Source organism: Pogona vitticeps, chromosome 6 (genome assembly GCF_051106095.1).
Source record: "Pogona vitticeps strain Pit_001003342236 chromosome 6, PviZW2.1, whole genome shotgun sequence".
NCBI lineage: Eukaryota > Metazoa > Chordata > Lepidosauria > Squamata > Agamidae > Pogona > Pogona vitticeps.
The window spans coordinates 50,499,163-50,571,251 of NC_135788.1; the positions used below are offsets into that span (position 1 = coordinate 50,499,163).

Here is a 72,089-nt window from a genome sequence, read left to right on the forward strand (position 1 = left end):
CGGAGGGAGTTCCAAAGTCTGGGGGCAGCAACAGAGAAAGCCCTCTCCTGTGTCCCCATCATCTTCATGTAAGAGGGCAATAAAACAGGGACAGGGAGCAGAGTAGAGCTCTCCCCTCTACACGTGGTGCACATAAGCAAATAGATCAGTTCTGAAGAGAACTATATTCTTGAAACAACTTATTCTAGGAAAAAGTATCATCACCCCTACTTTGAATTTAGAGTTGCAAAGTCAGCACCACCACATTCTCTGAGATATCAGGTCAAAACCTAGGAATTAAAGGATGGGTTCTTGCGCAAGGAGTAAAAAATAAGTACTGTATACACCTGTATTCATGAATGGAGTTCTTGCATTACCTCCTAAACAAACTCTTGCCAACATCCTACTAGTTGTTAGGGATGTGTCATCCTTTAAAAAACAAAAACAAAAAAATAAAAATAAAAACATTTTTATGTCAACTCCCCAAATTCAGTTCCTGAAACAGACTTCTGGGAATTCCGGCCCACAGATACCCAGCCCAATTGCTTGACAGAAGCTGGATTGGGAAATAGATTTGTAATAACATAATTGCTAGTTCTTATTTGAAAATGCCATGAAGTCTCCGCCCTCTGAGTTTTTAAAAGCACAGCTCCTTTGTGGTAAAGCTTTTGTCTATCTGCTGCCAGGATGGGAGAAACTAGTAAAGCAAGAAGCCCCAAGAATGTGCATCTCTCCTTGTTGAATCTCCTTTTTCTCCTCCTTCTCCAATCCACAGCAGGGCGAGAGCTGAAGTTTGTGCTTTTAGTAAGTAAATGAAAAGAGATGTTTTCAGTCTAACAATTTTGCTGAGGGGGTTCTTCCAGAAAACATTCTTTATGTGGAACAGTTAATAAAACTCATGTATAATCTACCAGTCAGAATTTTACCACTGTTTCCTTTCCTTTGATAAGACTGAGTTCCTTGATCTCATATTTTGACTGTTCTGCTTTGTACTTTGTAAAATATTTTAAAAATATTTTAAAAAAACACAAAAAGAAAGCAGAAAGGTTGTTCTTTTAATTTTATGTGTTTACATGATAGGAGTTCTATGTAATCTCACCCTTTTTAATGACTGTTGTGTAATTTGTTTACAGCCTTTGAGAGCTATAATGCTTCACCACCAAGAATACAGACAATTAAAGAAAAAAATGATTATGAAATGCTTCACACTTTGGGGTGTAATGCACTCCTCTGCTGTCTATGACTAACGTCACCATATTTCAGATGTCCAAATCTGAGCAGCCTAATTTGCATAGTATCAGCAGTCTTAGTTACATGATCTCGTAAGCTGCATATTATGGACACGAATATGAATATTTCCATGTTCTGCAGCTAAATCTCTCCTTTTTTGTATCATTTTCTACTTGTATATTTCAATCTTGGCATCATTTTTATATATATATATATATAAAATGGGTTGACACTCACCACAAAGAATTTGGTTCGCAGTCTGGGGGTCCATCTTGACCTGGCGCTTACCATGGAGACCAAGTAGCGTCCGTGGTTCGGTCTGCCCACTTACATCTTTGGTGGATTGCCCAGCTGCATCCCTATCTAGACATGGGGGCACTCACCACGCTGGTCCATACGCTAGTAGTCTCAAGAATAGACTATTGTAACACTCTCTATGTGGGACTTCGTTTGAGACTGATGAGGAAGCTTCAGATAGTCCAGAACATGGCAGCCAGACTATTAACGGGGTTGAAAAGATTTCATCATATTTCTCCCACTTTGACCGCCTTACACTGGCTACCTCTCTGCTTCTGCATTGATTTCAAGGTGTTAACCATTACATATAAAGCCCTTAATAGTTTAGGACTTTGATACCTGGCAGAGTGCCTTCTTCCGCCCAGTTCTACCCATATCACCTGCTCCAGTCAGGCCAGGCGGCTGAGGGGCCTAACGCCAAGAGAGGCCCGGTGAGAAAAAACCAGAAATTGGGCCTTCTTGGCAACTTACCTGTTAAGATCCACCTGGCTCCGTCACTGAGGGCCTTCAAGACTAACTTGAAGACATGGCTATCCAGGCAGGCCTTCCTTACAGCCACTACCTAGCCTATCTCCCCTTTTCTTCTTTTTCTTTTTTCTCCTTCTTCTTCTTCCTCTTCTTCCCCCCCCTTTCTTTTTTCCTTTCCCATCTTGGATTAATCTAGATTTTATCTTAGTTTATTTTTATATTATATTATATTATATTATATTATATTATATTATATTATATTATATTATATTATATTATATTATATTATATTTTTTATTTATTTATTTATTTATTTATTTATTTATTTATTTATTTATTTATTTATTTATTTATTTATTTATTTATTGTGTTTATACCCTGCCTATCTAGTCATTTCGACCACTCTAGGCGGCTAACAACATAAAGGATAACAAGTTCAAGAAAAATTTATAACAATTAATTAATTAAATGTTTCTGCAAGATGGGAAAAATACAAAATAAATCAAATAAAGAGAAAAAGAATAAAAAAGGAAAGAGGACAGGAATTAACTGGAAAGGAAGGCCTGCCTATACATCCACGTTTTTAGTTGGTTCTTAAAAGTACCCAGCGAGGGTGCAGCGCGAATCTCCAGAGGTAGGTTATTCCAGAGGCGAGGAGCCACCACCTAGAAGGCCCGGTTTCTAGTTCTTTCCTTCCGGGCCTCCCTCGGCGTCAGGCTCCTCAGCCTCACCTCCTGGCTCGCACAGGTGACACAGGTAGAACTAGTTGGGAGTAAGCGTTCTGCTAAGTATTGAGGTCCTAAACCATTTAGGGCTTTACGTATATGTAAGCATTAACACTTTGAAGTCAATGCAGAAACGGATGGGCAGCCAGTGCAGCATGGCCAGAGTAGGAGAGATATGTTGGTATTTTCTCACTCCAGTAAGGAGTCTGGCCGCCGCATTCTGCACCACTTGAAGTTTCCGCATCAGCTTCAAAGGAAGCCCAACATAGCGCGTGTTACAATAGTCTAATTTAGAAATTACGAGCGCATGTACTAAGGTAGTGAGCGCCCCTGTGTCTAGGTAAGGTCGCAGCCAGGCAATCCGCCAAAGTGGAAAAAGGCGGTGTGGACTACCGATGCCACCTGCGTTTCCATGGTGAGCATCGGGTCCAGATGTACTCCCAAGCTGCGAACCTCACTCTTCGCGGTGAGAGTCACCACCCCCCAAACATGAGGAAGTTTCCCAAGCCACCATCCACAGGGCCACCCACCCTCAGAACTTCTGTCTTGTCCGGGTTCAGCCTCAGCCCGTTCTCCTGCATTCATTGCTGTATGGCCCCCAGACAGCACTGGAGGGACAGGACGGCATCACATGCAGTTGGTCAAAAGGAAATATAGAGCTGGGTGTCATCAGCATATTGATGACACGATGCTCCACACCCCCTGATGACTCCACCCAGCAGCCTCATATAGATGTTAAGTAGCATTGGGGAGATGATCGACCCCTGTGGAACCCCACAATTGAGATTCCACAGGGCCAAAATACTCTCCCCAAGCTGCAGTCTCTGGGGGCGGTCCTCCAAGAAGGAACGGAACCAGGCCAGAGCCAAGCCACCGATACCCAACTCAGAGAGCCTCCCGAGGAGGATACCATGGTCAACGGTATCGAAGGCCGCCGAGATGTCGAGGAGGACCAACAAAGAAATTTTACTGCTGTCGGCCTCCCTCAACAAGTCATCGTACAGGGCGACCAATGCCGTCTCTGTACCGTGGCATGGCCTGAAGCCTGACTGAAAAGGATCCAGGGCATCTGTTTCATCCAGATGTGCCTGAAGCTGGTCAGCCACCACCCTCTCGACCACTTTGCTCATGAAAGAAATATTGGTGACAGGCCTATAATTGCCAATTTTGTCCGCCGCCAAATTAGGTTTCTTTCTTATGGGCCTAATGAGGGCAAACCTGCCCTCAAGGAAAGACCCATTTATTATTGCAGTGGCCCATTTTGTTGTTATCGGCCTGGCTGCTTTGATTAGCCAGGCCGGGCAAGGGTCCAAGGAGGAGGTGGTGGCTCGACAGCGGTCAAGCACCTTGGCCACAGAATCAGGCGTGACAGGCTGAAAGGAGTCAAGGGTTACCGGGCAAGACGGAGCGCTGGACATCTCTGCTCGACTCACTGTGTTCAAAAAAGGAGAGAGGTCCCGTCGAACGGCATCCACTTTAGATTTTAAAAAGGCTGCAAACTGGTCAGGTGAAAAACTAGGGGGAGGCCTATCATCCAGACCAGTTCCGGATAGGTCACGCACTATACGGAATAACTCTGCCTGCCGGTTGGATGCTTCGCTTATCTGGTTAGTGAAGTAAGTTCAACAAGCAGCCTTTACCTTAGACAGGTAAAAGTTAGTTGTGACCCTGACAGCTATCCTATTATAATCCGCCGGGTTCTTCCTCCATCTATGCTCTTGCCTTCTCCTATGTCGCTTCAGCGCTCGAAGCTCCTGGTTGAACCAGGGCGCTGGACGAGCTCTACGACGGAGAGGGCGTTTTTAGGTGCGATCGTGTCTATAGCCCTGGTTGCGAAGGTGGACCAGCTATCAACCAGAGCGTCGACAGGAGTGCTAGCCAGGTCCTCCGTGACCCCTCTCATGACGTCCTGGAATCCAGCCGGATCCAGTAGCCTTCGAGGGCGGACCACAGAAATAGGTCCCTGCTCCCTGCGAGGGGGGAGAGCCACTGTGAGGTTACATTTTATTAGGTGGTGATCTGACCACGACAAGGGGACTGACATGTATGTAAACTGCCCAGAGTAGACATGTTCTAGATGGGTGATATACAAATCTAATGAATAAGTAAAATAAATAAATAATTTTGCGCTGGCTACTTGCTTAATGGCATTACCATTTAAGGTCCATCTATATTGTTTATGAGCTTTAGAGAACACCAGCACTTTTGACTTATTATTATATTCTCAGAGCAATAATTCCCAAAGGCAGAAAGTAGCCTATTTAGCCCAATTCATGATAGTGATAGCAGTACTGCATCATCGGCATACAAGAGTAAAGATACCTTAGTAAATGTAAAGGTTCCCCTTGACAATTGTCTAGTCATGTCTGACTCTAGAGGGCAGTGCTCATCCCTGTTTTCAAGCCATGGAGCCAGCGTTTGTCTGTAATAAGGAATTATAGGCGCTTATCTATAGATATTTTGCTTAACCTGAGCCATAAGTTATTGTGGTACTAGGTCAAAGGCGGCTTTAAGATTGATAAAAGTGGTAAAGAAATTGTCCCCCAAAAAGGAGGTATACTTCTCTACAAGGTGAGTCAGCACAAAACAGTGATCCAGTGTTGAACGGTCAGCTTCAAAACCAATTTGTTCTTCACCTATTATATTGTTATCCTCAACCAAACATTTTAGGTACATAGCATATAGTTTCCCAACAACAGAAAGGAGGTTCTGTTTCTGTGCAAAGGGAGAGAAGAGGTCACTATCCTTCACACACAAATGGAGATTTTACCCACAATGGAGCATTTTACCCATAATAACTCTTATTATTCAAAATTAAGAGTGAGCGATGTCAGCCTATAACGAGATGTGCCCCCCTCAAATTATTTTTGAAGCCTCAGGGCTCTCACAAAACCCCTCAATGTTCCTCCATACCAGAAAAAAATGGCAACAAATGGTTCTTCTATTCCTGGAGACTCCTAAGAGTGATTTTTTAAAAATGGAGGAGTCTCCACACCACCTTAAATACAAAAAGTCAAAATCAGAAATGAATGTTGCATCAATTCCATATTTAATTTTTTATTATTTGGGCCATTTTCATGCCTCATGGTGAGGCCTACAGTGGAGCCAATTTGAAGCAAAACTCTAGCCCAATGGAGGCATTTTTAAAAGCTTTGTTAAGCATCTTTTTTAAAAAACAAAACACCAATTATTGATGTAAAAGAACTGGAACAGTTAAGCAATGGAACTAATTATTTGGAGGGTGGGCTTTTCCCCCTACCCTGAAGATTTCAGATAGTGACAGAACAATCATCTGTTGGCTTGAATCAGATTTTGGATCTTCTGCATCCATAAGGACAGGGGTCCCCAACCCCTGGTCTGCAGCCTGGTGCTGGTCCATGGCCATGGCAGGACTGGGCAGCAGAGACAGATCTCCCGCCTTCCCACACCCCGCCCATCCACAAGCACGCCCCACCCATCTGTGAATGTGAATTTGCCCCGCCCATCCGTGAGCATGCCTGGCCATCTGTGAGCATGCACGCCCCTGCGCAATGACTCCACACCCCCAACTGGTCCGTGGTTCAGAAACGGTTGGGGACTACTGCGATTAGGACATTATAAAGGATGGCTTGTAATACCCTCCCCACTCCTAAGTTTCTATAGAATCTCAGAACTTATTTTTCAAAAAATAATAATTATACCTTCTATTTTAAAAAAAGGAAAGGAAAGGAAAGAATTGTGGCAGCTTGAGTTGTCTTTAAGCTGCCCCTACTCTTTTGTTTTTATTTTTGGGATCCAAGTTGAAACAAACTTGACTACCTTGCTCAACAACTCTGCCATCTTGCCTTTATAAATCGCAAGGAGAGGGAGTCAAAACATGGGGGGAAATTAGGTTGCCACTGATTTCAAAGGCAAACAAGAAATATAAACAAAGCTTTTGGACTACAACTATCAGAATCCATACTGTCTGGGGAATTCTGAGATTTGTAGTTCACAAATAACTTTTCCAGGGTGTGGACCAAGCGTATCTGTATTAAATATCAGAAATGGGGACCAAAATAGAGATATGTTAGTCCCCAGAAATTTTAGCCTCCTACCAACTTCACCAAATGTAGCAATGGCAAGGGATTGTGGTAGTTGCAGTCTAAAACCTCTGCACACCCAAGTAACAGCTCACTGCTGCTCTATATAATTATGTGTACATGTTTTATTAAAAGCTTATTCATGCTGCAGCCTGCCCACTTATACTTATCATGACTGGAAATGGGGAAGACCCATAGCTCAGTGTCAGGACAAATCATTTCGATGCCTAAGTTGTTTTATTGCAGTTCCAGTTTTAAATTAGACATTTATGCTTCATAGTAGATGTTAGCCAAGTAGAGCAAGGAACACCAACTGGTAATTAAATGTACCATCCTACAGATATGCTCAGAGAAGTTATTATTGAAACCTATTCTCAAGGAAGGACATAAAGGATTGCAGCCTAAATCCCTTGTACCTTTATTATTTATTTATGCAGAAATTCACAGTTCACAATTTTAGTGCCTATACACCAATTTGCCCAGTGCAGTGTACTGGATAGAATGACAGACTAGGATTTTAGGGACCAGAACTTGAATTTCCACTTGATCATGGAAATTCACTGGGGGAAATGGTAAAATCACACTTTGAATATCTCACGGTTGCTGTAAGTTGGTTTGGACTTGATGGCACTTAGGTAATTAATATACCAATGACAGCATTTCATAACAGACCAGCATTAAATTACAGTACAAATTAAAAGCTACAGTATTTAAACAGCAATAATAAAAATCTAGAGAATTAAATACAATATCCCTAAAGTGAATCCCATGCATTTTAGAAATATCTGCAATTATTGTTGTGTTTATAATAAATAATACAAAAAAAGTGTGTGCTTGTTCTTGCATTCCATTAAGATCTATTTCCCACTGTTCAGTAATAAAGCTTCTAGGCTAGCAATTCAAAAGTTGGGCCTCTAGATGTTGTACTAGAATCCCTGCCCATTGACCATGCTGGCTAGAGCTTCTGAAAGTTGATGTCCAAAAACATCTGGGGATTTGTATTTGTGAACTGCTGCTCTAGTCTGTAACCAGGAACAGCACATGGGACAAAGAAGGCGTATTTCACCAGGTCTGGAAATCCAGAAAGCCTGTCCCAGCTTGCGATCCCCACTAATATGAAGGGAGGGGGAGGAGAAGGGCGTATTGCCAACCTCATTACAATTACAATTGCACATCAATCTTTTGGTAATACTGGAAGGGCAACAGTACATACTAGGCAGAAGGCATGACACACAAATCTAAGGAATGTAGGCCAGCAGCCATACCCACCACTTCCTTCATTAAGCATAGTAATGTCAGCTCTGTTTCTTGGAACTAACAAACAATAACAACACAAAGGTGGAAGAATCCAATTGCCGCCCATTAGAAGACTTTTTCAAATGGAAATAAGGCTGTGACCTGAAGGCATGTGTCACAGTAAGCAACCTTGCTAAACCTAAGCAGACCTACTTCCTAGGTCCTAGGACTTCAGGAAAATTGTCTTTAGCTGTGGGGAAGAATAGTATGGTATAACTCCTAGCTTAGAAAGTTATTTTTAGAAAGTAACGGGTTCCTGATAGTTATAGTACTGTATTTGGAAAATAACCTGTTCTGGCTGCTTACTTCAGTACTAAAAAGTCTCCGGCAGTTTGTGATGCCTCCCAGGTACAGGCAAATCAACGGTACCTCTGAGAAGAAGTGACTGAAGGTCCAATCACTTGTTAGATGAAATGCTATTCCAGTGTTTTCCCTGCAGCCACCCAATACTTTCAAAGCTCTGTTCCTAACATATCAGACTTGTCACTTGCATGTGTGTGATCAGGTTCTTCTAAAACTGGTGACGGTTCCCTCATTTTGGCGGGAATAAGAGACGGAGATGGTTTGGAATGGCCAACTACTTCAACTTTATTGACATCAACTTCTGAATTAACCAGGTTAAATGGATCAAAACAGCTTAACTCTGGGATTGTTTTATAACTCAAGATCTCCCTTTCTGGTGTAAATATATCACTTCTCACATTGGGGCTGGACAAAAATGCTCGTGGTTGGTTATCACTCTCAAGGGGGTGCTCCTCACTGCACACACTGTCCCACAGCAAGGGTGTCTCACCCAATCCTTCTGGAGGTGGGTTGTTGTAGAAGGGACTGGGATGGATCACTTTCCTCCCTCCACCTTGGTTGCGGGGGTAAACCACAACCATCCGTTCTAGCGGTTTCACCCCCTTTCCTTCACTTCTGGGCAAGTCAGGATCCAGGAGCAATCCCCCTCCTGTCTTAAGGTTTGGAAAGTCTCTCAATAGGTCATGGACCTTACTAGTCGCTTCATCACCCCCTTCTGTCTGTACCATGCTGTCTTTCGTACTTTTCTCTATCTTGTCAGTTTCCACTCTGAATTACTGTGTGTCACCCCATTCTTTTATAACCTTCTCCCACACTATCAGATCTTGCTCATCCCCTTTGTCCCCTTCCATATCTTCCGCCAAGCACACCTCTACCGCCTTTCCCTCCCTCACTTCTTCTTCTTCTATTTTTATGAGTTCACCCTCTACACATCTGCAAGCCACTTCTTGTCTATTCTTTGCTGAGGACGGCTCACTAGCCTCCTGTCCTTCACAATGTGGCTACCAGAATTGTCAAGAGCATTCCTAGTATGGTTCAGAAATTGGAAAAATTGTCTTTTGGATTGCAACTCATAAAATTCTCAGAGCCCATGCTGTCAGGGGACCATCCAGTTGTAATCCAAAAAAGTATCTCTTTCAGGCTCAAGGTTGTATCATACACCATTTCTGTAAAGATGCTGAGCACAGATACCAGTGCTAATCTTAAAACCTAGACTATCCATTGAGGGGTGGACAGCCCTTAATACAGCTTTTGTCAGGGGAGAGAATATAGGTCTCTGGGTGCAAACTGAAAAACTCTGCAATACGGTCACTTGGGGCACTCAAATAAAATATTTGAAAGACTTTCAGTCATTTTTTTAAAAAAAAAATGTATGTCCTTTTCCGATCTTTCCATTGACTTAGTGTGCCTTTGACATTTAGTGAAAAGTGACTTGATTTTTCTTTCAAAGTATGTGCATTGAGGCATTTTCTAACATTTGCAAAATTATTATGAAAATTATTATGAAAAAGATATCAAAATGTAGTTGAAAAGCTAGTAATAGATACATGCACAAACACACACACACACACACATGAAACCAAAAAGAATAATGCAGTCTTTATACTCTTTTGCTAGCTTTACCGCCATGGAGACAGAAGCCCTATTGAAAGCTATCCTACCAGCCTGCATAAAGAAAATGAATGGCCACAAGGATACGGACAGCTGACTACGGTTTGTTGGCATTTCATTAAAGTGAAAAGATGTCTCATGCAAGCATAAGAAAGTTTTCAGATATAAAAATGAAACTTTAAATATTGTGTAGGAGGAGTAGCCATTTTAGTGTTGTTGCAGCAAAAAAAGAGAGTCCTACTGCACCATAAAAACCACCAAGATTTATTTGGCATAAACATTCATGGACTGCATCCCATTCCATCAGGTCCTTACCAATCAAATTACTGGCAATAACAATAGCAGTGGACTCCTTTTGGTGTCTCGACTTACGACCATCCATGCTTACGACCATTTCAACTTATGACCGGCTCCGGTCACAAAATTTTGCTTCGACTTGTGACTGGAGCTTCCACTTATGAACAGGAAAAGGCAAGGAAAAAGGCAGGAAATTCACATTTCTAACTTCTAAGTGGCAACGAGGCTGCTTTTTTGTAGCTCTTTCACCCCAGCAGTTAGAGATTGTGTGTCATCATCGGAGGCTTCGGAACTGCCTCCTTCTGCTTCGGCGCGAACGTGCGTGTGTTTGCAGGGAGGTAAGGTACTGTTTTCTGCTTTTTAAAAAACTGTTCTGGGTGTTTCTGCAGCATGGCTTTGAGCTGGGGTGAGGGGTATGTTTCTGTGCCCTGATGGATCTTGCAGTGTGGATTTAAAATGTGAAAAGCAGGCTGTAATATTAAATTTAAATTAAATGTGAAAATTAGACTGTAACTTTAAAATATAAAATGTATTTATTTTTGCATTCTGTGTCTCCTAGGGTTTGTGTACTGTAACCTCGCTTTTGTTTCAAAATGTGTGGGTTTAAAATGTGACTCCAAAGTGTTGGTGGGTGGAACAAAGTGTTGGTGGGTGGGTTTAAAATGTGCTTTGTTTAAAAGGTGCTTGGTTTGGTTTAAAATGTGTTTTTTTTAAAAGGTGATTTAGACTCCAAACTCTCTCCACACCCATTGTATTCTCTCTCTCTCTATTCTCTCTTTTTGTGCTTAACATCACAAACCTTTGTCTGAGGGGTCTCTGTGCCCCAGTGATTACCTTCTTTCTTTCCTCTTTTCCCCATTGTTCCTTCTCTCCCTCCCTCCTTTCCTGCCCCTTTTTTTAACCTAAGTCATCTTAGGTTAAAAGAAGAAAAATTCTCCCCCTAGTGCACGGGTGGACAAAATGCGGCCCTCCAGATGTTGTTGAACTGCAACTCCCATAATTCCTAGCCCACACAGCCAATAGTGAAGAGATTTGGGCCTAGCCCACACAGCCAATAGTGTGAGGAGAGTTGGCTCTAGCCCACACAGTGAGGAATGTTGGGATTTGCAGTTCAGGAACATCTGGAGGACCGCACTTTGCCCAGGTCTGCCCTAGTGGTAGAGGATGGATTAACCGCTTTTGCATTAGTTCCTATGGGAATGAATGCTTCAACTTGCAACCGGCGCCTCTACATACAATCAAAAAACATCGGGAACAGATTGAATGGGTTTTAATGCATTTCAGTGGGAAATGCTGATTTGACTTACAACCATTTCAACTTACGACCATCTTCTGAAACGGATTATGGTCGTAAGTCAAGGCACCACTGTATATTGAAGCTTTCCAGCTCACAATTTAACAGATACTCCATTAATGTACAATAGAACCCCCATATCCGCTGGGGATTGGTTTCAAGCCCCTACAGACAAATACAGTACTGAAACCTGTGGATAATAGAAAACAGTTTATATATAGTGGTTTTGTGGGTTTTTCGGGCTCTTTGGCCGTGTTCTGAAGGTTGTTCTTCCTAATGTTTCGCCAGACTCTGTGGCCGGCATCTTCAGAGGACAGCACTCTGTGCTCTGGTGTGCTGTCCTCTGAAGATGCCAGCCACAAAGTCTGGTGAAACGTTAGGAAGAACAACCTTCAGAACACAGCCAAAGAGCCCAAAAAACCCACAACAACCGTTGGATCCTGGCTGTGAAAGCCTTCGCGAATACACTTTATATATAGCATGGTAAAAGGAAAAAAAACTAAAAAAAATTTTATTTGCAAATGCATTAGCTGAATTGGTCATTAGAGGGCGCCAGAGGCAATACTATGTATTCTTCACTAACACGTATTCATAGCATAATGGCTCCCTCTAGTGGCCGGTTCTAGTAATACATGTGAAAATTGTGGTTTTTTCTGGATTCTTTTTATAATATTTTAAATATTTTCAGACTGTGGATAAGTGAATCAGTGGGTTCTGATACTGTGGATAAGGGGGTCCTACTGTAATGATGAAAGTTCAGACTCACAATTATAGGTGGGGAATAAACAGCCTGCAGATCCTTTGCCCGGATCTGACAGAGTGGGACTGCTGTTAGCACTAACATTGTAGCTGTGCCACCAGATTTCAACAGTATAGTGGCAAGACCTCCCCGCTGCAATTTTGTTTCAAAACATACCACATGGGAGAACGCAAGCTGTGTTTCTAAGGGCAAAGACTCTGGCAAGTCAAATTGGAATGATTTGCCTTTTGAGCAGCTTGATCCACAATCTCTTTTACAGCTAATTTGAGTTTAGGTGATCACATGAAGACCCAGGATTATTTTGGTGCCAGTATCTCCTCTAGCCCTCAATCCAATGTGATTCAATATGTGCCCACAGACCATGGCCTCCCTTCCTTTGATACCGCCCACCTCGTGATCCTCAGCTCTCCTTTTTTATCACTTTTTATCACACTAGTACAGTGGGGTCTTGACTTAAGAATGGCTCGAGTTAAGATCATTTTGACTTAAGAACCACTCTCATAAGAAAATATTGACTTGACTTACATACTTAGAATTGAGTTGAGAACTGAAAAAAAACCACGTGGGAGGCAGGGAAAGTGCAAATTTTGAACTTTCAGTTAACAGTTGGCCAGTGAAAAGGGTGCCTGTCTGCTTCCTCACTCCTCCCAGCGTTTAGAGAGTGGATTGGGAGACAGTCTTCAGACTGCCTGGTACTGCCTGGACTGCATTTTCCCTGCCTTCCCTGAACCTTTCTTGACCTAAGGAAAAAAGAAACAAAATATCCCCCTCTAGTGGTCGAAGGCGGAATAGCAGCTTCCCATTAGTTTCTATGGACGGAAAAGAGCAGATACAGATCAAATGGTTTTCAATGCATTCCTATGGGAAATGCAGATTTGACCTGAGAACTTTTTGACTTGAGAACTGCCTTTCCATACGGATTAAGTTCTCAAGTCAAGACCCCACTGTAGTGATCTAGCGCTAAACTAATGTGTCAGTGCAATGATAGGGTGATTTAGTACTAACCTTGATAGTTTTTTTCCTGTATAAATGCTTTGGGGCAATTAGAGAGAAAGATCATTGGCTTGGGTATTCCTGCTGTCCCAAAACATCACATCCCAGCTTAATAAATCATCCAAAGTCACAGACACCCCATCCTTTTTGTAAAATGAAACAAATGATGACATTGGGAAAGCACAGTCAAAACATTTTGGCTTGTAAAAAACAGAAGCCCGCAATACCAGGGGAAGAAAACTTCAAATCAAAAGCAAAAAGGGCTAAGCTGATTCACATTAGCCTTTGCATCATGTGATCACTGAAAAAAATACTTCAAAGTCACCCATGCTAATTGTGGAACAAATCCAAAAGTATTTGTCAAGGTCTGCCAAGAGCTCCCACTGGACACCTATATGCTTGTGCGCGGATGCTCAGTTAGCTATGACGACAGGGTGGCCCTTAAGATCTGGAAGTCGAGCAAACTCAACACGGGCCTGGCTTTTGGCCACAACGACTCTAAGCAGCCACTGGCCTATTTCAAGGTTTCCTGTACCTATGACAATAACAACTGGGTCTGGACCTTGCAGTATTTAACACCTAGGCATGGGTTGGGGGTGGTTTGGGCAGGGGGAGAAGTTTTGTGTGTGTGTTCTTGTTGTTTGTTTTGTTTTTTCTTTCTCCATTGATTTATTTTTTCCTTATTTACTTTTTCTTTAATTTTAATTTCAAATTTTGAAATTTTATTTAAATTTTATTTAAATTGTTTAATTTGATAAATTGCCCAATTTGATCATTGTTTAATTTGATAATGTATAATTGCTTAAGTCTATATTATCGTTAATGTATCAATTTTTTGTTAATTTTGTTATTATTACTGTTTTACTGTATTAATTTAATGTATCCTTTGTTCTTTCTTTTTTTTCTTTTGACATGGAGTGGAAGGCTTGCCCCCCCCCAGTGGGGGCTCTAACATCTGAGTGATTATGGGTAGAGGGAGATATGGCATTGGCACAGTTCCCACTCGTTTCAGAAGAATGGTGAACAGATGTTTGAAGGCTCTTCACTGTTCTGGCACTGTGACCACCTGCCAGTCTTGAGGTAGTCAGATCAGCCAGCCCTCCATTCTAAAACTGGTGCTGTTGAATGCCAGGTCTGTGTCGAATAAATCTCAGATTATTCAAGATCTTATTCTGGAGGAGGACACAGACCTGGCATGCATAACCGAAACTTGGATGGGCGGGGAAGGGGGAGTTCCCTTGACACTTGCCTGTCCTCCTGGTTAGGCAGTCCAGCACCAGGGTAGACTGGAGGGGCAGGGGGGGGAGTAGCCAATGTTTATAGAAATACTCTGGAGATTATTAGGCGCTCTTCGGTGGTGAAGCCGGGTGTAGAGGCTCTCCACGTGTTGATAGGAGCTAGGGATGGTATTGGGATCTTGCTGGGTTACCGCGCTCTCCGTGACCCAGCCATTTCCTTACCAGAGCTGGTGGACTTTGTCTCCGTGGCACTTTTGGAGTCCCCAAGACTTTTGGTCCTGGGTGAGTTCAACATCTATGTGGAGGCAGAGGTTTTCATTCCAGTTCTTGAGTTCTTGGAAACCATGGCTTCCTTGAACATGTTCCAACATGTCAACGGCCCCACACACGTGGGCGGTCATGCGCTAGACCTGTTGTTCTCCACTGAGCAGAGTGAGTGTGGTCTGATGGTGACTGACCTTGTCTCAGTCCCCTTGTCATGGTCAGATCATGCCTAATAAAATGTAACCTCTCAGTGGCTCTCCCTCCCCGCAGGGTGCATGGACCTATTTTAATGGTCCGCCCTCAAAGGTTACTGTATCCATCACGATTCCAGGATACCATGAGAGGGATTCCAGCTGATCTGTCTGGCGCTCCTGTCAAGGCTCTGGTGGATGGATGGCTTGCTGCCGCCACTAGGCCTGTAGACACAATCGCTCCAAACACCTTCTCTGGTGCACAGCTCAGCCAGGGCCCTGGTTTAACTAGGAGCTGCGAGCTATGAAGCAAAACAGGAGACAGACAGAGTGCAACTGGAGGCAGGAACTGATGGATTATAATAAGAAAGCTGTCAGGATTGTGACTAACCACTACCTGGCTGAGGTGAAGGCTGCTAGACGATCACACTTCGCTGACTGGATAAGCGAAGCTTCAAATCAGCAGGCGGAACTTTTCCGTATAGTTTGTGATCTATCCGAGATTGGTCTAGGTGATGGGCCTCCTACTAATATCTCACCTGACCAATTTGCAGCATTTAAAAAAGTCTAAAGTGGAGGCCATCCACCGGGACCTCTCTCCTTTTTTAAATACAGTGGATCGAGCAGAGATGTCCAATGCTCCGTCTTCCCTGGTGAGACTTGAATTCTTTCAGCCTGTGACACCAGATTTGGTGGACAAAGCGCTTGATCACTGCCGGGCCACCACTTCCTCTCTTGATCCTTTCCCCGCCTGGCTAATCAAAGCAGCCAGGCCTATAATAATGGAATGGGCCACAGCAATAATTAATGGGTATTTCCAGGGGGGCAAAGTCCCTCTTGCCGTCAAGGAGACACTCATTAGGCCCATTAGGAAGAAACCAAATTTGGCAATTATAGGCCCATCACCAATGTTTCCTTCCTCAGTAAAGTGGTGGAGAGGGTGGTGGCTGATCAGCTTCAGGCTCTTTTGGATGAAACCAATGCCCTGGATCTGTTCTAGCCGGGCTTCAGGCCATGCCATGGTACAGAAACGGCACTGGTCGCACTGCTGGATGACCTGTTGAGGGAGGCTGACAGGGGTAAAATGTTCTTGTTGGTCCTCCTCGATATCTCAGCTGCCTTTATTATTTATTTATTTATTTATTTATTTTATTTATATCCCGCCTATCTAGTCGCAAAGGACTACTCTAGGCGGCTTACAACAGGGAAGAATACAATAAAAATAGAACAACAAATTAGAAAACAGATAAAAGTAAAAAACAATAAAAGATAAGAAAATCAGAAGTAATCTGGTGAGAAGGCCTGCCGAAACATCCAGGTCTTTAGTAGATTCTTAAAAGTGCCCAGCGAGGGAGCTCCGCGAAAACCAGGAGGTAAATTATTCCACAGGCGAGGAGCGACCGCCGAGAAGGCCCTATTTCTTGTTTTCTCTTTCCGGGCCTCCCTCGGCGTTAGGCTCCTCAGCCTCACCTCCTGGCTCACCCGTGTGACCCGGGTAGAACTTGGTGGGAGAAGGCGTTCCGCCAGATATCGAGGCCCTAAACCGTTTAGGGCCTTATACGTAAGCATTAGCACTTTGAAGTCAATGCGGAACTTGATGGGCAGCCAATGCAATGCGGCCAGAGTGGGCGAAATATGTTGGAATTTTTTCACTCCACTGAGTAATCTGGCCGCCGCATTCTGCACCACCTGTAATTTCCGCAGCAACCTCAAAGGAAGCCCCACGTAGAGCGCATTACAGTGGTCTAATCTCGAGATTACGAGCGCGTGTACTAAGGTGGTGAGCGCCCCCACCTCCAGGTAGGGCCGCAGCTGGGCTATCCGCCTGAGATGAAAAAAGGCAGTGCGGACCACCGACGCCACCTGTGACTCCATGGAGAGCACCGGGTCCAGATGGATCCCCAAGCTGCGTACCCCATCCTTTGCAGGGAGGGTCACCCCCCCAAAAGAGAGGGAGTTTCCCAAATCCCGGACTGTGGGGGGGCCCACCCTCAGTACTTCCGTCTTGTCCGGGTTCAGCCTAAGTCCGTTCTCCTGCATCCATTCCAGTATAGTCTCCAGGCAGCGCTGGAGGCACAGGACGGCTTCTCCTGCGGTTGGCAAAAAGGAGATGTAGAGCTGCGTGTCGTCCGCATACTGGTGACACGAAGCCCCACACCTCCTGATGACCCCACCCAGCGGCCTCATATAGATGTTAAATAGCATTGGGGAGATAATCGACCCCTGTGGAACCCCACAATTGAGGCTCCACGGGGCCGAGACTCTCTCCCCAAGCTGAACTCTCTGGGGACGGTCCTCCAAGAAGGAGCGGAGCCAGGACAATGCCAGGCCACCTATTCCCAGCTCGGAGAGCCTTCCCAGGAGGATACCGTGGTCAATGGTATCAAAGGCCGCTGAGATGTCGAGGAGGACCAGCAGGGACACTTTGCCCCTATCGGCCTCCCTCAGTAGGTCATCATACAGGGCGACCAAAGCCGTTTCTGTGCCATGGCGGGGCCTGAAGCCCGACTGGAATGGGTCCAGGGCATCTGTTTCTTCCAGGAGCGCCTGAAGCTGGTCGGCCACCACCCTCTCGACTACCTTGCTAAGGAAGGAAACATTGGCGACGGGCCTGTAATTGCCAATTTCGTCCGCCGCCAAACTAGGTTTCTTCCTGATGGGCCTAATGAGTGTGTCCTTCAGGGCAGATGGAAATCTGCCCTCAAGGAGAGACCCATTTATAATAGCCGTGGCCCACTCCGTTGTTAACGGCCTGGCTGCCTTGATTAGCCAGGCCGGGCAAGGGTCCAAAGAGGAGGTGGTGGCACGACAGCGGTCAAGCGCCCTGGAGACAGTGTCAGGCGTAACAGGCTGAAAGGTGTCCAAGATCACCGGGCAAGACGGAGCGCTGGACATCTCAGCTCGACTCACTGTACTCAAAAAAGGAGAGAGGTCCCGGTGGATGGCCTCCACTTTTGATTTAAAAAATGCTGCAAATTGGTCCGGCGAGAAACTAGGGGGAGGCCCATCGCCCGGACCAACTCCGGAAAGGTCGCGTACTATACGGAATAACTCCGCCTGCTGGTTGGACGCCTCGCTTATCCGGTTAGCGAGGTATGATCTAGTAGCAGCCTTTACCTTAGCTAGATAAAGGTTAGTAGCGACCCTGACAGCTATCTTATTAAAATCCGTCAGGGCCCTTCTCCATCTGCGCTCTAGCCGTCTCCTGACCCGCTTCCTCGCCCGGAGGTCCCGGTTAAACCAGGGAGCCGGGCGATCTCTGCGGCGGAGAGGGCGTTTAGGTGCGATCATGTCAGCAGCCCTAGTCGCAGCGGCAAACCAGCCATCTACCAGAGCCTCGACAGGAGCGCCAGCCAGGTCAGCCGTAACACCTCTCATGGCATCCTGGAATCCAACAGGATCCAGTAGCCTTCGAGGGCGGACCATAACAATAGATCCCTGCTCCCTGCGGGGGGGGAGAGCCATTTTAATGGTACACTTTATTAGGTGGTGATCCGACCATGACAAGGGTACCGACTCAAGGTCAGTCACCATCGGACCACTCTCACTCCCATTGGTAGAAAAAACCAGGTCAAGTGTATGACCCCCCACGTGAGTGGGGCCGTTGACATGTTGGGACATGTTCAAGAAGGCCATGGTCTCCAAGAACTCAAGAGCTGGACCAGAGGTCTCCGCCCCCGCATGCACGTTGAAATCCCCCAGCACCAAAAGGTTCGGGGAACCCAACAGTGCCGCGGAGACGAAGTCCACCAGCTCCGGTAGGGAGGTGGCTGGGTCGCGGGGAGCACGGTAGCCCAGCAAGATCCCAATACCATCCCTGGCCCCGATAGACACATGGAGGGCCTCCAGACCCGGCTTTATCACCGAGGAGCGCCTAGTGACCTCCAAGCGGGACTTATGGACAATGGCTACTCCCCCCCCGACCCTCCAGTCTACCCTGGTGTTGGACAGCATAACCGGGCGGACAGATGAGAGCTAGAGGGGGACCCCCCTCTCCAAGTTTCGGTTATGCAAGCCAGGTCTGTATCCTCCTCCAGGATAAGGTCTTGAATTACCTGGGCCTTATTGGATACAGACCTGGCGTTCAACAACACCAGGCGTAGAGTGGAAGGCTGGCTGGTCTGGCTACCTCGATGCTGGGGGCTGGTCTCCGTCTCAGAACAAGGAACAGCCATTAAACATCTGTCCCTAGTTCTTCTAACACGAGCAGAGACGGAGCCAACGCCATATCTCCCCCTACCCGTAATCACAGAAATGTTCTGGGGCCCCTCGCTGGGAAGGCAGGCCTTCCAAACCATATCAAAGGAGAAGAAAAGAGGAGAAAAGAAAAAAAGAAAAAAAATACAAACAATCAATTAACCCACAATAAATAACTTATACAATTATAAAATAAATAAAAATAATCTAACAGAAAATAATAACAGTATCAATTAATCAAACATTTAAAGGGAAAAAAAACACAATACAATCAATTAACCCACAATAAATAACTTATACAATTATAAAATAAATAAAAGTAATCTAACAAAAAATAATAACAATATCAATTGATCAAACATTTAAAGGAAATGGTCGACGATACCGTCGACCATGGTAACCTCCTGGGGAGGCTCTCTGAGTTGGGAATTGGTGGCCTCGCATTGGCCTGGCTCCAATCCTTCTTGGAGAACTGCCCTTGGAGAGTTCAGCTTGGGGAGAGCGTTTTGGCCCTGTGGAGTCTCAATTGTGGGGTTCCACAGGGTTCGATCATCTCCCCAATGGTGTTTAATATCTATATGAGGCTGTTGGGTGGGGTCATCAGGGGGTGTTGGGCCTCGTGCCATCAGTATGCTGATAACACGCAGCTCTACATCTCCTTTTCACCTACTTCAGTGGATGCCGTTCTGTCCCTTCAGCGCTGTCTGGAGGCTGTACTGCAATGAATGCAGGAGAATGGGTTGAGGCTGAACCCGGACAAGACAGACATCCTGAGGGTCAGTGGCCCCTCTATCGGCGGCTTGGGAAACTCCCTCTCTTTTGTGGGGGGTGACTCTCACCGCGAAGAGTGAGGTTTGCAGCTTGGGAGTACAGTACATCTGGACCCGATGCTTACCATGGAAACCCAGGTGGCGTCAGTGGTCCGTTCCACCTATTACCTTCTGTGGTGGATTGCCAAGCTTCCCTATCTTGATGGTGGGGCCCTCACCATTCTGGTCCATGTGCTTGTAATCTTGAGATTAGACCATTGTACAGTAATGCTCTCTGTGTGGGGCTACCTTTGAGATTGATGCAGAAGCTTCAGATGGTGCAGAATGCGGCAGCCAGGCTACTTAGTGAAACAAGAAAACACCAGCATACCTCTCCCACTCTGGCTGCCTTGCATTGGCTGCCCATTCGTTTCCGAATGGAACGCCTTCTCCCACCTTGATACCTAGTGGAACGCCTTTTCCCACCTAGATCTACTCGAGTCACTCACTATAGCCAGGAAAGAATGCTGAGGGGCCTAACGCTGAGAGAGGCCTGGAAAGAATGAACAAGAAACCAGGCCTTCTCGGCAGTGGTCCCTTGACTTTGGAATAGTCTGCCATCAGAGAGCTGCCTGGCACCCTCGCTGGGTGTTTTAAAGAGTCAATTAAAGACTTGGCTCTTTAGGCAGGTCTTCCCTCCTGTCAATACTTGACTTTTACTTTCTACTTAATCTTTTGTTTCATATTTTCCATCTTGATTACTAATATTGTCAATGTAAATAGTTGTTTTAATTGTTTTTATGAATAATTTTATTGTGAGCCACCCTGAGTAAACATATGTCTAGAAGGGCGGGATAAAAATCTAATAAATAAATAAATAAATAAAGGTATATAACTCAGTGGCTTAGATGTCTGGCTGCGGAGCCAGAGGTTAGGAGTTTAATTCCCCATTATACCTCCTGTGAGTAGAGCCAACCTGTGTGGCCTTTGGCAAGGTGCACAGTTCCAGGGCACCCCCCCCCCAGAAGAAGGGAATGCTAAACCACGGTGTATGGAAAATCCTGAGAAGAGTCACCATAAGTCAGAATTGAGTTCACAGCGCATGATTATTATTATTACTTAATCGCAGCCTAAGAAGTCTCTCAGAAGCACACTTTGACCTAAAAACAAGGCACACACTTCCCTCATAACTTGTTTTAAAATGAAACAAGAGTGTTTCTTCTTGCTGCCACTGCCACAATAGTGATATTTGGTGGCACAGCAGCACATTTTGTGCCATGATGGCATGGGTTGATGGGCTTGGCAGATGGAAGGAATGAATCTCTCCACCAGTAGAAGTTGCTCATTTTGACTCAGGTGAAGATGATATCCAGGCTGCACACTTACACAACAGTAGGTTGTACAGGAAATAATTGTATTTACATCTGTGCATATATTAGAGAATTGGTCAGCCACTTAATTCTTGAATTGTATAAAAATAAGCTTGCAAATTTTTGTCCAGAATTAGTGGGACAGGACTGCAGACCATCCTGGATAAGGTATGGTATTTCTTATAGGACTTTTGATGGATGAATAAAGTAACATTTCTGAACTAACAGAAGATCTTTTCATCCCATAACTTGATTAATGATTATGTTTAAAATCTGAACATACAGATATAAGTTAGGTTATAAAATGGACAATGACTCTCTTCCTATTCAATGCAATAGTCTAGAATAGGGGTCCACAACCCCCGGTCCGCAACCTGGCAGTGTTCCGTGGCCTATCTAGGACCAGGTCGTGGGCACAGATCTCCTAGACCCCTGCGAGCACCGTCGCACACATGCACATGAGAGCATTCCACCCCTACAAATGTGCTATGCGCATGTGTGTGAGTCCCCCCATGAGTGCAACATGCATGTGCATGAGCTCCGCCCCCCTGCAGGCACGCCACACACCCTCAACTGGTCCGCGGTTGGGAAAGTGTTGGGGACCACAGGTCTAGAAGGAACAGAAGACACATTAATGCTACCGTATTTATCACTTCTATGTACTAATACTGATCATGACTTACCATCACTATATTTGGTACATTTCTTGCCATAGCCACATTTGACTGGCTATGCTTCCATCCCAAGTCACACCTATATTGTTGCTCCCACAGATTGGAATGCAGCAGCAGTATGAGCTTGGACAGTACATAAAGAAAAGATATTCTAACTTCCTGAGCCATGCATACAAACGAGAGGAGGTGGGTACTAGAACTTATAAGGAAAAAAAATCTCCAACAATGTAACAACTGGGGCCACATATTTTTTTAAATGGGCATTGAGATAGAATTTAAGGTATATAGTCAAATATTTGGATTTCTCCCCTGCCCCAAAATCTTACTAAGTTGAAATCCAATAACAACACATTTCTCTTCCTCCTTCGTTTTAACAACTGCACCAGTCTTCCATTTATTCTTGTTAGCCCTTAATTACAGCTGTTGCACATAACAGTTTCTGGGGTCTCCTATGCTTCTTACATTCTTCAGAGAAAAAAGAGACAAATCTCAGGTCAAGTAGCACTGGAGGGAAAAGTGTTTGATTTTTCTCTATGGGGTGGCTTTAAAGGTTGGGCATTTACCTCCATCCATTTCTAGATCATGCCCACATTTGTTTGTTTGTTGTTTGTTACTTAAATTTATATACCTCCCCACTAGTGCATGCACTATTCTGGGTGATTTACGGTAAAATAAAACAAACAACATCAAGTTAAAATAAAAACACATAATCAATTAAATAAACTCAAGATTCTTAAATTATAACTTACAAGCCTAATGTGAGACATATAAAAAAAAATCAAGGTGAATGGCTAAAAAGAGGCCTCTCCAAAAAGAAATGTTTTCAGACACCTTTTGAATGTTGGGAGGGAGAAAGCCAGGCTCACCTCCTCCGAGAGTTGTTTCCATAGTCTTGATGCCACTGTGAAGAAGGCCCTGGTTCTAGTAGACGATTTCCTGCCCTTGCTTGGGATGGCCATCTGGAGGAGCATTGCCTGGGTAGACCTGAGTGGGGTAGTTAGATGACATAGGGAAAAGACGCTCCGACAAGTAATGTGGTCCCAAACTATTAATGGCTTTGTAGGTGATTATCAAAACCTTGCATCTGACCTGAGAGGCAACGTCCAGGCAAGCCAGGACTGGGGATATGTGGTCAAACGGCTTGGGCCCTGGATACCTGAAGGACCGCCTCCTTCCATATGAGCCGACCCGGCTGTTAAGATCTAGCCAGGGGGCCCTTTTGAAAGAGCCGTCCCTCAAGGAGGTAAGAGGGATGGCTTGCAGACAAAGGGCCTTTGCGGCAGCTGCCCCCAGACTATGTAATGCCCTCCCGACTGAGATTCGTCTGGCGCCAACGTTGATGACATTTCAGCGCCAGGTAAAAACCTTCCTGTTCCAGAAGGCTTTTAATTGAAATAACATCAACTGTGGGTCCTGATTATGGCAATTTTAATTGTATTTTAATTGTATTTTAATCATTTTATTTTTATTGTATTGAATTTTAATTGTTGTAAGCTGCCCAGAGACCTCTGGGTAGAGTGGGCGGCATATAAATTAAATTAAATAAATAAATAAATAAATTTACTTGACCCAGACATTAGTCTTGTTACCACATTCTGGACCTCCTGAAATCTCTGGATCAGCCCCAAGGGAGGCCCCACATAGAAGGCATTGCAGTAATTGATCTGGGAGATAACCAGTGCATTCACCAATGTCTTCATCCAGGTAGGGATGGAGCTGAACAATATACTTAAAACTGATTAAAGGCAGCTCTGGACATGAAAGCAGTCTTTCTGATTAAAGCAGTGATTTCTTTTTTCCTTTCATCCCCCCTTTTTTTCCTCATCACTTTTTAAAAACCATCTTCACCTGTGATGTACTATTTCTTTAAGTCTTTAAGCTGAAAAGAATAGTAGAAAATGTTTCCTGGGCCAATAAGAAACTGAAACTTGTGCTCCACTGTGGCCTAGCAATTCTAGTCTCAAGATGTGTGTTGAATGTTACTGTATGTTGGACATCACCAACATGATGTCAATAAATGTTGGTGTTTACAGAAGGTATGAGGAAGCTGAAATTTACCCTGCTGCATGCATAAGGAACAGGCATAACATGACATCTTCCTGCCATCTGTCACCAACCAGTGCTTGCACATGGTGCCAAGATAAGATGGCCATGAAGAGAGTCTTAGAGTCTTCAGGGTCACCTTATTATGACGAGGTTTCTGTGTTCAGATCCTGAACTGTGACATATTTGCTTTTATTTCTTTTAGATTTTGGTTCAGAGCTCAGAAACCGATCGAACAATTATGAGTGCCCAGGCAAATCTAGCTGGTATGTTCCCCCCCACTGGTGAGCAAGTATGGAACCCTGACCTCCTTTGGCAACCTGTCCCAGTTCACATTGTACCAAAAGGACACAGTCCGGTGAGTAACAATAAAAGAAACCATTCTTCCAGCCTTTAACACTTTTTAGGGTCAAAGTAGACCACAGATAGTTAATGTCCCAAGTTCCAGGGGTTGCACATGCGTTCATGTGCACACACACCTCTGTACATTGGAGGACCACACCCACTCCCATTCTCTCTTTCAATTGTTACCATCTGGTAGAAGGCATAGGATAATTAAAACAAAGACAAATAGGTTGAAAAACAGTTTCTATCCCAGAGTTACAGCTACAGTGGTGCCTCGCACAGCGAGGTTAATCTGTTCCGGATTAACCCTCGCTGTGTGAAAACATCGCCGTACGGATCAAAAAAAGCCACTGGAACGCATTAAACTTAGTTGAATGCGTTCCAATAGCAGCTTTAATCACCGTACAGCGATGTTTCTCCGATGGCCGGCAGCCATTTTCGCGCCCTCCCCTCGCTTAATGAGGGCGCGAAAACACTGCGCGTGGCCATTTTGGGGCTTCCGGCAGCCATTTTGAAGCCGCCGAACAGCTGATCGGCAGGTCGCAAAGCGAAGGTCAGTAAGCGAACCGCTTACCGACCTTCACTCTGCGATTTTGAGCCATAGGGGCCGTCGGTGTGCGATCGCATTTGCGATCGCTAGAACGGCCCCGTTGTGCAGATTTGTCATTCTACGGTGCACTCGTTGTGCGAGGCACCACTGTATTTTGAATTCCACTGTATAGTGCAATATTAATGTCTTGTGCGATGGGAAATTGAATGTGAAGAATGTGGGTGTGAATGAGAGGGGTGTGTTTTATGTGTAATGTGCTATGTTTTCATATTATGGATGTTATGTTCTTGTGTGTTTTATTATTGTATGTACTGGAGATGGCATTTAATTTCGTTGTATGGAAGTACAATGACAATAAATTCAATTCAATTCAATTCAATTTTCTACAACCAGAAATATTCTTCCTAAATTTTTTCAATGAATAAGCCCCATTGTGCCCCCTGATGGCTTCATGAACAAATTTACCTCCCTTCCCTTTCTTCCTAAATTGTTAAATGACTTGTAATAGTGGGGAGAAAGCTCCTTCAAACCTAAAACAGTTGAAGGAACCTCCAAACATGATGAAAGTGTCCCTCATGTCTCTAGAGAGCACAGATTAATTTTTTAGAATTAAAAAATAAATAAACTGGGTGTAAGAGTTTGTGGAATCAGTGTTGGGGACACCTTCAGACCCATGAACTAGAGAGCAGATTTAGCAGTAGAAAGCAGCAGATCTTAGTTCTGATTCTTTTGTATCTAGCTCCATCTTACTAATTCTGCACATTGGAACATACTGTACAGTTAGGGTAATGGGCTCCATCATGTGGATGGGTTTACTACTAAACTGCACAATTCCCATAGCAGTTTGTTCCTCACTATGGGTTGCTGGCACTGCTGAGAACCAGGAAGAATCAAATTTATATGGCTATTCACAAGAGACTAAGGTTTTGTGGTACTTTGCTGATGACGATGCTACCTACAGAGAAAGATCACAGTTGGAACTCATGCCTCTTCCATTATAAATACACTAATTATGCCTAAGGCTGAGAGAAAATGAGGTGCTCACCCCACAAATTCAGGCTGAGCAGAGGATTGTAGTCAGAATTTCAAGCTCATAGTTTTCATGCTTGACCACTGTCAGCCCTGTCCTCTCTTCGTTCAGAACTTTTCAGCTAAAAATAAAACAAAGGTTAGTCACATGCTTATTGTTCCATAATAACAAGTTGCCCAAGGTTGTTGCACAAAGATAGTGATAGATTTTTCAGTCATTTGAGGAAGAGAAAAAAAAGAGAGAATGCTGTTTCTCTATTCTGAATTTGAACAGCAAAACCTGCTTCAAGCTGTTCAAAAGTGAAGGGGGACAGGAAGGAAGAAGTGCAAACTAATTCTCAAAGCAAAATGAGCATTGGAATATTACATTCTAGCTGTTGGAGCACAGTTCAGCGATGACCTTCATTTTATTGATTTAGTACATTTATAGCACCATCTATTTACTCAGAAGCCAGATCCATTGTATTCAGTGGGACCTACTGTAAGTTAAGAATGCCCAATAGAGACAAGGAATGCGTAGCATTCCAAATGTTATCAGACTGCAACTCGCATTATCCTTCGCACTGGCTGTACAGGCCAAGGCTAATGGGAAATAAAGTCCAACAATATGCTCTTCATCAATAATGGAACTCAGGGCAGCACACACAGGGTTCCCAAAAGATTGCCTGGCCTAAGGTGGTCCAAACCCAAATCAGTTTACTTCCAGCAAGGTCACTGAATCATGTGATTTTAAATCAATGCATTTTCTACTCAGTATTATTGTGCAGACATACATAAGACAGATGCAATATCACTGCTATACAAGAGCCTTATAGTGAAACTTAAAGTGTCATAGAAGCTGGCCAAAAATAAGTGGGTGTTTTTCCCTGCAGAAATTGTGTTACCCAATATTTGACTGTCCACGTTACAGAGAACTTCTGAAGGAAACAATGGAATCAAGTGAATTTCAGGCCAAAATTCAACCATATGAGGTAATTAAAAATTGACAATAGTAATTCTTGCAAAATGTCTTGTTCCCTTTGAAGCTGGCTACCTCAACATAGCAATCTAACCTGTTGAGAAATTTCTGACCCAGCACAAGAATAACTTGGAGACTATGACTGTTTTTTATTTTTTAAAATCTACACTGTCTTGTATAATCTACCATAATCTGCCTGTGATTGTATGTACTATGTTGTGAAGTATCACCACATTTAACTACAGTGTATAATCACTGCATTGATCGTAGGTTAAGATATCAAAACCAAAATTTAAGAAAAAGCATATGGAATATTCTTATACTGTATTTACTGTATAAACTCTATTAAACAATAAACACAGCCTCGTTGGGATGACCATTTCTTCCACTATTAAAACAAGATATACATGAGGCTTTTCATTACATGCTCCCTGCACATTGCAGTCTTTTGTTTCGCTTACTAGGATGTGGTGACAAGCTGTGATGTGCATAATCACATTACCTATATGAACATGTATCTCTGTGCATTGTTTTCTATTTGAGGTCATTTTTCTTTTTATTCCTTTACAGGAATTTATACAAGAAATAGCTGTTTATGCAGGATATAACCCTTACATTCTCAAATATGTGGACAATTTCAAACTCTGGCATATACAGGATACTTTGTTTTGTGAGGTATTTTTCCTTTTTACATTTTTTTAAAAAGCGTTAACTTGATTTGCCCCACATAGTAGAACAAATCTTAATTTGAATGATTTAGTGGCCAAAATCCTGTTGCTTAGCATAGTAAATCACACTAGAGTAGAACCATTGAATCAGTAGAGATTTGGTGAGACAACCTCTCCATAGGTTCCACTAATTCAAATAGGTTCCATTAATTCACATACCCCAACTGTGACTTACTTTAGGATAGAAAGTTGCAATTAGAGTAGCCCCACTTGAATCAATTCAACTTACATAGGAGTTGACTCAGTAAATCCCCATTGATTCAATGGACCTACTCTAGTGTGCTTTGCTACATTAAGGAACAGGGTTTTGACCAACAGCCAAGTGCAACTCTGCGGCCTATTAGCATAACTGGTACAGTGGTGCCTCTCATACTGAGCGCACCGCTTAATGATGAATCCGCATACCGATGTGGATTTTGCGATTGCTAATGTGATCGCTTACCAATGTTTCTTCACATTGCGAGGGGAACAGCTGTCCAGCGGTTCAAAAATGGCCGGAACACCCAAAATGGCCACCGGAACCACCCAAAATGGCCACCAGAACACCCAAAATGGCCGCCGGAACATGGGGAAACATCGCAGAATGGTGAGTTTGGGGCCCATTTGGAACATCGTTTAATGTGTTCCAATGGGTTTTTTTGATCCGTATAGCGATGTTTCCCCATAGCCAAGGTTAATCTGGAATGGATTAACCTCGCTATGCGGGGCACCACTGTACTTAAGCTGGCTACCAGGCAATAGGGCTGTTCTGACTATTGGTCTACACTTCCAGCAATGGCCATGCTTACTGGGGGGTTCTAAGAACTGCAAATTAAGAATAATTTCCATGCTCTGTCTGGTTTCAACTTAATACCAGATCATAGTTTGGCATAATGAGAACAAGCTTTAGACATACAAAATCCATTGTCTTTCCTCGTATCATGATTAATAACTTAGTTTCTTATTACATGGCAAACCCTGGTTTCCAATCCTGCCTTGCAAGCAAGAACCAACTGTTATTTCCCTATCTTGGTAAAATGACAAACCAGGGTTTATTGGGAAACCATGATAAGGTATTTATGTACCCAACGGAGCAGGAAAAAGCAGTTTAAAGGGCCTGAGAATCATGCAAACATGTTTTTTTTAACTCTAGTTAATTCACAATTACACATTGCCTAAATGGGCAACCGAAGACATAAGAGCAAAGCTGGAACAGCTAACGGTTATTTCTTTGTCGACATTATTTGGCATTTACAAAAGGGAAGAGAAGGCTCGACTACAAGGAGGTAACTTTCACTGAAACATGATGATTACGGTTCTGTACAGTGTATGTTCTAGATAAAGTAATAATGCAAAGTATTCAGGCTGACAGTTCTAATTAATTCAATTGATATATATCAATTAACAAAAGCTTGATTGATTGATTGATTGATTGATTGATTGATTGATTGTTATTGTAAGTATATACACAGTATACCCATGCAATATAATTCACAGACACCCAGAGACCAGACATATGCACACACATAAAATTCCCCAAACACTCCCCACCCACTAAAAAATAGCTGATTATTCAGTGGCCAATTTTAATCAGTAAGGGAGAATTTTAATTGGCATCACTGAGTTAAGCAAGCATTCACTTCATTTTTTTAAAATGCTGTTTTGATCCTATCATTTTATTGTAGTAAACATATAATTTATATTTCATTCTCACCTCTTCCAGTTAAAGCAGTGGTCCCCAACCTTTTTAATGCCAGGAACCGGTTTTGTTGAAGACCATTCTTCCAAGGACCAGTTGGGGGGGGCTGCTGCCACCTGTGAATGGGGGGGAGGTGGGGGGACTGACCTGGCGGGAGGGTTACTGGGTCAAAGTCAAGGGGAAGGCAGACCCCAACCTCTGAAAGTTGCTTGCAAAGTTGCTGCCTCCAGCTCGCAGCCCTGAGTCCCCCACCCTGGGCAAAGGAAGGCTCCCTTGCACCCAAGTCACCTGTTGCACAGAGGTGAAGAGGCAACCTGTCCCTCACCCCTGTTCCCTCTTCCCCTGAGAAACTTCCTCAGGTGAGCGAACCCTGCTGCAGCTTACCTGCATGTGGCCCTGGTACATCCTGCCTCATCTGCTTCAGATTCCCCCGGAAGGCGACAGGTTGTGGGCTGGGGAGGGGGGGAGAAAGGAGATGGAGGTGGGGCCAAGGATTCTTCTCCTGGCCAATTGCAAATAAAATAAAACTGGAGCTCGCTCTGCTTGCAAAAAGATCTTGAAAGGGCTTCCCAGGTGCAAAAAAATAAAAATAAAAGACCCCACACTGGACTCGAGGGCAGCGTCTGTTGCTCGCGGGTGACCTTGTCACCGTTTGCTGGGTTTTTAGCCCCTCCTCACTCTTATGTGGATGCGGGCAGAAAAAGAGGAGCTGGCCCTCCACACCCCTGAGAAGTTGGTAAGGAAAAGCTCAAAAAAGCCTGCTGGGGTCCTCTGGTGGCAGTGGTTCTCTTGGAGAGGAGTCACTGTTTCTTTGGCAATGCCAAACCCCGGGGGGGGGAGGGAATTGCGCGTCAACTTCGGCTGCCTTGCCTGCCATCAAAACTGTGCCGCTGGCTTCTTGAGGCGAACTATTTTGGGCTCCCTCTTTGACTCCTTCATTGCTTTGCTTCTCCAAAGCGAGCCCTCCCCTCCCCCTCCTCTTGCTGCTGCTGGACGGAGAGAGTCGCCCTCCCTCCTTCCCTCATGCTCTCTCACCATCCTTCCCTCTGCAAAGCAAGGGGAGCGCGCACCATCTGGGGATTGTTTGAAAGACTGGCGCTCAGCCCCAGTGTGACTGCAGGCAGGGAGGGTGGAGATCTGTGTCCGTGGCCCAGTTCAAGGAAGTCCACGGACTGACACCGGGCCGCGGACCAGGGGCTGGGGACCCCTGAGTTAAAGGGTATATTAAAAGATACCGATTCTAGAAGATTTCAGGGTGCGTGGAAGCTACTTCATAGGTTCTAAATCCATTATGAATAAGCACAAAGAAATTCCAGTCATAAATTTAATGTTGAGGAGAAGGCCGTTTTATTCAGAGAATGCACTTCAGCTGTGCAGAATTGCATTGCATAGACCAGGTCTTCAGTGTGGTGTTTTGTACTAAAAAGGGATGAGGGGCTTCTGACTCACATGGAGAGCCTATATAGATACACAGAAAGACTAAAATTACAGTGTCATCTCAAGAAGAAATACTATTTATTATCTTATTTATTATCACACTTGCAGCAGCACCACATGTGTATTTGTAACAACTGAACTATACACTGTTGTTATACCTAAAATTATAGTTGGCTGAGAAAAATCTAAACATGGCACAATAAAGAAAAATAAAACAATCTGTGATTTGCAATTTCCTTCAGACATGGAAAATTAATGAAGTTTTAATTACTCGCTTTAAAAATTTACAGTGAAAGATGGATTGTGGAAACAGAGGTCCATGTGAGTGGAATGGAGTCTATGTGCTCATCTATTAACTTCCCATGATCAAAAATCTGAGCAAAAAGATTTTCAATAGAAAACAATAGATACAAATACTACTGGATTTAGAATTCGTGTATCATAGAACATTTGCTCATTGCATGCTATCACTCTGTATTATCAAAACATGATGCATTTAATAGAGATGGGTCTTTTGTGTTTCCACAGATGAGGAAAAAAGCACACAAGAGGCAGGTTTTTTTCAGAAAAAAGAGAGGCTCTCTTAAAAATGAATGATTCATATTAATAAAAGAGGAATACTCAAAAGTTCCTTCTTTGTTTACCTATTCGTTCAGCCTTAGTCTGTCAAACTGCCTGGGAAATTGTTCATTCAGTAGTGTCATGAAGGTTGTTGTCAGCAGCCAATCAGAACATCTGGGGGGAGCAGGCCTGGATAGGCTTGGACCCATGAGGAGGATTTTCTAGTTTTGCTTCAGTCCTTGTGGATGAGATTAATGTTTATTTGCTGTTGCTGAGCTCCTTGTGTCTTTCATCTTGAGTTCCTCAGCCTGCTAGCCTATGGCTCCATCTGGATCCTTTCAAATTTTGCCTCTTTTTATTTTTTATTTTTGGGGGATTGACCCTATTTTCAAACCAATTTTTACTACTGCCTTCCTAGTCTTCCTGTTGCTGGTGATTCAGCTCAAAAGAAGAGAAGAAAAGCATCAAGTGATGGTGCAGGGAGAGAAATCTCCTCAATATTCTAGTAGTTTTGGTTTGAGAAGAGCTTTTTAATATTTTTTTGCCTCTATCTGCTTGCTTGCTTATCTTGGTTTTTTGGAGAAGAGGCTGTGTGTGTGTGTTTTATTTTTTGTGTGTTCTCATGTGTTTTCCTTGTTTGAGTGATTTAAAAATTATTTGGTTAGTTTACCTTACATTTATTCTTTTAAAGATGTATATTTTGGTAGGTTTGGGAAGGATTGCTTTGTTTATTTGGGAGGTGGGGATGGACTGAGTTTTTTAATGTGCCAGTGTGCCATTGAGCAATGTGTGTTGTTGGCAGTTGTATCTTTGCCTGATTTTCGAGTATATTCATTCTCTGTTGCCTTGCCTCTGTTGAGTTTTTTTTGGGGGGGGGGGCAGAGTGGAGTGTTTTTAAGGTATTTTGGACAAGTGATTCTTGAAAACATGAATTAGAAAAAATGAAACAAAATGGTGTGAAGGAGATTATCTATTTCATGTAAAACAAGGGACCAGTATGAAAAACAGAAAAATGACCAATCAACAACCTCTGAAAGAATTTGAAATGAAACAAATACGAAAATTTTCGTCATACCCATCTCATTTATCGGACACCCCCCTTTTTGCAGAAGTGCTCTCATAAATGGTGAAAGGCTTCTGTTCATCAGAACATGTGATTTTCCTCACCTATGTATCTTGCATTTAAAGTGCTCTGTTCATGATTAGATGTTGAACACAAGCTTGGTTTTCAAATCTGATTGGCAAAGGAGAAACACATCTGTGAAGAAATCCCATTGTAGGAGGGGAAAATCAGTTAATCATTTTAAGATTGATGGCTTTTGGACTGCCATCCCTTTGGACATTGCTGGACTACGTCATCCCTGGCGTAGTCCAGCAGTGAGCTATGCTGGCTGGGGCATTGAAGTCAATCAAAGTTAGGAGGATGACAGTTCTCTGCTACTGCCAAATGAAGGCAGCATCTTACAGATTCCATTTATTTCAGTAAACTGCCCTGAATAAAGACTATTCAAATTTCAAAATAGAGCATAGAGAACGTTCTAGTTCCACACTCTGTGTGTAGCTGTCTCTAAGGATAGTCTAAAGAGGAGGCAGTACACTACCTGTGAAGCTTCTCTATACAACCAGAAATCCAGGATGTTTCAGGATCCCCAGTGTTGTGGAGAGACTCCACATGGAGCAAGAGCTTTCCTCTCCCTATGGAGACAAGTCAGAGACAGGGGTCAGGACTACAGTACTCTCCCTGCTCAGATTAACCTTCTTTGTATGCCTCAATGGATTTGAAGAATATGATCTGCTTAACTGTCCAACTGCTTAACTCACCAATGATACTTAAAACAAGCTTAGTATTGGTGGGATGACTGTTCATTACTTGATCTGCATTCATCTAGTAGGCATCCTTCAGTCTCAGGAGACTATGGTAATGTGCTCTGAATAGAGGTCTTGGAACAGCATCTAGCATGGCTGAGAAGGCCAATTTGAGAGTGATAATCCCTTCATTACTTGATCTGCACTGGAAATAGCATTATTGCATTTTATTCTTGTCCTGAACTGATAATGTCTTCCTGAATTCTGTGCTGTCATTTAAGAAATCTTCATTACTATCTAAGCTTTCTCAGTAGTTAACAGTGCAAACTTCTACATACCTACAGAGTTTAATGGGGCTTGTTCCCAGATAGGTAGGTGTGATGTTGCACTTTTCCTTACAAACCTTTTTTATCAGTATTATTGTATTATAATGCGGTGATACAAAACAATGCAATGCAGTATTATTAACATTATATAATTATATCATATTGTATATTAGTATTCTGTTCTTCATCAACATTAACGCTCTTTTCTATCTACATTCAGGTCTCCTTGTGAAAAATATTCTAGAACATCTCTCAAATGCTGCAAAATATCCAAAAAGGAGAAAGATGCTTATCTATTCTGCAGTGAGTATCTTTTTCTTTAAAACTCTCACCACACTGGAATGTTCAGGGAAAGGTCTCTCATGCTCAGTAGGATTTGTGCAGTTTAAATCAGGAAGAAATTCCAATCTTGATCACAGCACTCCTGAAATTTAAAGGCCTGAACTTTCATCTACCTCCCCAGTGGGAATGAAAATGCCTATGGCCAAATGCAAACAGTTTGAATAGTCAACAGAACTTGGACAAGTTACATTTTTGGACTGCAGCTTCCAGAACTTAGAATACCATTTGGTGTCACTTCTGGTAGGATTTTAAAAATTGTTCTTCATTTAACTAATGGTCTTAAGTTTAAATGGACATGGTGGCACTGCGGGTTAAACCACAGAAGCCTCTGTGCTGTAGGGTCAGAGGACCTGCGGTCGTAAGATCGAATCCACACGACGGAGTGAGCTCCCGTCGCTCTGTCCCATCTCCTCCCAACCTAGCAGTTCGAAAGCATGTAAAAATGCGAGCAGATAAATAGGTACCACCTCAGTGGGAAGGGAATGGTGTTCCGTGTCTAGTCGCGCTGGCCACGCGACCACAGAAACTGTCTTTGGACAAATCCTGGCTCTATGGCTTGGAGCACCGTGCCCTAGAGTCAGACACGACTGGACTAAATGTCAAGGGAACCTTAAGTTTAGGTGTCTTCAAACTAATTCCTCTCTCTTGATACCTTTCTTATTATTTACCTCATAAGTGAAAAAGATCAGAAAGAAGCTAAGTTTAATACTGAATAGGGCTTCTGAACCTTCAGTGTTTTCCTTGGTTGCCAACTTGTTTCCTTCGAAAGCTTTTGTACTTCCAACAGCTTCATGGTGGGCAGAAATTTAAGGGGATGGCTTTTTCTAGTGGGAAAATTTTGCAGTATATAAAGCATCATCTACTGAATATGGATATGTCTCTCATATACAATAAAGACATGGATCCCTGCTGGAGAAATGTGGCAGATGACCACGTAACTCAGGGATGGAGAATTTTGGGCCAATCTGATGTGTTGCCCACAACTGGCACCAGCCTCTCCCTCAGCAATAAAAGATTAAAACATCTGTAGGACTCGAAGTCCTTTGTTTTTGATGCAGTTGGTCTGGTGTATTTGTGTGTATGGGAATGTGTGTGCGTAAGAGGAAAAAAGATGAAAGCAGGGATGACTCAGGGTCAAAGCAGGGGAAGACCTCTCACCTGCACTCCCTCCTCAGACTGTGGGCTACCTATATCTCAAACATTTGTTGTCTCTTGAAAAGGGAAGATGAGGATGACTTATGGGTTCTCTGGTTGGCTGATGATTTTCTGTATCTGGTTGCTTATTAGTGAGGTTTGCAACAAGCATCAGTATTGGCGTTACTGATAATGAGAACCTTTCCTCACAATATTTGTGAAGCTGAGAAACTGAAAACATACTACTTCTCTGTTCTTATTTTTCTACAGCATGACACAACACTTGGAGCCCTGCAGATGGCGCTCAATATTTATAATGAAAAAGTACCACCATATGCAGCTTGTCAGGTTTTTGAATTATATCAAGAAACAAATGGGCAAGTATTTTATTGTGGTGTCCACAATCATGCTTCCTTTGTTGCCAAATTCCAGCCTCCATTTGCTGACACCTTGCTTGACTTTGGAGAGAAAAACAATGCCACAGTATGGCAAAACCATTACAGCCTGTTATGCAGTTTCCAGTTGCCACTTTTTGTTTCATAGGGAAATAATTTAGTACAAATGTGCTAGCTGTAAGCAAGTGGTGGATCAAAAGCTGGGTTTTCTTCTCAGTTAGCAAAATCTATATTTACAAGACAGTATATTATTCTGGAGACGTGGTGGCACTGTGGGTTAAACTGCAGAAGCCTTTGTGCTGCAAGGTCAGAAGACGTGCAGTCGTAAGATCGAATCCACACGACAGAGTGAGCTCCTGTCGCTTGTCCCAGCTCCCGCCAACCTAGCGGTTCGAAAGCATGCAAAATGCTAAATGCGAGTAGATAGATAGGTATCACCACGGTGGGAAGATAACGGCGTTCCATGTCTAGTTGCGCTGTCTTCGGACAAACGCTAGCTCTGTGGGTTGGAAACGGAGATGAGCACCGCCCCCTAGAGTCGGACACGACTGGACAAGTTGTCAAGGGGAAACCTTACCTTTACCTATAGCATTATTCTAGTGTGGAGGCAAAATAAACACACAGCTAGGGTAGAAGGGATGTCTTTAGTACTAGAGTGGCCACATGAAAAGGAGAACAAAACTCTTGCAACATTAGTAATACTGTGGAAGAGGGGATTTCAGCAGAAACAACATTTTCATGACAAACACTTGCTGAAATCCCATCTTCTGAAGAACTTTGAAAGGTGCAGGAGCACCTTTGAAAGGTGCTGGCCAGCCCTGCCATTAGCTTCAGTGAGGTAATCACCTGAGGTGGGAGAGCACTGGGACATTTTCGCTATTTCCACTGCCTGGTGGGGCCCTTCGTGTGCTAAGAAATTGCTATGCCACAGCTCTCCAGAGCCAGCTTCTGGTGATGACAGCGCCTAGGGCTGCTGCTTCAACTTCAGAGTAGAGATGGTTGTATTGAACTTCATGTGGAAAGACCTTTGGCAGCCCATTCTTGTACCGTATGTATACTCAGGAACATGCCCCTACTCATTTCAATGAGATCTGTTCTCCACATAAGGGTATGCAGAATTGCATCCTGAATTCTGCCCCCTGCCCCAAACTCCAGAACTATCAATTCATTTAAGGAATGTAGATGAAGCAGAGACATTGGATTTGCTGTCAAACCCAGAAACCGGGTTTCCTCTCATGAGGCTAGCAAACAGGTATGCCTGCTTCCTTCCTGGCAGGAAGAACTTCTGCCTTTCTTTGTGTAAACACAGGTAAAACTATATGCTCCACAGCAAAACATGATAGCTTCCTCTTTCAGGGCAGATGGTGACTCCAGTGTTGTTGTCTCCTCTGCCTACTTTTCAGGTGGACAGAGGCAGCCACTGCTGCTCCTGCTACAGGAAACCGTGGGCTACCCCAAGCTCTATTCTCCATTTTACATGACATCCTGACCTTAATGTTCATGGCACACACGTGCATGCACACACAGACACACACACACAATTTTAGGTCTTTACCATTTTAAATAATTTGTGTGAAATATGCTTAAAAATGGAACAGGGAGCAAATACTCTTCTGGTTCAATTTTTTTAGTCTGGTGAGATATGTTCTACTGTATATACCTAGCCATGTAAAAAAGAAGACAGGGCTCTTGCACCTTTATTAGTGGTGCAAACACAACAAAATCCGTAACTGTTGAAACAGTTTCTATAGCACTGACATTTAAAGGTGTTACAACTCTCTCCTTTCTTTCCTGGGTTCACTTTGATCAAGTCCCAATTGTTTGTTTGTATCTTTATTTTGTTGTTTCTAAACCGGAGTAAGATGATACAAACTACAGTGCAAGAAAATGAAGCTATACTTGTTGCTACCCAGTTTAGCAATTTTGAGTTTCAGATTATGTACTTGGCAACTTGGATCTCTGCCTTCCATGAGCACCCAACTATATCTTACAGAAAGCATGTAATTAGAAGGGAAAATTCCTTAAACACTGAAAGCATCTAACTGTCATAGCAGGCACTCTTCATACCTGTTCTTCACATCCACTACAATTTTGCAGATTAGCTTGCTTTAGCGGGGCAGTGATTGATTTGCTGGAGATATACACAAGCTTTCTTGGCAAGGCTATTTCTCAAACAAGAAAGCCTTCTGGTACCATGGCTCTGAAACATTCATGTGATGCCAGCTAGAACCACGTGTTATCTTTAACAAATAGTTTTGCTCCAGAACAGCTGCAAGCAGCCTGGAAATTCTCATTGGCAGGGCAAATGATCAGGAATTGCAGGTAATATATCATCATCACCATGTGTCATTAAATCAATTCTGACTTATGGAGACCCTTTCCAGGGTTTTCCAGGTAGAGAACATTCAGATGTAGTTCACTGTTCCTGTCTTCTGGGGGCGCCCTGGGACTGTGCAGCTTGTCCGCAGTCACATAGGCTGGTTCCACTTGTAGGAGACAAAGTGGCGAATCGAACTTTCAACCTCTGGCTCTGCAGCCAGAAACTTAACTAGTGAGGTATTATAGTATGAAAAACATCTGGAGAGGCCCATGTCATCAAAACCTATGCTAAAACAACTATTGATGTCAAAGATTTCAGCACTGTATTTCTAAAAAGGACACCTAAAAACCTGATGACTTTTTTCTTCCTAATTATACCCTTTATTTTTCTGGTATTTGTTCATCAGATATCATACTATTGAAATGTACTTTCGGAATGACACTTCAAAAGAGCCCTATCCACTTACCTTGCCTGGCTGCTCAACTGCGTGCCCACTTTCAAGGTTTAAAGAACTGGTCTCTCCTATCCTAGTAGATGACTGGCCCAGGGAATGTGGGAAGACAGAAGAAATGAAAGGTAGTATAATATCCTTTACCAACTTTATTAGACTATAGAGGTTAGTAGTAGCAGGATACAGTTTGTTCTCTATCTAAAGCAGCAGCTTGGTCTCCCATAAGAAATCAGATTTACATGATTATTAAAATGTTACAGAGGGATCCTCAAAAATATATATAAGGTATCCAGCCTGATGCTGTCCAGATGTTTGTGGCTACAGTTCCCATTAACCTCAGATACTATAGGCACTAGTCTGGGTTGAAGGGGACTAAATTTCAAAACACCTGAAAGACACCAGTTCGGAGAAGTCTGACATGAGAGACAAGATAAAATATTGCCCACTAATATAAATTTAAAAATGTTATAAAATATATACTGAAATAGTAAATGACTGCAGTTTAAAGAATCTTGTGCCAGTATCTGTTCAGCTTGTACTGAGAGGAAGTCTTGCCAGCAACACAACACATGATTGTGCTGCTTGTGCAAGTGTTGTTATTGTGCATGAAGAAACCAATTCCCCATTTGCCAATAGCAAAACATGAGGAAGAGCCAGAGAACTCGAAAGCAACAGAATGTTTTTGTTTTTCTTTTTTCTTTGTTTTTGTTCTACACTCCTTGATTTCTGTTAAGCTAATTTGCCTATCACTCCATATCTTCTGAAGGCCATTGGCTCCTGTTCCCCCCCCCCCATCTGCAGTCTTCCCCTGCATTTTCTTGTAACCAGGCATTTTCTGGCCACCTCTGGAGTCTTGGCAGATGGACTTGAGGGCAATCTCAGTCTTCGTAGCTGAATCTCACTATCAGTGCATCCATTTCCTCAGCTATGACGGGAAGTGTTTGGGCAAGCCTTGTTCTGTGTAGAGTGGGGACATCATGGTACAAGTTACCATTCTGTAACTCTACAGTTGTTCCAGTGCCTTTCAGAGGGCTTTTCTGTATGAACTAGGTTGCTTAATATTTTTTGCTGCTGAATCCAAAACTCTAAGAAATGACAAATGAACAGAATGATATAATGCATGGACATTTTAAGATCTCAAAATCTGTCTTAATTCTTTCCCACAGACAATGTCCCACAGTGATGGAGGAACCTATGGTATTGACAGAGGAGATACCATTCCTGAGTGCTACCACTGCTTTCGAACCGCTAGGTTGGCGGGAGCTGGGACAAGCGACAGGAGCTCACTCTGTCGTGTGGATTCGATCTTACGACTGCACGTCTTCTGACCTTACATCCCAGGGACGAAAACGTCTAAGATTACCAAGCCAGACATGCCACCCAACACAAACATGATATTGTATTCATTAATTCCAGGCTTAACGTGGGGTCATAATCCAAAGAGCCAGTACTTCTATGCAGGAAACATGCCTATCAGGAGCTCTCAAGGAGAAAAAAGAGTGCTAGGCTGTGGGCCAGAGGCCTACCTTTTTAAGGCCTGTCACATACCACAGAGGAACTGGAGTGTGAGGAGACTTCCAGATGCATAGGCCAGTTCTTCATAGAGGTGACTCCTGCTCAGGAAAAATACATCCAGAGGATCCTCAGAAACTAGTTATCATACTTAAGGTGGACCCTAAGGTTGCCTATTTCTGAAGACAATCTCAGGGATCATTTCCTCACCATGCCAAAGTTTTGAGGACACCCCAGACTTGACATTTAGATAAAGAAGCCATCTCCTGATGCTTCTGGAAATCCTATTGCTAACTCATCTTGTTTCCTTTAAGGCGAACTCATCTTGTTTCCTTTACTTCCCTAATGGGAAGAAGCTGGGGGAAGTATTTAATAGCCCATATCCTCTTGCATATGCTGGCATAACACTAAATTTGACTTTTGGAGGAGAACTGACAAGTTATGAGGTCAGCAGAGACATGATCTGCGGCATGCTAAATCACAAAACTCAATACACAACAGAAAATGACATTGGTGGCTTTGTAATTTGAGGCAATTCATCTCAGAAAGTTATGCTGTTAGTATCACGTTATTAGCTTCATGCTGCTGTAATTACACAAGAGAATCTGGACCATTGTATGATTGCAGGATGGGGATGGTAGACAGTGGACCTGGGGCTGTGGAAGGATAGCACCTCTAGTGACTACTTCATTGAGGCTAGCAATATGATCCTATTTTTATTCAATAAACTTTATTACAATGGTAAAAGAAACTTTGGAAAAGAAAGTTTACGTTTCTCTTATGTACAACGAGGTCTAAAAGTGCTTACTGACTATTCTCCAACATGTTCTTACATAATCCATTTGCATTTATTTTTAGCTAGGACCAACTAAATTCAAATTCTTTTCCACTGGTCATCCTGGAGTATGATTAAACCTACAGCCAACCCTTTACAGTTTTAAATACATCTAATGCAAAGTATATAAGAAGTACATAGGAAGAAATTCCCACATACAGTCTTTGTTTTCATAATAGAAATTAATTAGTTAGCCACCAGTATGCACCAATCAATATCAATGCCTCCCACCCCATTATGTCCATTCCTAGCTTTTCTGGTGGCTGAACTAGACTGGGGATCATGCAGATGGCAACTGTTCCCCAGTGCAGTCTCTCATCAAGTTGGCAAAAGGGTTGGCAAATTATGATTGGACCACAACTCCCAACATCCCTCACCTTTGACTATGCTGGCTAGGGATGATGAGTTCTTGTAGCCCCACATCAGCTGGATGGCCAAATATTGCCTCCCCCCCTCCCCGAATCAGGATATATTCAGAGAAGCTTGGTTCCATATATGTATGCATGGCTGCCAGCTGGACTGGTGTCAATGGTGATAATAACTAATATCAATGACAACTAATCAGCCATATAGTTACTGTGTTCAGTGTTCTGCAAAGAGCTTGGAGTAATCACTGCTGTCTTGCTTTGTGGATGCTGTTGCGGAAGCAACCAAGGTACTATGCTTACTCTGATGGGATAATGGTGCTTTATTGTACTGGTGCCCTCTTTGCCTGGCTGTGCTGTGGATCATTGATTTTTGTAATGGCTGCGGGTCATTCACTCCTATGCAAAGACTTGAGTTCTCTGCAGTGCCCCGCAGGTTTTTTAAAGAAAGTATATCTTTACATCTAGCTACTTGTTACATTATGGAAGCTTTCCTATCTAAGCTTACTTAATCTTAGAGGCCCTTCATTATAAGATGCAGAAGGTGCCCTGTGGAGGAAAAAATTGGCTACATGAAATTACAAAGTATAGACAATATATTAACATGGGAACATGTGTAAGGACCAAATGGAGGAAATCAAATATTTTCATGCCTGCCCCTGTCAACTGTGATTACCAGGAAGAATTGGCCATGATGTATTCAAAGAGGCCAGTCTATTGCCCTCTGGCTTATCCAATGTATATCTTAGTTTAAAATAAGCTTTGATTATGTGTATTAGACCTTCCTGGGGAAGCTCCTTCCTGCCCAAAGGTATGGTAAATTGCACTGAGGTATGAAACCCCATTAAGAAAACAATTCATTAACCTGGATACTTGAAAGGTATTAACAGCAACGACAGGTAATTAAGGCAGCTATAACATCAAGCTTTGTTCTGTATAAAGTAAGCCTGAGAGATGTAAGGAAAGGAGAGAACATAGCATCCTGACTTAAGAGACAATGTTGTCTCTCAGGAACATGTCTGCCTGTGGTCGAGAGGACCCCATTTGAGGTAACAATATGGAATAGGAATAGATAAGAGAGCTAGATTAACTAGACCTTTCTTGTTTTAAGTGTGTGTCTTCTTTGAGATGATTCAAGATTGGTTTTGGAATTTGTTGTAACCTTGGTCTTTTTTTTTTCTTAACCAAGAATATTTCGGATAACTTTCATCTATTTATTCTTTTGTACCCATTTTATCTTTTTGCTTATTCTTTCTCTTTTCAATAAAATACATAAAATCCTTTCCAGGTGCTGGTTGGACTTCACGTGTAGAGGGCATCTTGGTACTAACTTCTGGTGTCTTGGCCTAGTTATGCTGCTGGGGGTTTGAGGCAAGGAGAGCAGATGTGGAGATTGGTAGCAGCAATTCTGTGAGCACTAAGTACTGTTGAGTGATACTTTCTAAAAAGCACAGCCACAGAAAGGGGATTGCCTATCAGGGAGTGGAGAGAAATAGTCCAAACTGAATCTGATAGGGTTAGGGTCTCTCGCCTCTTCTGCCTTCCTTGCGTCTCCCTAACTCAAGATGTAAAAGGGGCAGAGGAGTGGAAATACTATCTGAAGAGTGGACCAGGACAGCTGGCAGTACAGCTATATGTTGACATGGCCCAAAGTCTTTCTCAGCTGGGAGACTTACAATTTGGAAAGGATCCCAAGATTGTTTGCTAGACTGTGGAAAGCCTTGGGATTTCTTATAATTTATTTTTGTTTGGAAAGATTAAAGAAAAAAAGAATTTATGAAGTTATAGAAATATAGTAAATTCAAATTGCAACAAAATGCATTTAAACATAGACTTTAAGAGAAAATGACCAAATGTGCAAATATATTACCACCAGGCAAGATTGGTGTCTATGCACCACACATTCAAATGTTGAAAGAGTTATGAGGCCTTTGGTCCACTGCATAATGGGGACGAGATTTGTCCTTGCAGTGCTGGATTATGAGTATTTTAGCCACTGACAGAGCACACTAACTCAAAATTAATTTCTTTTCTACAGGTGTGTGATCTAAAAGTACATGCCAACCTGTAAACTTCAAGAACTGCTTCAAATGGAATTAACTCAGTAAAAACTCTCTCCCCGAAAGGGAACAAGCAGATGTAACACAATCACATGCATAAGAGATGCATTAGTTGAATTATGCACCAGCAGATAGCTGACAAACTTAGACATTTATTAAACAACCATTGTAGAATCCAATGTATGCAAAACAGACTTCTTTTACTACTTGTGAGTTACAGTTTAAATAGGTGTATCAGTTGTATTGGCCTAAGACGTCATCCTTTAGGCAAAACTAGGTTATCTACTTTGTCATTCCATTTGTTCCCACCACTATGTATATTTATTGACTTTTATTAAATATTTATAAATGTCTATTATAGGTTTCTATTTTTCGCACTGATTCAAAACTTATTCCTTTTTTATTTTAATATAAACAAAATCACACAAACATAGAAACATTTAATAACATATAACAAAAAAATAGAGAAGAAAATGAAGTATGAAAAACCACTGAGCTAGTCAGGTATAATCAAAACCAAATTGTATTCACAAAGGCTTTCACGGCCGGGATCTAATGGCCCCATCACCTCCTGTCAAACAGAAGGGGAAGATATAGAGGCAGTGACAGATTTTACCTTCTTGGGCTCCATGATCACTGCAGAAGGGACAGCAGCCACGAAATTAAAAGACGCCTGCTTCTTGGGAAGAAAGCGATGACAAACCTAGACAGCATCTTAAAAAGCAGAGACATCACATTGCCAACAAAGGCCCACATAGTCAAAGCTATGGTTTTTCCAGTAGTGATGTATGGAAATGAGAGCTGGACCATAAAAAAGGCTGACCACAGAAGAATTGATGCTTTTGAATTGTGGTGCTGGAGGAGACTCTTGAGAGTCCCCTGGACTGCAAGGAGAACAAACCTATCAAATTTGAAGGAAATCAACCCTGAGTGCTCACTGGAAGGACAGATCCTGAAGCTGAGGCTTCAATACTTTGGCCATTTCATGAGAAGAGAAGACTCCCTGGAAAAGACCCTGATTTGGGGAAAGAGTGAAGGCAAGAAGAGAAGGGGACGACAGAGGACAAGATGGATGGACAGTGTCATCGAAGCTACCAACATGAATTTGACCAAATTCTAGGAGGCAGTGGAAGACAGGAGGGCCTGGTATGCTCTGGTCCATGGGGTCACGAAGAGTCGGACATGACTTAACAACTAAACAACAACAAACAAAAATCAGTAAGGATTGTGTTTTCCTGCACTGGGTCTGTTTGGGAGTTGCAACTTCTTTTTCTTCTTTTCCTTCTGTTAACACTTGCAAAGGTGAATGTTCCTTGCCCTTTATTAATAGAACATTAATAAATTTTCCCTGTATACTTATGGCTATATTCTTACTTATCATTCCTTCTTAACTTTAATATTACATGTTATTTTATCACTAATAACTATATCCCAAACCCCTCTATGCCATTCATTTAACTGAAAATTATATATTGTTTTCCAGTTCCTAGCTACAATTAATCATGCGGCAGGGAATAAACTGGAAATTAATTCTTTAGTGGTCCAATTATTCTGCTTGCTATCAAATATTGTTAAAAGTGCTATTTTAGGACATATCTCTGAAACACTTATTTTTGTATGTATGTTGTCCTGTCTGTTTTTATATATATACTACCCTACACATTTTTACACTGTTTAATCTTCAAAAAATAGCTAGTATGTCCTTTTGTTATTTTTGAGTCGAGAATTATGTTACAAAACCTCAAAGCTAGTAAAAAAAATGTAAAAAGTGCTGTGATCAGGGAAATCATCCCAGAGGGAGACCATAGCTGCAATGCAAGGATATCTGCAAGTGGGATCTGAAGGCCTTAGGAATGGATCTCAACAGATGGGAAAACTTGACATCTGAGCATTCAGCCTGGAGGCAGGTGGTGCAGCATGGGCCCTCTCTATTTGGAGAGACACTTCTTCAGCAGGCCGAGGCAAAGAGGCAGTCCTGAAACCCACAAAATCAGGGAGCTGGACAGGGGACAGATTGTATTTGTCTTCAGTGTGGAAGGGATTGTCACTCTTGAATTGGCCTTCTCAGCCATACTAGACGCTGTTCCAAGACCTCTATTCAGAGCACATTGCCATAGTCTCTCGAGACTGAAGGATGCCTACAAGTGTAATGACCAGTGAATTAGGTTAGTTCATTTATGAAAACAAATAGAATAACGTTCTCAAGCATCTCTAATCTGATTCCACCCACAAATGTGGCTAATTTATTGACTAGTTCTCCCAAAATACATTGATGTTGTTATGATGCAAGCTCCTGTTGCATCAGGAAACATCCTGTTTCCAAAAATAGCAGCAGTTTCAGCTGCTTCAGAGAAAGACAAAACAAATTACACGGTATGCAGGAGGAAACCTCTTTGACTGTTATATTACAGAATCAGTAACCTCTTTCCAAAAATCTCCTTTTGCATGCATCTGTAGAATCCTCATGAGTAGCATTGAAAAAGGTAATTAATTCTTGCTCTTGGGGCCATAAATAGCGTAACATCTAGCAGCCAAAGGAAGTAGACACATTCTATTCTTGTCTCACGGGCCTGTTTACTTCAAAGTCAACCATCCTGCACAAACTTGACCATAATACTGGATGCCTGTATCATTGCAATCAGAATAAATGGGACAATCCATTATTAATTTGAATCCCATGGATTTCAGTGAATCTGTTCCAACTACAACTCTGTCTGGTTCCAAGCCAATATACATAGCCAGTGCAACTCTGTATCCATCATTTTGAAATGATTATATTTTCTGTTCCTCTATGAGCTAACTATTGCCTTGGCTTCTCCACTACCACCCTGCTCTTCCAGTCTCATGTATCTAACCTTTTAAATGCAAAGACATTAAGCCTGATCTGTTGAGCTAATGGGATTGTACTGTACTGATGTATTCACTGAGCAATTGAACTGTGGAATCTTGGGTACTTGCCTATGCAATTATTTCAAATGTTGTTCACAATCTGAGTCTGCTTTGCACAGAGTATTTTACAACTAAAATGCAATGTCTGTGCCTTATGTGTACAGTGGACCCTTGACTTACAGAATTAATCCGTATTGGAACGGTGGCTGCAGGTTGAAAAGTCTGTAGGTCAAGAATTGACCTACAATTCATTGAAAACCGATTAATCCGTAACCGGCCATTTTTGTTCCATTTTGTTTTTTGTTTTTTTTCCGGTCTGTAGGTCGATTCTCCGGCTGCAAGTCGAACCTAAATTTTGCGGCCAGAGAAGTCTGTAACTCGAAAAGTCTGTAAGTGGAGTCGTCTGTAAGTTGAGGGTCCACTGTAATCTCATCACAATCGTTTTTATTCTACTACCTTCCTACCCACTTGTGTCCTGTTACCTTAATCTATAACAGAAGGGAGGCATTCTTTCTTAATTACCATAGAAAGTCAAGAAAAACATATTATGCAGAACAGGACCCTCTCCTTGAAGACCTTTTCAACTGTTTCCTTATATTCCAAATGTAGTCTTGTGTTTGCAGTTTGTAAGGCTACATCTCCCATAACCTTTTGTCACTGGTAATGTTAGCAGGGACTTCTGGCAGCGGAAGTTGAAAACAACTGGACAACCATGTGCCCCCACCCCCTTTCCTGGTCTTAAAGTTCATAGTTTGGACACACGGAACAGAACAGAACATCACATGTAATGTTCCATGACAACCCCAGCAGGGGATGTGCCTACAGTCACCCCTGCATTGAGGAGGGGGTATGAAGCATAAACACTCCTCAAGTACCAAAGTGGCATGTCTCTCACACTTCTGCTCTTGCTTTTTTTTCCAAGAGTTAGATCACACATTAAAGAAACTGTGTACTTCCTTCCCCCAAAACACTTTTCTTCAAAGCTTAAGGCCTCAGCTAATCAGACTTGCCGATGAAGCCAGTATTTTGCTCCTGATGATCAATCACAAAACAAAAACAAGTTAATTTGCCCCATTAGGAATTAGGGTAGCTCATCCTAAGAGAAACAGACATATTTTCCTTTTTAAGAGGGGGGGGAACTTTTTTAAGCTCCAGGAAGGATTGCAATAATAGCAAGTGGTTCTTAAGTCTACTGTTAAGGCTTCAAGGTTTAATGGAACTGGACCAGGAGCAAAGTAGCAACTATGGCATTCACCCTAAGTTATGTATTATAAGTTATGCATTATTCATAAGTTGTATGTTAATATGGTCGTGAGGCGGAGCCAAGGGGGCTGCTGAAGAGGCGGAGCCTGTGGGAGAGAAGTTCAGTTAGAGTCAGAGAGAGCTGGAGAGGGGATCATTTTTGGGGTTTTGAGGCAGAGAGTGTTTAAGGAGTGATTAGGCAGTGATTAGTCACAGTGTGACCAGTGTTAATTAATATAGAAGAGATTAAAGTAAAATGTTGAAGCTGTGTGGAACTTTAAGAATGTGTTTAAGATTTATACCTGAAACCACATGTAATCAATAAACCTGTTTCTGTTAAAAAGTCAGTACTGGATAAACCTTAGTCTTTCTTAAGAAAATTAAGTTGACAAAGAGATCAACTGGTGGCAGCGTGTCATCGATACCTTTGTGAGCTCTATGTTTGGTGGAACAGGCAGGGGCCATGAGGTCAAACGCCACAGCAACCGATATAATAAAATTAAAGGGGTGTGTTACGTTGCTGCAGGCAATAAAGTGGAAAGTGTGGTACAAATGGCAGTTTCTGAACCCATTTTAAAAGCAGTTTTCTGAAGTGCCAATGAAAACACATGGACTCCTCTTATTTATGCTACTTATATCACTTACATGTCCAGCAGGTGATCCAAGGGTACTATAGTGCTGGTTTCAGCAAGAGGTTGCTCACCTGATGTTTCCAACTGCATCATCTCACTGGTATCCACTGTAGATGGATCAGAGAATAAAAAGGGATGGAGGTATCAATCAGTGAAAGTTCTTTCTTATTCCCTGTACCAGTACAAAATCACTGTTTTATACAGTATAAGGCATGTTGAACAAAGGCTTGTGAGCCAGATCAAGGTCCTACCATTGAACAGAGGTGTGGCCATTTTGATAGTGCCTCCTGGTCAGTCTCTACTTATCTGCGATGCAGAGGGATGCCAGGGAGGTTAGACACACTCTGTCTGTGGATAGAGTTCCCCTGAAGCAGACCCACAGATTCCTTAATTCAGAGATTCTCAAAGCGGAATCCTGATCATTCAAGAGACACAGGATGCATCTGGCCAGATGGTAACAAAACTCTGTAAATCCTGAATTCACATTCATGGAAAGAGTGGTCTGAAGTACAGATCCTTGATGGCTGGATAGGAAAGGGAGACAAACTCCTCTTCAAGAGGTTCCATTACTGAAATACCTTGGAATATGCAGAGGTGCAGGAGCAGGTCTTGTGATGCCATAGAAACAGGGCATACAATGGCTGGAAATGGCCAGAACTGCTTCTGGGCCAGTCAGTGATGAAGCAAGCATAAAGGAAATATAGGTAAATGGAACCAGAATAGGGTTTAAACTCAGATAACCAACTGTAGAGAATTTTAGCAGAGCAAGCAGCTGTTAACTTGTGGATTCATTTCCTGTAAATTGGAATAGTAAGCTGGATGTAACAGGAGATGGCAAGAAGAAACATTGACATCCTGGGCGTCAGTGAACTAAAATGGACAGTAATGGGCGAATTCAGTTCAGACAATTATCATCTCTACTATTGTGGGCAAGAATCTGGTAGAAGAAATGGAGTAGCCCTCATAGTCAACAAAAGAGTGGGAAAAGCTATACTGGGATACAATCTCAAAAATGATAGAATGATCTCAATACGAATCCGAGGCAGATCTTTCAACATCACAGTAATCCAGGTTCATGCACCAACCACGGGTGCTGAAAAGGCTGAAATTGACCAATTCTATGAAGATTTACACCACCTTGTAGAACTTACACCAAAGAAAGTGTTCTTGTCATTATGGGAGACTGGAATGCTAAAGTAGGGAGTCAAGAGATAAAAGGAACAACAGGAAAGTTTGGCCTGGGAGTTCAAAATGAACCAGGGCAAAGGCTAATAGGGTTTTGTCAAGAGAAGAAGCTGGTAATCACAAACACTCTTTTCCAACAACACAAGAGGTGACTACACATTGACATCATCAGATAGGCAACATTGAAATCAGATTGATTATATTCTCTGCAGCCAAAGATGGAGAAGCTCTATACAGTCAGCAAAAATAAGACCTGGAGCTGATTATGGCTCTGACCATCAGCTTCATATAGCAAAACTCAAGCTTAAGCTGAAGAAATAGGAAAAACCACTGGGCTAGTTAGGTATAATCTAAACCAAATCCCTTATGAATACACAGTGGAAGTGAAGAACATATTTAAGAAACTAGATTTGGTGGACAGAGTGCCTGAAGAACTATGGATGGAGGCTCATAACATTGTACAGGAGGCAGCAACAAAAACTATCCCAAAGAAAAGGAAATGCAAGAAAGCAAAGTGGCTGTCCAACGAGGCCTTACAAATAGCAGAGAAGAGAAGGAAAACAAAATGCAAGGGAGATAGGGAAAGTTACAGAAAATTGAATGCAGACTTCCAAAGAATAGCAAGGAGAGACAAGAGGGCCTTCTTAAATGAACAGTGCAAAGATATAGAGGAAAATGATAGAAAGGGAAAAACCAGAGATCTGTTCAAGAAAACTGGAGATATCAAAGGAACATTTTGCGCAAAGATGGACATGATAAAGGACAAAAATGGGAGGGACCTTACAGAAGCAGAAGTCATCAAGAAGGGGTGGCAAGAATACACAGAGGAATTATACCAGAAAGATCTGGATGTCCCGGACAACCCAGATAGTGTGGTTGCTGACCTTGAGCCAGACATCCCGGAGAACGAAGTCAAGTGGGCCTTAGAAAGCATAGCTAACAACAAGGCCAGTGGAGGTGATGGCATTTCAGTGGAACTATTTAAAATCTTAAAAGATGATGCTGTTAAGGTGCTACATCAATATGACGTCAAGTTTGTGAAACTTAGCAGTGGGCAGAGGATTGGAAAAGATCAGTCTACATCCCAATCCCAAAGAAGGTCAGTGTGGCGTCCACCCTCATGCCCCTTTTGCTTGACCTTTATGCCTCAGAGCACACGAAGGCAAACACTCTCCTCTTTAACACTGCTGCCACCAGGTGATCCCTAAATCACTATTACCTCAGAAAGATTCAGGTCCACTCTTCAAGTTCCTTTAAATAAAACTTTGGATTATTGATTACAGAGATTGATTCATAAATATCTTCAGTAGCTAATCACACCTCAGAATTTCCCAAACTCCACACTCTATCTCCTTCTCCCTTCTCTCACTCTTACTGACTCTGTTACTCTTACTGACTACAGACTAACTCAGGCTCCGCCTCTTATAGAATCTCTTTTGGCTCCGCCTCTCAGCAATATGAACCATTATATTACATAACAAACGTGAACCAATACATAACATAACATGAACTATAGACCTAATAAATAGAGAATGCTACACGCAGTGCCAAAGAATGCGCCAACTACCGTATAACTGCACTCATTTGACACACTAGCAAGGTTATGCTCAAAATCCTAAAAGGGAGGCTTCAGCAGTATGTGGACTGAGAACTCCCTGAAGTACAAGCTGGATTTTGAAGGGCAGAGGAACTAGAAACCAACATGCGCTGGATGATGGAGAAAGCCAGAGAATTCCAGAAAAACATCTACTTCTGCTTCATTGACTATGCAAAAGCCTTTCACTGTGTGGACCACAGCAAACTGTGGCAAGTTCTTAAAGAAATGGGAGTGCCTGACCACCTTATCTACTTCCTGAGAAATCTATATGTGGGACAGGAAGCAACAGTTAGAACCAGATATGGAAGAACTGATTGGTTCAAAATTGAGAAAGGAGTATGGCAAAGCTGTATATTGTCTCCCTGCTTATTTAACTTATATGCAGAATACATCATGCGAAAGGCTGGACTGGATGAATCCCAAGCCGGAATTAAGATTGCCAGAAGAAATATCAACAACCTCAGCTATGCAAATGATACCACTCTGATGGCAGAAAGTGAGGAGGAATTAAAGAACCTCTTAATGAGGGTGAAAGGTAAAGGTAAAGTTTCCCCTTGACAATTTTTGTCCAGTCTTGTTCGACTCTAGGGGGCGGTGCTCATCCCTGTTTCCAAGCCATAGAGCCAGTGTTTTATCCGAAGACAATCTTCTGTGGTCACATGGCCAGTGCGACTTAGACATGGAACACTGTTACCTTCCCACCTAGGTGGTCCCTATTAATCTACTTGCATTTGCATGCTTTCGAACCGCTAGGAGCTGTGACAAGCAACAGGTGCTCACTCCGTCACGTGGATTCGATCTTACGACTGCTTGGTCTTCTGACCCTGCAGCACAGGCTTCTGCGGTTTAGCCCACAGTGCCACCACGTCCCTTCGAGGGTGAAAGAGGAGAGTGCAAGAAAAATTGTCTGAAGCTCCACATCCAAAAAACTAAGATCATGGACACTGGTCCCATCACCTCCTAGCAAATAGAAGGGGAAGATAATGAGGCAGTGACAGATTTTACCTTCTTGGGCTCCATGATCACTGCAGATGGGGACAGCAGCCATGAAATTAAAAGACACCTGCTTCTTGGGAGGAGAGTGATGACAAATCTTGGCAGCATCTTAAAAAGCAGATATATCACATTGCCGACAAGGGCCCGCATAGTCAAAGCTATGGTTTTTTCAGTAACGATGTATTGAACTGAGAGCTAGACCATAAAGAAAGCTGACCACCAAAGAATTGATCCTTTTGAATTGTGGTGCTGGAGGAGACTCTTGAGAGTCCCCTGGATTGCAAAGAGAACAAACCTATCCATTTTGAAGGAAAATAACCCTGAGTGCTCACTGGAAGGACAGATCCTAAAGCTGAGGCTCCAATACTTTGGCCATCTCATGAAAAGAGAAGACTCCCTGGAAAAGACCTCCCTGGGAAAGTGTGAAGGCAAGAGGAGAAGGGGACGACAGAGGATGAGATGATTGGACAGTGTCACCAAAGGTACCAACATGAATTTAACCAAACTCCAGGAGGCAGTTGAAGACAGGAGGGCTGGGCATGCTCTGGTCCATGGGGTCACGAAGAGTCGGGCACGACTTAATGACTAAACAACAACAACAACAAAATTGGAATGGTTAGCAGAGCACTTTTTCTCTTTTGGAAAGAAACCATACCTACACTTCTTATTTTAAGAATACAAGAGAACAGCGCACAGTGCTGGCTTTCCCCTCCCTCCCTCCCTCCAAATGGTATTAGAGCTCTAGGTGTATGCACCCACTGCCTCCCTCCTCAGTCTCGCCCCTTGCTATTGGTTTTTTAGTGAACTTATATTTTACAAGCACAACACACGTAAAAACACCTGCACACTGAGCCAGTAAGCCCAGTCACCAGTGGGAGATGGGTAGAGCTCCCAATTTTAAAGCTACCGCATAGACAAAAAACAATCTCTCTCCTCCTTCAGCGCCACAAGGTTTTTCTTCCCCTGCCTGAAGCCCTGAGTATGCACAGCTATTCCCTGAATTGCTGCACGCCATCAAGAGACTTGGAAACCCTACTTGTGGGTTTCCCACAGGTATCTGGTTGGCCCTGGTGAGACAGGACGTCACTCCAGTTTGGTCTTTGGTCTGACCAAATGGGAGGCCTATTATGACCTCACAGTAATACTATAAAATGAAACAGGGTGATGATTATGTAAGGGGGGGCTGGATTTCCACAGGAAGAATATAGTATCACCTCAGGTGATAAATACCGAGTATCTTTTTTTATTCTTCCACAGCCATTCACTGCTCTTTGATAATGTAGCTGTGTGTGCCACATAGCTGATCTTTCTCATCTTCCCACCCTCAAGTGTGGTGGAGCATGTTGTCCCATTACCAATGCTGAGATGAGACTCAACTGGCAGTCTAGTCAGCTGCTGCGTATGGAACATGGGAGAGGAGTTCCAGGTTGTACTTCATCTCAGGCAGCAAAATGTCTTGGACCATTGTGGAAAAACAAGGCTTCTGTTGAACTTAGATTTCAACGAGTGGCTACCACCTCACAGCTTATACCCATTGCCACTGCAGACTGAACTGGCAGGGTTTAGTAGTGGGTGAGGGTTGGATGCAGAGCAAGCCTTGAGGCATCTATTGTGTGGAAAGTGTGGTGGTCATTTAACCCCAATGTACTTCCTGTACCGAAGTACATGATAAATGCATAAATCAGTAGTCATAATGATCAAATTAAACTACAAGATGAAATAAGCAGAGAGAGAGAGTCTCCACCCATTTGTTTGCTCTTTATAAAGCACAGCTTTTTCCTCATGGACTATTTTCACCAAAAAGCTTTTCCATCCTGCTTTCAGGATGGGCATGTCAAGGGTGTGCCCAGTGTGCAGTTTCCGTCTTTTTGGCTTTTCTTTCTTTAGCTTCTTCTTTGCCTTTCTTCTCCAAAGCACCACAGGAAGGGAGCTAAGGTCCGTGATTGCAGTAAGTACAACCTTTCTTCTCACAGTTGACAAACAGTGTCTTGTAGTTTGCATCGACAGTTCTCCTTTCTACAATGCAATCCTGTGAATAATCTCACACTGTCCATTTCTGCTTGACTGAAATTCTTTGCTTCCCTTTGCTATCTCATTTTCTTACAAGATAAAGAAACAATACTCAACACAAGGTATCAATATATTGATGCAAAATGTTTAGAATGCGAGGCTGAAGAATCAGGGTTAGTTTTTTTTTAAAAAAAAATGTAATTTCAGTCCCTGATTTAACTTTGTCATTAATGTCTAGTATCAAAAGTATACTTACTTATTCATCGTTGGCCCATAACTTTTAAAAATGTATGGCTGATTTTATCACCCACACTACTGATCTTGCGTCTTGAACACTATGCACAGACCATCATTTTCAATTTTTCTCACTCTTCGTATATTAGTGCTGTGTTAATATTTTTTAAAGAAAAAAATCAGTGTTCAATTTTAAATTCGTTGTTGCTGGTCTCGGGCTAAGGGGTAAAGAAAACGGTCACACTTGTGCATAATAAGAATTTAGAATTTAGCAATACATCTGATTCGTAGTGGTTGAAAAAAAGGATTGCTTTTTCTCTAATCACAAAGAATGCCTACATTGTATTCTCGAAGGCTTTGACGGCCACGATCTGATGGTTGTTGTGGGTTTTTTGGGCTCTTTGGCCGTGTTCTGAAGGTTGTTCTTCCTGACGTTTCACCAGTCTCTGTGGCCGGCATCTTCAGAGGACTGGAGTAGGAACTCAGTCCAATGCCTACATTGTTGTTTGGTTATATTTTCTATATCTGTTTCATGCTACCAAACCTGTTCTCTTAAAATTGTTCAGTACTCTGACAAATGTTTGGATTACATTTATGTTAAACTCTTCATCTGTTCAAATGCATGTTGACATTCCATTACTGTGAGTTCTCTTGCTTTGTTAACTTTGGCTTGTCTTCGAGTACACCTCAGTTAAACCATATGTACCTAGGGTTTTATGGGCCATATGAAGTACGTTGCTGCCTACAAAAATGGTGTTGCACTTAAAGAAGTCCTTAATATTTCTCCCAATTTTACCTATAGATGGTTGAGAAAATCCTCTGGATCATCCATCTTTCATTTTTAGGAAAAAAATATGAAGAACATAAATGAGTTTTGGACTATGAGTAACCTCTCCTGTCAATCGGTATCCACTGAATGAAACTCATTGGTTTTAATCATGTTAAATTATACCAGATGGCTTCAGCACACAGGATGTCAACAAGAAAAACAATCAGACTTCTGAGTAAACATGATGAAGCTTGAGTTGCAAAGTTCTTTTGCCCCATTGATTTCAAGACTATTTGTTTGCATAACTTCCTCTAAATTGGTCCCCACCTATATTTAATGTACACTCCAATGCTAAACATTTGTGCTGGCATATCTACCTCTGGGCCACTGTAAAAATTCCTCTAGTCTTAGTGGAACAGTATAGCTAAAAGCTTTGCAACTGTATAGCATTCAGTGCTCCTCTGTCCAAACAGGTCTAATTACTTTAAACAGAGAACTACAGTGGTGCCTCGCTTAACGAGCGCACCGTATAACGACGAAATCGCATAGCGATCCGTTTTTTCGGATCGCTGATGCGATCGCTCAACGTTTTTCTAATAGGGCAAAATTCGCTTTGCGAAGACCAGTAAGCGTTTTCCTTACCGATCTTCGCAAAACGAAGCCCGACGATCAGCTGTTCGGTGGCCAAAATGGCTGCCGGAAGCCCGGAAATGGCCCAAAATGGCCGCGCGCAGTGTTTTCGCGCCCTCGTTAAGCGAGGCGAGGGCATGAAAATGGCTGCCGGCCATTAAGAAGCATCGCTGAACGGTGAGTATTTGGCCCATTTGGAACGCATTAAACCATGTTTAATGCGTTCCAATGGAATTCCCTGCCCCGTTCAACGATGCTTCAGCATAGCGAAGGTTAATCCGGAACGGATTAATCTCGCTATGCGAGGCACCACTGTATTTGTTTCCTTTTGCACTGTGGGTCCTTCCCTTAAGGCAGAGCAGGCAATTTGTGGGGTACAAAGACCATACCTGTCTCATTTCCCCTAATAACCTTTTTATACAACTCTTCTCTTTGGGAAATGGGGATGACCAGATTGAAAAACTTTGTCTATAGTAAGTGACAGCTCCCCCCAGCCTGAGACAGGCCCAAGGATACATGCATGAAATTGCAAATTTAATCTCCCAGCGCCTTTTAGGTGCATAATTTGCCATTCTTAGGCCCAAACATTTGGGAGTTAGCTTTTTAGATGCCTAGGGCTGCAAAAAACAACAACAACAACACCTCAGGTGCCTTGTATGACTTACAGACCAATTTGTCCACCTCTGCATGAAATAGAGTGAAGTAGCTACCTCAGAGTAACAGATCTGGGGTGACAAGAAAGAGCAGCAAACAGTTATATAACCACCAGCAATTGCACAGTATTTCATTGCTAGGGAGGAGAAGCAGTACTTGTGGGATCCTCTGCTGCTTGTACCAAAACAGGGGTTACCTGTAGACTTCAACTTGGTTAGGCTAGGGAAGAACTTGGAAAATAATGTTTTGAAAATAGTTTGTTCCCCATTATCCATTATTATGTTTGTAAACAAACTGTTTTAATTGAAAAAGTAATTTGTTACACTGATCATTACTTTTCCATTACTTCAGTAGTTTTCAAGAAGCATAAAACATGAACAAAAAATCCTGTTAGATTGTACTAAAGATTAGAAAATGTTACTCAGGACATCATTAAATAATTTTTATCTCAGTCAGTAGAATGTAATTTTGTTATATCCTCATAAGTAACTAGTTCCAGGTAACTCTATCACTTGTAACCTGTTACTTGTAAGCAGCTGGGGACATAATTTATTGCTGTGCATCAGGCGGCAAAATCATTGACTTTATGTAGGACGTTCTGTTCCAGTTTTTCCCACACAGATATTAAACATGCAAGTATATATGCCTGGACAGATAAACAAATACGTAGAAAGCTAAGGGCTTCTCCAGCACTGATCTTGTAATTATTTTCCCCAACACCCCTGTAACTAATACAATCTTCAAACCATTTCACCAGGTTTTCCGACATGGCGACAGAAGTCCAATTTCAACTTTTCCAACAAATGTGGTCAAGGAAGATGCTTGGACACAAGGATATGGACAACTCACTAAGGTCTGAACAGCTTCCAAATATGTTTAGATTATGGAACTATACTCCTTAATCTAAACATATTACAGAAGCATTATTTCAGTTTCCACTAATTTCCACATCACCTTTGGTGCAATGGACTCAAGATAACACCTTGATTCAAGTCCTCATTTGCATTAATAAGGGCATATTTTAATATTCCTTCTTGTTTTAAAGAGTTGCTGTAACCAGTTTCTTATGTTCTCTTCCATCTGTTCACATTCATTCTATGGCTTAATGAACTATAAGGATTAGTGGATGACATATACTGTACCAGGAATGGTAAATACTGGTGCAGGAGTTCCAGCTCCCATCATCCTCACCCTTTGGTTAAACAGATAGGCAGTTGATCGGAGTAGGAGTCCAGCAATGTTTAATTCCTTGTCTCTGATATATAAAATTGTCTTCAGTTGGGAAGAGCATATTGAGTTCAGCTGCAGAGCACCTTTCTCACATGCAGAAGACCCCAGGTTTAACTCATGACAGCAGCTAGGAAAACTCTTGCTTGAAGCCCTTGAGAGTTTCTGCCTGCTGGTGTAGACAATACTGGGAGAGATGGACCAATGATCTGACTCAACGTATGGCACAAAACTGTGTGTGTGTGTGTGTGCGCGCGCGCACACGCGTGCGCATGCGCGCGCATGTGCATGCACATGCATATGTGTGTGTAGATCCCCCATAATCTGAGACCATAAACTGTGTACCCCTTAGTTTTTGGAGAAATCCTGCACTATGCACCTTCTTACATTGTGTTTGGGGACCAAATTACTGTATATGTCAAGGATAGCCTATCATTAGAATCTAAAAATCCATTAATAGTCCACAAATATGTTTGCAGTAGAGCACCACAACTGAGCGATTATATTTGCAACTAAAACCTATGCTTATCAACAATCACAAAACAAGACAAGCTAATTTGCCAACTCCAGGAGGTGTGAAAAGCTCCTGTTGTGATAATTTTACATTTTCAACACATAATGGATCCCATCTTGTAATAATGTACTTTGACCCTAAGTGGCAAGATATAAAGGACATTATTCTCTCTGAGATATCAATGACACATGTAACCTAAAGCAGGATACCAGAAAACATTGTTTGCTTTATTTTAACAATGCAATGAAGCTACCATATATTGGATGGATTGTGAGAACTGGTTTCCCACTATCCAGTCACAGTCTGAAGAGTTAAAATTTATGCTCACAGCCATCATCCTGGAATTAAGTTGAGATATGTAGCACTCAATGTTGTTGGAAAGATAATTACACCATACATTGTCATGAATAGCCACTCATCTACTGTGAAAAGAAAATGTGTTCACTTCCGAGTTAAGGAAAACAAAAAATGTGGGGCAGAGGAGAGGCCTGTTCACTGTACGGGTAAGGAGACACTTCTGTGTGGCATCTTAAAACCTCTGTGATCAATGCAAAGGTGCGTCCAATGGCTTTCAATGGAGAAAACAAAAAATCACCAAAAATTAACGAAGACTCAGAACAACACTAAATTAAGTTTGCATAGGTTTCAGGAGGTGGGCTAACGATTGCAAGCATTTAAAACACTTTTCAAACAGTTTAAGGCACTTTTACAGGAGCGAAAAGGGACTTCGCAAACCCATTCAAATGCATTGAGTCGGCTTCAATGCATTTCAATTGGGGAACCGCGTTTCTCTCAACGATGTTTCCTATGGGGATTTTCGCTTAAGGACGGCAATCCGTTCCAATTGGAACGGATTAACCGGTTTTCAATGCATTCCTATGGGAAATGGTGTTTCACAGAATGATGTTTCACAGAACGGTTTTTTTTTTTGGAACCAATTAACATCGTTGTGCGAGGCACCACTTGTATCTAGATTTTAATGCTAGATGTGAAGACATCGTGAGGCTGTGAAATTTCTAGGAGAAACTCAGCTCAGCATTTCCCTTATCCAATGATGTTTCCATGTGCAATCAGCATTACTATCTGAGGACCCATAGTATGTTTGCCCTTTGGATGAGCTAGTGCAGGGGTGGGTGCAAAAGGCAAGATCTTTATGTGCATTTTCCTATTGTTTGTCCCACAGCTTGGAATGCAGCAGCAATATGAGCTTGGCCAATTCATAAAAAAGAGATATGGGCATCTCTTAAGTGATGAATACAAACACCATGAGGCAAGTATCGGAATTAACAAGACACTTTTTCCTGTTCACTTAGCAGTAACATTTGTACAGATAAAAACTACTAGAGATGAATAAGCTTCTCTGCATGCTTTGGATTTGGATAAGCAGTTTCAAGCAATGCTGGGTAATGGTGTCAGAAAGCAGTAAAGGAAAGGACATTTCTCAGCAGCAGAGAACATGTTTTTCCTCAGGCATTTTTAGATATGATTAGGAAATCATGACTGAAATCTTGAAGAGTCACTTCATAAAATTTATTTTCTACAGAAAGTGAATAAAACTACAAAAGTTAGAAAAGATTCCCAAATGCATACACTAATGCATACTTTAGGAAAAATTATGTACTGAAATATGCACGAATTTCTATGTGGGAAGAGAGGAGGAAAATTAACTGCCCAACACAGATTTAGGAACCATCCCAAATCTGGCTTATTAAATAATTTTATCTGGCCACTTCTTGTCTACTTAGTTCTAATCATGGCATGCACTGGACATACAGTATGCTTTCATTTGCACAAAGATCCTCAGAAATTATGTGAGAGATTGGTCCAATTTCTTGTATACAAGCTTTACTCAAGGGAATATTTCTTCTCTATGGACAGATTGAGCTCCGCCATTAGGTAAACTGAAGCTGCCACCTGAGGCTACTATGGGTGACAGATTCACCCACACACACTTCAACCCTCCTCTCTCTGTAGTTAGCTATTTTGTAATTCCCCAGTTCCAAGAACCTCTCACAGTGTGGCATTGTTAATAGGCTGTCCCAGAAATCTGCTTGTGCTATCCAATGGGAAATCTCCTGTGATTTTGGTGGAATAAGTTGGTTAGCCCAGGAATAAGAGAATAACTTGTTCTATGGAAAGCAGTATCTTTAGTGCTGCTCTCTGCAAAGGAAGAGTTGCCAGAGGTAGTTGCTGTCATGCTAGACCTGGAGAAATCCTCCTCACAGGAAGAGATTCAGGATAGCATGTCCCAACGGGAAAGATCTGGGTCAGATGGTGAACTTGAGACCTTATCAGGTATCTCCTGTCTAGATACAATTGAGGCTAAGGTGGGTTCTGGAGCCATCAAAGACAGGGTTTCAGAAAAAGAAAATCTGGCAAGTCCCAGGGAGAGAAAGTGTCTTAACAAGGAGGATACTTGGGCCCAACAGAGATGGTGTGAAGGCCCCCTGCAGAAGACGTCTCAGGTGTAGGGCTTTGCTTGACTGGATGCAGCTGTCAGAGGGTCCCAGCCAGCTTCCTATTATGGGTCAAGGTATGGAGAAGATATTGCCAGAGTTCAGGGACTATGCTAACAGTGGTTAAAGTTCAGAGCCAGAATCAGTCCATAAATCAAGGCAATGGTCCAAATAGATAGCAGCCAATAGCAGGGCCATTAAACAATCTAAGGCAGGTTGATGGAAGATAGTCAAGGAAACAAAGAATCCTGAAGGCTGAGAACAAGAACAAGGAGCAGCCAAGATAAAGATATTGATTTCAGCAAGTTGACTGGAGCCTGAGCTGTATTTATCTGTCTGGCATGTGAGCATCCCCAACTGTAACGATTTCATTATTTGCTACAGCTCAGTCATCCCTGGAGGTGCACAGAAGAGAGGTTTTGCTAGCTTGTCCAGCACTTTGAGTTGTTAAAGTTGTTGTTAAAGTTTTGTAGACGCTGTGTTCATTCCCCTTCAGAGTCATCCTTATCACTTGGAGAGGCTCCCCTCAGTCCTTTGTGCCTCTTGAGGGGAATCTCAGCTGGGCTGCTTGAATGCTCCTTCTGTCCAGCTTCATTTGTGACAAGGCAGGTTGTCTTGGCCTTTATACTCTAAGGAGGGCTGTACCAGGTGACATCTCCTTGGCCAATTTCTTCTGCACGACATGTCTCAATTTGTTCAATAAATTGAAGTTATTAACCAGCATGGAACCATCTCAGTTGCGCCCAGTTTCCTAAAACGGTGAGTAAAATCATCTTTAATGTATATGATGTCTCTGCATTTCATACAGTGCCAGCCGATGGGCTAACAGCTCCAGCTTAATTTATATCTTGCTAAGATATGCAACTATAACAAAGATGAGTAGAGAGAGTCAAAACAGCCCCGGGCCACCCATTTCTCTTCTTTTCTAGGTTTATGTCCAAAGTACAGATTACGATCGAACCATTATGAGCGCCCAAGCCAATCTAGCAGGGCTCTTTCCTCCTAGAGGCAGGCAAATCTGGAACCCTAAACTTCTCTGGCAACCTGTCCCAGTTCACACAAGGCCTCTATCCGATGAAACGGTAAAGACATTTGTGCTGTTTATTTTTATTTTGCATAAAGAACATCAGGATTTATGACACAGAGATCAGGTTTGTATATGGAAAATGTGAGGGTCAGTATAATTGCTGGGCATTTGCAAAAATAATCAAGGCACAAACAAGCAAGATGGCGAGAAAATAGCAGAGGTTTGAGAATCAAGACAGGCAAATGCTGACATTTAACACACATATATTTATACAGTATGTTATCAAACCAGGAAGGGGGGGGAGCTGAAGTTCAATATATGTCTGTTAGGAACTGTTCTACATTCTTGAAAATATAGCCTGTAGCTTGTATTGTCTAGGCAGTTTTAGAATGCAAGTGACTAAATGTTGCCAAGACAGCCTCTTTTTCTCCTATCAGATCTATGGAGATTTTTCTGAGAGTGCATGTTACCTACTGTTATATCTAATGATATGAGGTACGTTCAGGTGGCCCATGTTGGTTTAGGGATAAGTAAGGATGTTGCCAAGTCTTTGGGTCCGAGTCACAAGTGTGAGTCCAAGTCTTTGGTACCAAGTTCTGAGTTCCAAGTCCAAGTCCCTATTTAAAAACAACATTTTTTTCTACAGAAAAAAAGGGAGAGTTTGGTGGGTTCGAAGTCACAAGTCAAGTCCAAGTCATTGGGGGGGGGGGGAACCCAAGTTGAATCCAAGTTGAATCACTGGTGTGACTTGTCTGCAAGTCCCATGACTTGGTTTCCAATCCCTGGAGATAAACAATTTCCAGATGTCCAGGGGCCACACATTTATGATGGACCTTAGAGACCTACATGCACTATGTCCCCAGGGCAGTTTCATCAGCCCCCTGAACCTTTTGTAGGTTGACTCTTAAACAATTGGTTTTATCGTCAGCCACACCTCAGGCTTACAGTGGGACCTTTGGTGGAATAAGATGGTCTCATAAGATCTTTAGCAAGATATTGTGCCACCACAGAATTCCAAACCTACACTCCTTTGCTAGATGAAAAGTCTTGTTATATGTCTTCCCCACACACATACCCTGGATTTTGTGCACTACTTGTCAGTAGCTCCTGAGAGAACTACCATTCCCACAGTACTTTGCACAGGGCACTCTGTAAAGTTGTGTGATCTATCTAAATATCTTCTGATGCTACCAAAGCAATATACAGCTTCCTCATCTCCCAACAAATTCGTGCAGAGACCCTTGCTTTATGAATATCTCAACAGGAGTGATAAAGCAACAAACAATTAAGAAAACTGCCTCACCCAAACATTTTTGCTTTCAACACTTTCCTAACTAACATACTGTATTTATTCCCGATGAGCAGTTGATTAAAGTTTCCACCTCCCCATGCTAATACATGGGACTTCATGTATTAGCAAGACATAATGTATCAGCAAGATTTGTGATCAAAGAAAAGTGGAGGAATTTGCCCAAGCCCTTGAGGAAACCCTTCCAGGTTCAGCTGATGCAAATGCACCTGTACAATGGGAACATTTCAAGAATGCTGTGTATAGCACCGCCTTGCCCACATTTGGCAAGAAGACCAAAAAGATGGCTGACAGGTTTGAAGCCCATTTGGAGGAGTTGATGCCAGCCATTGAGGATAAGAGATCTCTAGCAGCATACAAAGCGTGTCCTAGTGAGTACAACTTGCAAGCTCTTCGAGCTGCTTGCAGCCAAGTCCAACAGGTTGCCAGGAGATGTTCCAACAATTATTAGCTTCAGCTCTGCTCTCAGATACAGATAGCAGTGGACACAGGTAACATCAAGGGAATGTATGATGGGATCAAGCAGGCTTTAGGTCCAATACAGAAGAAATCTGCTCCCTTGAAGTCTGCTACAGGCATGATCATCCAGGACCAAGCACAGCAGGTGAACCACTGGGTGCAACACTACTTTGAGCTACATTCCAGAGAGAATGCAGTAACTGAAGAAGCATTAAATAACATTGAATGCCTGCCTGTCTTGGAAGAGTTGGACAGTGAAACAACTTTAGCAGAATTAAAAGCGGCCTTGGATTCCCTCGCCTCCAGCAAGGCACCTGAAAAGGATAATATCCCTCTTGAAGTGCTGAAGTGCTGCAAAGAGATCATCAGCACCGAACTGTATGAAGTTTTTTGTCTTTGCTGGAGGGAAGGTGGAGTATCACAGGACATGAAGGATGCAAACATCATCACATTGTACAAGAAGAAAGGAGACAGGGGCGACTGCAATAACTACCATGGCATCTCTCTTCTTAGCATTGTAGGGAAGCTGCTTGCCCATGTCATGCTGAAGAGGCTCCAGGTACTTGCAGACAGAGTCTATCCAGAATCACAGTATGGATTTCAAGCTAATAGATCCACTACTGACATGGTATTTCCCTCACAAAGTTGCTGGAGAGATGCAGGGAACATAGATCTCACAAAGGCCTTTGATTTGGTTAGCAGGGATGGCCTTTTTAAAATGCTTCCCAAGATTGGATTTCGACCTCACCTCCTTAACATTGTCATGTCCTTCCATGAGGGAATGAAAGGCTCTGTAGTTTTTGATGGCTCAACATCAGATCCCTTTGACATCCAAAGTGGAGTGAAACAGGGCTGTGTCCTTGCACCGACCCCTTTTGGGATATTTTTTGCTGTCATGCTGAAGCACACCTTTGGAACTGCAACAAAAGGTGTCTATCTCCAGACTAGATCAGATGGAAAGCTCTTTAATCTCTCTTAGAGTGAAGACCAAATTCCAAGTGAAATGCATCTGGGAGCTCCTTTTCGCAGATGATGCAGCCATTGTATCAAGGAGCTGGACAGGGGACAGATTATATTTGTCTTCAGTGTGGAAGGGATGGTCACTCTCGAATTGGCCTCCTCAGCCACAGTAGACGCTGTTCCAAGTCCTCCATACAGAGCACGTTACCATAGTCTTTCGAGACTGACGGATGCCTAATCTAAGGCTAATAATAATCTCCCTCATTAAAACTAGAGTGTTTTAAATAATGGAACAACCCATATTCCTGCTTGGCTTCCCAAAGTCAGATAAGGAGGGATTGTAATTAAATTTGTTCAAAGTTCTGAAAACTGGGTGGAAGGGAACTTTTGCCTTGTGTTTTGAGGAAATGGAGAGCAAATAACAATGAGATAAGAATCTGGGTTGTGGTGCACTGTTCCTGCCTTACCCTATGTTTTCTTTTGTTCATATCCTCTGTGGTGGGATGGGAAAGTTATTTTAGCCTGCAGGTGACATAATTGTCCCTGGATAAGCATGTTGAGGGCGATGTGCAGGAGTGGATGGGGCTACTACAACCCAGAACCAATGTTTGCTTCCCTGATGCCTGATCTCTCTCTCTCTCTTTCTCTCTCTCTGACACACAAAGATTAGTCCTTAGCAAAACAAAACCAAAAGCAACAGCAAAGAGTCTTTGCTTCCTTAATGTTTAAGAAGTTTCATTTGGCTGATTAAGCAAGAAATACAATTTAAACCAGAAACTTTTTTATTGGGATTAATACCAAATAATATAAATAAGCAAAGTTACTATTTAATATCACATGTCCTTACAGCTGCTAGATTAGCATGGGCACAAGTATGGAAAGAGGGAGACCCACCAAAAGACGAATTGATTATCAAAAAAATACTAGAGTGTGGAGAAATGGATAGACTCACAAAGAGACTAAAAGGGCAAGAAAAATCAACTTACTATGAAAGCTGGAACATGTTCTATGAATGGTGGGGAAAAAAACTTTGTAATAAATAGAAAGTAAATGACCAAAATGAATAATGAGAAGACACTGCTGAAAGAAATGTGTTATTATACAAAAGGCTTGTAGGCTAAGCTTTACAGTATGTATTGTTTGTAGATAGAGATTTAGGCATACGTGTGTATATATATATATATATATGTTTATGCATGTGTATGGATATGCGTATATATGTTAACAAATAAAAAAAATGAAAAGAGAAGTTTCATTTGGCATAAGCTTTCACGGACTAGCACAGTTGATCAGATACAGTACATATCTTTGATGTCATGAAAACTGATGCCAAATAAAACCGCTTAGCCTTTAAGATGCACCAGCACTGTGCTGTTGTTTTTCTGCAACAAAGTTACTTTCTGGACTAAAGTCCCAGATTCCCCCTATGCTGGTTGGAGGCTTCTAGGAATTGTAATTCAAGGAATAATTTTGCCAAACTATAATGCATACCCAGAGACACAAAGAGGCTAATAAGTGAAGCAGGGAAACGAAGTAAGGTAGTCTAGCTGATGCTGTATCTCTGTTGGCATCCTTGGTGAGGAGCAGGGGGAGAGATGAGATGTCAGTTCAACAGGCTGCATTGGCAAATGGGGGCTGAGCCCCTCCAGACCAATGGCTGAGTCTGCCTCTTGTCTTGCTTCTGCCTCTGCCCAGTTGGGAAAGGGGAAAAGAAAAATAAAGCCAAATTGGCTGTCGTCTTAAGAGGCATTTCTTGAAGTAATAGCTCAGTCTGAGGGGGCAGGAAGGGTTTCCCCTGAAGCCTTCAAGGCCTATAGAGAAGAGATTTCCCATCCCCGTTATATTTCATAGATCAAGAGGCCTTAATTTTGTTGCAGGTGCCTTTTTTTCAGGACTACAGACGTACCTCGGTTTATGAAATTAATGCGTCCTCTGGGACGTTACGTAATGCAGAAATTTCATAAAATGATATGCAGATTGCCCTAGGAACAGGAGCAGCGCTAGAAACCGCCAGGCACAATGCGTCCTGGGGAAATCCTTTTGTACAGTGGGGGGAAAAGAGGGGAGGGAACGTAAACCAAGGCATTATTTTCTATGAATTTTGGTTCATAAACCAAAAATTACATAAACTGAGGCTTTCGTAAACCGAGGTACCACTGTAATTCGTCCAAGCCACATTCTAGTAGCATCAAAGCCAGTAGCAACAGAGTGGTCACGTTTCCTCTTTTACAGAAGACAGACCTCAGTTTAACCAGCTGCCAGGAAACAGTGTTCTTTTTTGAAACTGTCGTTCCCAAACCCACCCCATGGATAGATACAGCATTTGGTGAAACATAACTAATCCTGGAATGTTTTCCCCCCCAGGACAAAACTTTGATCAGTGCATAAACATTAAAGAGAGCAGATTTATGTGTAATACTTTGTTCTGTGTGGCACCCATATCTTTAAGAGATAGGCTTAAATGACAACTCCCTCTTCTTTGCAAATGGGTGTTGTTTCTTTAGCGATCCAGCTAAAACTAGATGGGAGAAGCTGACCTACTTTCCAATGTCAGTCCAATTTACTGCTTCTATTGATTGCTTCATTTCTTTGGTAGCTTTTTTTTAAAGTCCTAACTTAAATTGTTTAGAAAAGACAGATTTTCTTCTCCCAGCATTGATGTCTCTGGATTCTTATGGTTTAAAAAACAAGAACATCCCCCAAAGAAGAGGAAAATATTTAGTTGAAAGCAGTGGTTCCCAACCTTTTTGACACCCCCCATGTTTGCATAAAAAGGCATTTTTCATTAGGTAAAATCATCCCTTCTCAGAATGTAGAGGCTTCTTTCTCACCTAAGGGGCTTGTTTCTCAAAATTTTAATATCCGACTCCAAAAATTCAAGGAAGAAATTATTTAGCAAGGTCTACAACACATATAAGGCAACCCATGACCCCCCACCCCCAGAAAACACTTTGTGACCCCCTTGGGAATTGCAACCTCCAGGTTAAGAAATACTGGTTTAAAGCAAAAAGTTATGAATGAAGCAGGGAAATTCAAAACACAGATTAACTACCCAATCCTCAATCAAAACACAAATGCATTGATGTACTCATTATGTACCTTAATTGACACCAACAAGTAGATACAGAAGGTGAGCTCCACTTTTTGGTTCCACAAAGAACCAAAAACTCTGCTTATCTAGGATTAAGTCCATTAAACACAGTAAGACGTCCTTCATGTAAATATGGATCAGTTGGACTAGACTAGACGAGTGAAGTTTATAGCATTTTTTATAAGTAGCTGTGTTGCTGTATTTCAGCAAGAAGGAAAATAAAAAGACAAGTAGTGTGACATCATTATGGCTTAAAAATGTATTGCAGTAGGAGAGCTTTTGTGAATTCGTATCCACTTCTTCCAAAATGTCGAGTACCCTGTGTGGGCCACAGGATTAAATACAGTGTACATGGTGTGAAGATAAGAGTGGAATGGGAAAAAGAAAATGGCAATAGCATATTTACAGCTGATAACAAACCACGAAGTGACAGTGGCAATATCAACATATGTAGTGAACAGTGAAAGTTTTGATAACACAATATCCTGGCATATCCCAGCAATAGGATAATACAGGTGACATGAGTTTTTAGGACTCCAATTTGTAAAACCTGGGTTTTCAAGAGGCAGCCAGTTTTTTTTTTTAATTGTTTCAACTTATATATGCTCAATAGTACTAGAGCACTCTCTAGGCAATTTACAACATAATTATGCAACTAACAACTTGTCCTCCAGTGAGCTGGGTATTCATTTTACTGATCTCAGAAGGATGGAAAGGTGAATGATCTACCTGAACTCATCTTGATCAAACTCAGGTAATGAGTGGAGGCTATACTGCAGTACTGCGATTTAACCACTGTGCCACAGGGCTCCTGTTGCTAAAAACAACAGTATGGCTACACACAAGATAATAGAGAAAGCAAGTTCATTAATATATATGGTATGACAGTTCTCACTCCCATTGTCACACCATGTACAGTCATGTTTTGCAGCTACAGGACCTGGGCACCTAACAGTCACCGAGTTGACCATGAACAACTCTGTATACTAAAGTATTCAAGAGTCAAATATGAGCCATCCATCTGACACCAAAAACTTGGCTGAAATTGGGTCATGCAATAGACAATGATCCCAAGCACTCCAGTAAATCTACAACAGAATGGCTGAAAAAGAAAAGAAGTAAGGAATTGCAATGGTCCAGTCAAGGTTCTCACCTCAACCTGATTGAAATGCTGTGGCAAGACCTTGCGAGAGCTGTGTATAAAAAAATGTCCAGAAATCTCAATGAGTTGAAGGAATGTTGTGAAGAAGAGTGGGCAAAAATTCCTCCACAACAATGTGAGAGAGTGATAAAGTCATACAGAAAATGATTACTTAAAGTTATTGCCGCTATAGATGGTTCTACAGCTTATTGAATCATAAAGTGTACTTAGATTTTTACACATGGCTTCTCCATGTTGGCTTTATTTTTGTAAAATAAACAATGCCACAATGTAATATGCCATGTATTGTTGTTCATCTGAGGTTGTACTTACCTAATTTTCAGACCTGCTAAGATGCAGATGATTTTTTATGTCCTGACACATAAAATCATAGAATACAAAGAGAGTGCACTTTCTGTTTCACATGACTATACATTGTATGTGAACCTGTGGCCCAGATATTGTACCCTATGTGTCTGGAGAAGTGGACTGTAACCCACAAAAACTCACACTGAGCTAACTGTATTAGTCTTAATGGGGCTACAATACAATACTGTTTTTCTTTTGTTTTTGTTGTTATTGAAGGTTAAGTAAGTGTAGATGAGACTGCATTGCAGATGTGCTGTTGTATGCATTGATGGTTTCAAAGTCTATATTCCATTTCTTCATTCCTGTGCTTCCATACCACTTATGATATATTATATAGAGAGTAGGGGCTGCTCGGATTACGCTGTAGCGTTTACAAAGTGTTTATAAAGATTGTTGTGGATTTTTTGGCCGTGTTCTGAAGGTTGTTCTTCCAACAACCTTCAGAAGAATAACCTTCAGAACATGGCCAAAGAGCCCGAAAAACCCACAACAGCCATTAGATCCCGGCTGTGAAAGCCTTCGCGAATATATTGTTTATAAAGAATTATACATAAATGTGAGAAGGTAGATGATCTGTGCTTTGTATTTTGCTTTGTAAGATCTAGACTTAATTCTAACTTTTGGTTTTGATCAAAGTATTTTTCTCTTTCAGGAATAGAAATCTTATTTAGGATGGATTCAGACAAGTAGCAGTTAGTATCAGGAAATTACTGATCAGTACTTATATTTTTTTTTTTACATTTCTATTGTAGTTGTTATTATATCCCACCCGTGATTGTAAACGTTTTCTTCTACTTCTAAAAGAAACCATGGGAACAAAACAAGTCCAGGCTGAACTGCAGTCATATATGGTAAGGAAAGGAAAGAAAAAGAATGTTATGATCTGCTCACCAATTGTCTTATGTTTCCTAAAGTGCCATTTCCAGTGTCAGAAATTATAAGTCTGTCTTTTCACTGAAAATAATCATAATCATCATTACATTACATCATCATTGCTGCCGCCACCACCTCCAACATGAAGGTAACCAATAAAAAACATTAAAATCAAGTACATGCATCAAACCCACTAAAATCAAGAAAGGGTACCATTAAAAATGACACAGTAGGGTAGGATAAATATCATACACAAGTCTAAAAATGTGTTTTAATTCCTTTCTTAAACCAAGTCAGGATGGAAACAGATTGCAGCTCTGAAGAGAGTGCATTCCACAGTCTGACTGATTGTTGTAATGCACGGTTGGTTAACATCCAAGATTCCCTTCCCCAAGTTGCCCTTGTTTTGCTTCTGCTCTTCCTGATTGGAAAAAAAAAGATATTGAGATAAGGAAATGAGGAAGAAAAACCTTGTTCACAACGTATTAGGTAGCTCTTTTGTAAAAGTGTAATCTGCAGAGCTAAACACAGAACTGCAAACAAGCTGTTAACAAGGATCTCCTCCTTTCTGCTTGTGTGGCCAGCCCTGCCTCCTCTGGTGGGCTGCCTCTGAGTGAGTGCCCACCAGAGGAGGCAGGGCAGGGAAGCAACGAGCACCTGTTTATCCAAAAGATGAACCAGTATGAACCACTGAACTGATGGTTTGTGTCCATCTCTAGTTCAATTCTATAAACTGTTCTATGTTTCCAGCCTACTGATATTTCTCCATTTTATCTTTCAGAAATTTCTAAATAGAATGGCAAGTAACATGGGATATGACATAAAGACTCTTCTGGATTTTACCAATCAAAAACTGTGGAATGCATATGATGCTTTATTAGTTCAGGTACTTTAAAGAAATTATGGCATATCCAGCTCAAAAAAAGCCATTAAAGGCTGTTGCCTTGTAGAGATGGGAATGAACTGCCAAAATGGCGGTTCATCCTGGCTGGTGGTCCATCAAAGTTGACAAACCATGAACCACGAATCTCCTCCCCATTTTTTTAGGCAGCCAGAGACTGTCTAAAAAAAAGCTGACCCCCGTCAGCCTGTCCCCTCCCCTTCCCACTACCCTATTGCCAGCGCCATGGCAGCCTCCACAGCCGTAATCCACCTCTGCTTGCTGCGATAGCCTCTGCTGCTATGGCCTGCCTTAAGGAAATCTGGGCTGCCCTTTGCAAATATGGCAGCTACAGCTTCCCTGCATAAGAGAGGCTGCAGCCGCCATCTTTGCAAAGGGCAACTTGGATTCCCTTAAGGCAGGCTGAGGGAATCTGGGCTGCCCTTTGTAAAGATGGCGGCTGCAGCTTCTCTGCCCTAAAAGAAGTTGCAGGCACCATCTTTGCAAAGGGCAGCCAGTGTCCCTTACAGCAGGTGGTGATGGATGGTGGCGGCGGATGGCAGCAGTGACTAAGGTAGGTGAGGGACTGGCTGTGGGGTAGGTAGCTGTGGGGCTGGCTGGCTGCCAATGAGCACGCTGATCCACTGATCAGTGGGCTCATAGGCAGAGTGGAAAAGCTATGTTTTCCTATGGGGGACAAATAAAAATGGAGCAATATTTGTCCATATTCATTGGAGTCCCTGGAACTCACGAATACAAAGCAATGAATATTTAACGAACCAGTGATTTTTAACAAATATTGTGATTAGTTTTTTTTTATTTGTCCCCATGTCTATTTCCTCATCTGGTGCTCCCAGATAAGGCTTTTACTACAGAGTTTGCCCTGCCCCTTTCGCAAATCTGGTGGAGGAGGGGCTCTCTGAATTTAACCACCTAGTCCATGCACCTGCCCCAGGACAACCCTGAAAAAGATCCTGCCAGAATTTGGTAGCAAAGCGTGCAGTTAGATGTGGGTGGCAAGGGGAAGGCAGCATTCTCATTTTAAAGAGCTGCCAATTGTTTGCCTCTGAATTTCAGCAGCAAATGCAGAAAACATTGCTTAAAACAAGTTCTTCCATTTGGTTGCTGCTGAAATTGTGAAGTGATTTGCCACCAAATGTTTGTGGTGTAGGGAGGAGCCACGCAGCTTAAAGCAGATTCTGGGGTCTACCACATTGTTGCAATTGCCTAACCTTGGCCTCCATCCGGCAGGCAGGACTGAATTTTCTTCCCCTTTCCTCTCCTCGGCAGCTCTCTCCATCATCAGAAAACTGGCTGCAATGGCTTTTCTATCAGTTGAGGGCAGGCTTTCAGACGTACACAGGAGGCCATCCCTGTTCCATTACCAGAAGCAGCTCTATCAGCAGAATTAATCCATTAGATCTTGGCATTTTGGTTGTTTTCATTTCTTCTTTCATTTTGACTACTGTACTATACTTTAAATCTGTGGTTGTCAGCTCCCTTACAGATCCTGCGCAGGCCCAAAAGAAAATAGAGCAGTTTGTAAGATAGATAAATGAAAAGAAACCTTATAAAGCAACAGAACAGAAAAAAAAAATACGAGGAGAAATTGCATGACTTAAAGAACCCTCTCTTTCTCTTTATTGTAGAAAATTCACAAACTACCTGTACCCTACTGGGCTGGTGCACATGCCATGGCCAGGCTGCAAAAGCTATTGGCATATGCTGTCAATGGCATGTTTGGGATACACAAAAGAGAAGAAAAAGCGAGGATGCAAGGAGGTAAGCATAGAAGAATAGAGCATCCGCCACTGTGACATGCATCACACATCCTGAATGGTGTGTTTTTGTTCCTCTAATGCAGTGGCTCCCAACCTTGGGTAACCCAGATGTTATTGGACTGCAATTTCACGAAACCCCAGTGGTAAAGACTTCTGGGAAGTGCAGTCCAAGAATACCTGGGTTACCCATGGTTGGGACCCCTGCTCTAATGCTATTTTTAGATCTTTTTTAAGCCGTGCAATCAATGCAAATCAGAAGTTCTGGAATCATTATGGTAGCAGACCTTGGAAT

At 42.4% G+C, this 72,089-nt stretch overlaps 2 protein-coding genes across 2 annotated transcripts in view; both read left to right on the top strand.

Annotated features, from left to right (window-relative positions):
* Nucleotides 1–655: 655 nt before the first annotated feature.
* Nucleotides 656–46,406, top strand: LOC110084886 (prostatic acid phosphatase). Its single transcript, XM_073003498.2, has 11 exons — nt 656–783; nt 9,977–10,072; nt 22,097–22,183; nt 24,246–24,398; nt 26,837–26,935; nt 27,493–27,597; nt 28,783–28,915; nt 33,679–33,761; nt 35,205–35,311; nt 38,056–38,225; nt 39,267–46,406. The coding sequence occupies exons 1-11, from the start codon at nt 667–669 to the stop codon at nt 39,281–39,283; spliced, it is 1,167 nt and encodes a 388-aa protein (XP_072859599.2). The 5' UTR covers nt 656–666; the 3' UTR covers nt 39,284–46,406.
* Nucleotides 46,407–52,836: 6,430 nt separating this feature from the next.
* The window catches only part of LOC110084866 (prostatic acid phosphatase), a 38,895-nt gene continuing 19,642 nt past the window's right edge, over nt 52,837–72,089 (top strand). Inside the window, exons 1-7 of the mRNA XM_020804560.3 lie at nt 52,837–53,361; nt 56,468–56,563; nt 58,635–58,721; nt 60,837–60,989; nt 69,016–69,114; nt 69,918–70,022; nt 71,666–71,798. Of these exons, the coding sequence (XP_020660219.3) occupies nt 53,239–53,361; nt 56,468–56,563; nt 58,635–58,721; nt 60,837–60,989; nt 69,016–69,114; nt 69,918–70,022; nt 71,666–71,798 (796 nt within the window). The 5' untranslated portion in view covers nt 52,837–53,238. The remainder of the gene's footprint in view (nt 53,362–56,467; nt 56,564–58,634; nt 58,722–60,836; nt 60,990–69,015; nt 69,115–69,917; nt 70,023–71,665; nt 71,799–72,089) is intronic.

What these genes read in the sequence shown, in the direction of transcription:
- LOC110084886 (XM_073003498.2), top strand. Translation starts at nt 667, where the DNA reads ATGGGAGAAACTAGTAAAGCAAGAAGCCCCAAGAATGTGCATCTCTCC. An exon ending in GAAGGCTCGACTACAAGGAG is followed by an intron (nt 28,916 to 33,678) that starts GTAACTTTCACT and finishes ATCTACATTCAG; the next exon opens with GTCTCCTTGTGAAAAATATT. An exon ending in TTATATCAAGAAACAAATGG is followed by an intron (nt 35,312 to 38,055) that starts GCAAGTATTTTA and finishes TTTGTTCATCAG; the next exon opens with ATATCATACTATTGAAATGT.